At 49.2% G+C, this 72,089-nt stretch overlaps 2 protein-coding genes across 2 annotated transcripts in view; both read right to left on the reverse strand.

The window, feature by feature from the left end:
* Positions 1–18,383: 18,383 nt before the first annotated feature.
* On the reverse strand, positions 18,384–40,585 carry LOC133340537 (kinesin-like protein KIF3B). Its single transcript, XM_061548836.1, is given in 12 exon segments — positions 18,384–22,959; positions 23,707–23,930; positions 25,012–25,117; positions 25,725–25,841; positions 27,345–27,463; positions 28,104–28,226; positions 29,167–29,268; positions 30,771–30,950; positions 33,528–33,631; positions 33,634–34,330; positions 34,746–35,688; positions 40,365–40,585. Coding segments are annotated over 11 exon segments (2,277 nt in total). The 5' UTR covers positions 35,160–35,688; positions 40,365–40,585; the 3' UTR covers positions 18,384–22,868.
* Positions 40,586–71,278: 30,693 nt separating this feature from the next.
* LOC133340850 (TPR-containing protein DDB_G0280363-like) overlaps positions 71,279–72,089 on the reverse strand; it is a 2,869-nt gene continuing 2,058 nt past the window's right edge. Inside the window, exon 1 of the mRNA XM_061549286.1 lies at positions 71,279–72,089. This exon is cut by the window's right edge and continues 2,058 nt beyond it. The gene's annotated coding sequence lies outside the window, so the exon portion shown is untranslated.

Below are 72,089 nucleotides of genomic sequence, written 5' to 3' on the forward strand. Positions count from 1 at the left end.
GTGCCAAGCTTGAGGAGATGGCTGGGACGACATCGTCGTCCAGTATTGCTAGTGAATCTCAATATGAAGAAAGCCTGCGTAGAAATTAGCGAGTAATACACTTGATATTTGTATTGAATGCGAATATGTTTGCCGCGCATCTTTCGGTTCAAGCCAACTCAAGAGGTTTGGTTTAGCTTAGTTTGGTTTGGTTTGGTTCAGTCGTCGCTGGTTTGGTTTGGTTTGCTCAATTTGAAACCAGTTGAGTCGGTTCAAACCGTGCGACCCCTAAACACAACTATATTGTGCCGACTTTTAGATTTCCAACCGTCACAGACCATCTTCTTTGTTCTTTCGGTAAAGTCACGTAGAAGTCACATAGAAGGGAAATAATAAAATAAAAAATAGAACATAATAAAATACAATTCTCACGACGTTTCGGCCACAACGCAAGCAGGGAAATAATAAAATATAAAAATATAACATCATAAAATACAATTCTCACGACGTTTCGGCCACAACGCAAGCGGGAAATAATAAAATAATAAAAATAGAACATAATAAAATACAATTATCACGACGTTTCGGCCACAACGCAAGCAGGGAAATAATAAAATAATAAAAATATAACATCATAAAATACAATTCTCACGACGTTTCGGCCACAACGCAAGCAGGGAAATAATAAAATAATAAAATAGAACATAATAAATACAATTATCACGACGTTTCGGCCACACAACGCAAGCAGCCGTCCTCAGGTCCTCAGGTGAAGAGCAGGTCTGTGGCCGAAACGTCGTGAGAATTGTATTTGATTATGTTCTATTTTTATTATTTTATTATTTCCTTTCTACGCGACTTTACCGAAAGAACCAAGAAGATGAATCCCTGCAGTCACGAAAGCTTAAATCGAAATTCGTCACAGAAACTTCTGGAATCTGCATCATTAGTTACAAACTGGATGAGATTTAAGAGACTATGTGGATACAAATTTGGGATCAGCAACACGTACAAGTATGGCTATTCTGGCCCCTGCCGTTGGAATGTGGAATTCACCAATGGATCTAGGAAGGGAGATATGACTTTTGATTTCACAGGGTTAGAGTCAGGGTTAGGTGACACAGGTAAAGTTAGGGTCACTATCAGGTTTCGGGCTACGGTCAGATGGCCAGTGAGAGGCACTGCTGGACAGAGGTCGCAAACGGGTTTGTTTCCTTACCCGTACCGGCCGCACCAGGGTCGCAAATGGGTACCTGTACCGGGTACCAGTACCCGGCCGGGTACGGGTACCCGTTCCCTACCCGTACCCTACCCAAAATGAGTGACAAACGGTTACTCACCAGTGACTCACGGCCTACCCGTACCCGGCCACACCAGGGTCGCAAACGGGTACCCATACCCGGCTGGGTACGGGTAGCCGGGTATCGGGTAGGGTACGGGTGTCGGGTACCCGGTTGCGACCTCTGCTGCTGGATGAGGGCATCGCCCACGCCGTGGCAGTCACGGGCGCTTGTTTTTACACGCTTTTAATTTATTTAACTCAATCCGTCTGTTGTCGTCGTATCCTTAAAAAATCTTGTAACTCAATTTTACCCACTTCCCAATGTGCTATCGACTGCAAACTTGGTATACTTATGTCATACTGATGACAAGACTATGTTCTATCATAAAAAAATAAAAATAAATTTTTAAACATTTTACACGCTTTTGTTTAACTCACTGTCTGTTGTCGTATCCTCAAATCTTGTAACTCAATTTCAACCGTCTTCCCAATGTCGTATCTACTGCAAACTTGGTAGAGGTATGTCATACAGATGACAATACTATATTCTATCATAAAAAAAAAATATTTTTTTAACAATCTTTTTACGGGTCTAATTGTCCACGCTCAACTCACGTTGGCTGTAAATCACCACGGTCCCTTACGTCACGGCAAGCTCGGGGCCACTTCCTGAAGTCGTCGAGTTCTGCCATTATGAGTACGGTACATTTCATTAAGCGTATTTTTTTATAAAGTATTTTTAAATATTGTATTAACAAACTTAACCACGCTGATCAGTGGGGCTTGCTGAAAGTGAACGGACATACGAGAGCATAGAGAGTGCAGTACAATGGATTTTGCCACACTTCCACTGACGCCAACAACGTAGCCACGCGGCAGCCTATAACAACACACCGCTGTGCACGGCGATCGCCCAAGAATTTTATCGAAAGCTCAACCGTATTTAGCTTCCGAGATGTGTGGAGATTAGGCACATTCCCTGGTGACTTAGTCATATGTTATGGTGGAAAATTCCGCACAAGTAATTTAAGGCAGTCGAGGGGAAACCATTTAATTAATTCGGCCACGCTCAAGTTCAGCCCCTTCATCTCGCTTAGGGCCCCAATAACATGATTAAGAGTGCTCCAACTGGCCCCGTCACGCGAATGTGGAACTTCCACCGATGGTTCTAGAAAAAGGAATATTGACATTTTGGTTATGGGGTTAGGCTTGGTGTTAAGCTCAGGGTTCGGTTCAGAGTTAAGTCAGGTCAAGGGCTATATGGTGAGGATAACGGTCAGTGAGAGGGTCAGGGTTACAGTCAGGGGCACAGAATGATCTATAGCCCATTTTGACAATCCACTGATAGACAGAGGTCGCAACTGGGTATCCGATACCGTACCCTACCCGATACCCCGCTACCCGTACCCGGCCGGGTACGGGTAGGCCGTGAGTCACTGGTGAGTCACTGTTTGTCACTCATTTCCCAACGTCTTGTCTCACAATTCAAGTCCCTAGAATCAACCCACCCGCGCCTGCAACATGGCTTCATCCCAGAGGTCGCAATCAGGTACCCGTTCCCTACCCGTACCCTACCCGAAATGAGTGACAAACGGTTACTCACCAGTGACTCACGGCCTACCCGATACCCGGCGGGTACGGGTAGCCGGGTATCGGGTAGGGTACGGGTACCCGTTTTCGATCCTGGTGCGGCCGGGTACGGGTAAGGAATCAAAACCCGTTTGCGACCTCTGCTGCTAGATGAAGGCCACCCCACGCCCTGTAGCTAACGGGAGTAGCTTAAACATAGAGTACTTCAAAGCGTTGCTAAATGGGGGCCCTTGTCATGCCGTGCTGGCTCGTGGCTGCGAGGGGTAATGCATAGCTGTCAAACCCTTATCAGTGCCAATCTTATTACAGACCAATTCATACTTTATTGGTCACCCCGTGCCACTTGTAAATTTCAACGCTCAGCCTACAAAGTCCCATCACAAGGGAGAAACACAAAAGTTATGTTACTAAAAAAAACTGAATGTATTAATTTTCATTTGATAATTGGTGTCAATGATGCTACTTATCATGCTACTGTCTGTGATCTTGGATGCTGATGCTGCTTGCTTGATATGTGGATGCACACACATTACTGTCAACCCCTTATCACTGCCCCTACCTTATTACAGACCAATTCAGACCTTATTGGTCACCCCGTGCCCCTTATACATCTCAACGTTCATACTACAAAGTCATCCCCACAAGGGAGAAACACAAACAAATAGACAAAAATAATGTTTCCCGTATCGAAACGGCTGTGCGTCGTATGGACCTGAAAACTCAATTTCCTGTACAAGAATACGGGGTAAACCCTATGGGTTTGACAGCCATGGTAAACATGACCACACGTCACTACGCCGGTCCAGCAAGTGGGTTAAACATGTCAATTGCATCCGTTACAAAAACAACAAAATACCACGGCCACAGACGGATTATAACATCTAAAAAACAACCCCACGTGCATTTTAAAGCTCCGCCATTTCAAAACAATGGCAAGTTATGCAATAAGAGCATTAGTTAGCGCTGCAATTATATACAGTACGGGTTAATTTCTCACCATCGTAGCGTGTGTGTGTTGGGTGGTGGATGTGTGGGTGGGTGTGTGGGTGGGTGGGTGGTGGATGTGTGGGTGGGTGGTGGATGTGTGGGTAGGTGAGTGGTGGATGTGGGCTGTGTGGTTGGGTGGGTGGTGGAGTGTGGTGGGGTGTGGGGGTGGTGGATGTGTGGGTGGTGGATGTGTGGTGGATGTGTGGTTGGGTGGGTGGTGGATGTGTGGGTAGGTGGGGTGGATGTGTGGTTGGGTGGGTGGTGGATGTGTGGTGGATGTGTGGGTGGGGGGTGTGGATGGGGGGGTGGTGGATGTGTGGTGGATGGTGGGTGGTGGATGTGTGGTGGATGTGTGGGTGGTGGATGTGTGGTAGGTGAGTGGTGGATGTGTGGTGGATGTATGGATGGGTGGTGGATGTGTGGGTGGGTGGGGATGTGTGGGTGGATGGGGGGTGGGGTGGTGGATGTGTGGGTAGTGAGTGGTGGATGTGTGGGTGGGTGGTGGATGTGTGGGTGGGGGTGGATGTGTGGGTGGGTGGGGATGTGTGGGTGGGTGGTGGTGTGGGTGGGTGGTGGAGTGTGGGTGGGTGGTGGATGTGGGGGTGATGTTCATGGTGGATGTGTGGGTGGGTGGTGGATGTGGGTGGGTGGTGGATGTGTGGGTGGGTGGTGGATGTGTGGGTGGATGTGGGTGGGTGGGGTGTGTGGGTGGGGTGGGGATGTGTGGGTGGGTGGGGGATGTGTGGGTAGGTGAGTGGTGGATGTGTGGGTGGGTGGTGGATGTGTGTGGGTGGGTGGTGAATGTGTGGGTAGATGTGTGGGTGCGTGGATGTGTGGGGTGGGTGGTGGATGTGTGGGGGGTGGATGTGTGGGTGGGTGGGTGGATGTGTGGGTGGGTGGTGGAGGTGTGGGTGGGTGGGTGATGTGTGTGTGGGTGGATGTGTGTGGGTGGATGGTGGATGTGTGGGTGAGGGATGTGTGGGTGGGTGGGGATGTGTGGGTGGTGGATGTGTGGGTGGGTGGTGGATGTGTGGGTGGATGTGTGGGTGGGTGGTGGATGTGGGGTGGGTGGTGGATGTGGGGTGGGTGGTGGATGTGTGGGTGGGTGGTGGATGTGGTGGGTGGGCGGGGGATGTGTGGGTAGGTGAGTGGTGGATGTGTGGGTGGGTGGTGGATGGTGGGTGGGTGGTGGATGTGTGGGGGGGGTGGATGTGTGTGGGTGGGGGTGGATGGTGAGTGGGTGGTGGATGTGTGAGTGGGTGGTGGATGTGTGGGTGGTGGATGTGTGAGTGGGTGGTGGATGTGGGTGGTGGATGTGTGTGTGGGTGGGTGGTGGATGTGTGTGGGGTGGGTGGTGGATGTGTGGGTGGTGGATGTGTGGGTGGTGGATGTGTGGGTGCGTGGATGTGAGTGGGTGGTGGATGTGTGGGTGGGTGGTGGATGTGGGTGGGTGATGTGTGGGTGGGTGGATGGATGTATGGCTGGGTGGATGTGTGGGTGGGTGGTGGATGTGTGGGTGGGTGATGTGTGGGTGGGTGGATGTATGGCTGGGTGGATGTATGGCTGGGTGGAGTGTGTGTGGGTGGTGGATGTGTGGGTGGATGTGTAGGTGGGTGCTTCACTGGGGAGCGGTGGGTGTAGCGGTTAGCGCTACACTGCGCTACAGAACTGACGATCCGGGTTCGATTCCCGCTCACGACCAACACCGGTGACGATTGCCTGAACCGGTCGTGGGCCTCCCCTAGGTCGACTCAGCCTCAAAACGAGTACCCGGTGCGATGTGTAAACATCGCCACTAGGGAAGACAAAGACGACCCGGCCGTGATGGGCCCACCCACCCCCTCGTGTACCGTAGCCCGACAGTCTGTCACGGGCTACACGGGCGATATTTTTGTTCGCACTGTAACAACAACAACAACACGACGTCAGTGATCCGCTACGAAGGGGGGGTGAGGTGGTGGGGATTGACTGTGGAAGTTTAAAAACGACGGCGCTCACCTGAAACTTCCACATCGCCGCCTCAGCGTTCGCGGGGCGCGAAAGTCCAAGAACTCCGCTCCCTTTGCATTTCCCAGCGCGCTTAAGCGGGCGGCCCGCGACCCAGTTGGCCCCGTCAGCCAATGGGGGAAGCCGACGCGTCGCAGGGGGGGTGCGGGGGGGGGCGTGGGGGGTGGGTGGGGTTTATCCGCGTTGGGTTTTACAATCCACGTCAACGGACACTCCTATTGGCTGGTAAGTTGGGGGTTAAGGCCCCCACCCCCACTCCTCGGCCCTCTTATATTGCCATGGAAATAGATGCCCTCCCCCACTCCCACTTAATTGATAATGTCTTCTGTAGTAAACGTGTGGGGCAGACAACGGTTTGTGTTTTCATACTTGTTGAGAAATAATTGCACAAATGGATAGCAGGATATGACAGTTAATGTATAACGGGCGCGTGCTGTATTTAAATTGAAATAATTTCACTGAAGTAGTGAGAGGAAAATAAACAGGCCGAGAATCGATTAACAAAAAACTAAACATTGTAAGATGAAACGCATTCGTTTCGTGTGGTTAGGAATTAGATCGCAAGATCGGGTAATCGACTTTGAGGTTCGGAAAAACACGTGGTTCGTGTTTTAGACACGCGTGCAGGATGGGTGACTCCGGCTTGACTCATTGATTCCTCCACGCATGTTGAGGACTCGCTCTCCTCCGCAACTGGCTGTTTCGTCTCATCCACCACACTCACCCACGCACTCATTCAACCACCCACCCACTCACTCAACCACGCACCAACTCACTCAACCACGCACCGACTAATTCAGCCACTCACTGAACTACCCAGTCACTCACCCACCAACTCAATCACTCACTCAACCACCCACTCACTCAACCACCCACTCACTCACTCACCCACTCACTCAACCACCCACCAACTCACTCAACCATGCACCACTCATTCAACCACTCACTGAACTACCCACTCACTCACCCACCCACTCAGCCACTAACCCACTCAACCACCCACCCACTCACTCAACCACCCACCGACTCATTCACCCACTCATTCACCCACCCACTCACTCAACCACCCACCATTCACCCACCCACTCACTCAACCACCCACTCATTCACCCACCCACTCACTACCACCCACTCACTCACCCACCCACTCACTCAACCCACCCACTCACACCACTCACTCAACCACTCACACCACCCACTCAACCACTAACCCACTCAACCACCCACCCACTCACTCAACCACCCACCGACTCATTAACCCACCCACTCATTCACCCACCCACTCACTCAACCACCCACCGACTCATTCACCCACCCACTCACTCAACCACCCACTCATTCACCCACCCACTCATTCACCCACCCACTCACTCAACCACCCAACGACTCACCCACCCACTCACTCAACCCCCACCCACCACTAATTGAACCACCCATTGACCCACACACTCACCACAATGCTAGACTATGGAACTCCCTTCAACAAACACTCCCTCAGATCGTCTCCCCACCCCCCCTGGCCCTTACAACCCCTGCTTAATTAAAAATAAAAAAACATGATCTGGTGCACAAATAGAAATAGCAAAAGAACACCGCGTGACATTAACAGGATCATTATATGAGACGACGTTTCGGCCAACGACTCTACTCAACAGTGACATAAACCAATTCAAGAAACACGTTAGCTGATCTATGAGAATCACGTCCGTACCTCGTTATCTATTAAACTTTGTGCTGTTTGTTGCTGGACGTTTGACGTTCTAGGCCACAAGGCGCTGCGCTCGGCAACTGCGTAAAAAAAGAACAAGTATAACCCGTAAAAACAAAGTTTTTCACTATAAATCTGTAATGCGGTTGTAAACGGCCCTTCTGAGGTGCCGTCAGGGGGGGAGGAGTTAGGTCACGTGGGGGAGAGGGGTTGAGTATAGAAGGAGGGGAACCGGAAGAGCAGGGAGTGACGGGGAACCAGGAACAGAGGAAGGCCACGAAGGGCGAAGCGGGGTGTGGCGAGATCGCCACGAACACGGGGGAGCGAGGATCGGCACCGTTGGCCAGCGGTGACCGACCCGAAGCAGCGAGGAGGCTGCAGTCAGCAGCGGGGCTGCACAGAGAGGTGGGCAGCGGGTCTGCATACAGTGACAGCCAGAGGGTCTGCACATAGGGGTAGCAGCGAGTCTGCAGGGAGGAGGTTACAGTAGATGAAGCAGAGAGTCAGAGGGGTGAGGAAGCTATAATAGCAGTGAATAGCCGGGGGCTACAAATACAGGAGTTATAACAGAGTGCCGTGTGGGTAAAGACGTGAACCTGAATAAAGACACGAAGACAGAAAGAAGTGTTCGAGTCCTTTTATTACACTGGAGTCAGAAGTGAAACGGCATGGCGAAACAACTGAGGAAGAAGAATATCCCATCTCCGGCGTCGGCTTCATCATCGGACGACGACGATCTTCCTCCTGAGGTCGGCTTCACTTCGGCGGAGGGAGAGATCCGTGAGGGCCCGGGTGTGGAGGAGGTTGCCGCTGCGACCCATCTGCGTTGAAGGACGAAGATTTAAGATGGACCCGGATGGCGGAGCAACTGGCGACCCTAAAAACCGTCATCACGGAGTTGTGTGACCTTGTCACGCCAAGGGCGGCGTTGGAAGGTGATGGTGGTGATCGGCAGGAGCCCGGGTCGTCTTCGATGGCGCCGCCATCGACCACGCGGCGTGAAGACGCCATCTTGGGCGTGGCGCACCACGGAAGGCGGGAAGCCGCCATTTGGGGCCGCCACGAGATCGTCCGCCATCTTGGCGACACCGCGTTGCGACGCCTTGCTGAACTTGCCGCCGGAAGAGTCGGTGACGGACGGAAGCAGGCCAAGGAGCCGCAGTCGTCACCTTACAACTGTTAAGGAGTTCTCCATCGGGGGCGATTGGAGTGCGTTCGCTTGTCGATTTTTGGCGGCGGTACGAACGGCAAGGTGGACGGACGCCGAGGCGCTGGAGGTGCTTCCGACTCTCCTTGACGATGAGTCTGTTCGTTTTTTTCGCTCTATAAAAGCTGCGAAGAAGAAAACATTGCGTGGAGTGTTCGACGAAATGGCGGACGCGTACGAGCCACCGGATGACGCCCATCGCCGCTTCGTGCAGCGGCAACGCGCACCGGAGGAGTCGCCTGTAGCGTACAGGGGCGCCGTGCTGGAACTCGCGATGGCCGCTTACCCGGAGACGGAGCCTGACCTGCTGGAACCTCTCATCTTGGGGAAGATGTTGGAGTTATCCCGGGATCTGGGCATTCCTATGCCGGCTTGCGGTCACGAGAAACTCACGTCCCGGACCGCGGCAAGTGTTTGGACGCCCAGTTCAATCTCCGCCGCTGGAAACAAGTCACGGCGTGGACGGGCGGTCCTGTCGTCGATGGGGGGGCCGTAGGGTGGGACCCTACAAAGGCCGTGTACGTGCCGGATGCGACCGGCCCAAAGGAGCTGTCGGCCGCCTCCACTCCGTGGCCGGCTCGAAGCGAGCCGGGGCCGCGGGCTCCGCCGCCGGCGCGGCCACGTCGGGACGGGGTGCCTGCTGCGCGCCGACCCGACGTCGACTGTTTCCGCTGCGGCCGTCGGGGCCACTATGCCAGGGACTGCTGGGCCCGGGTTCCGGGGCCGCCCCAGCAGGAGGCCTCGATCGCGGACGTCCCAAAGAAAGACCCTCCGGCACAGGCAAGTCGGTGCGCACCAGACACCCGGCAAGGCCTGACACCTCACTCATCGCCGTTGTTGTGCGACGCGGATGTTCTAAAATATGGGAGGCCAGTATCTGCGCCTTGTCGCTCGATAACGCAGTGGCGTAAGTTGGCTCGGCGGGTTGTCGCGGCCGCTACAGGTTCGTCCACTGTACCGGGGTCGATCCAAGGGGTGGACGTGCGTATTTTGGTGGATTCCGGGGCGTCCGCGACCATTATTTCGGATGTCATATTCCATCTTTTGAACATCCCACCGGGGGCCGTGAGGCCGGCTTACGCTTCCTGCATCGCTGCGAACGGGGGTAGTATGGGCATCGTGGGACAGGTGGACGCTAATATTTCTATCGGGGGGGTCTCGGCCTCGGGCGTTGTGTTAATTTCGAGGTCCCTGGCGGTTCCTTGCTTGTTGGGCACGGATTTTTTGGCTAAGATGCCCATTTAATTAGAATCAATGAAAATTGCATTGAACTGCCAGGGGGCCGCAAATTGGCGTTTTTACAGTCCACCTGGGGGCGACCGGCTCCGGTTGCCCAGGTGCAGGCGTTATCGGAAGTTTCAGTTGATATTCCACCTGGCTCGCAGATGCTCATTCCCCTACGATACCGGAAGCCGGTTCCGGGTCGGCAGGTGCTTGTGGAATTTTGCTGTCGCCGTCCGCCGCTGTTACGGGCGGATTGGCACTGGTGGGGGCGCAAACCATTGTCCGTCCGGATCAGCCCGTTTTTGCAGGTGTTAAATGCGACTTCTGAAAGCGTGTGTGTGCCGGCTGGTACCGTTGTGGCACACGCCACTACGGCGTTTACGGCTCAGAGTGACATTCCGGACGGGGGGCTGGTGGGTGGTGTTTCACACGACGGAGGGGTGGACGATCGTTGGATCGCCGAATATGTGCGGAAAATTCGGCCCTTTCCGCTGAGCAGCGTTGTGCGATTCATAAATTATTAGCGAGCTATTCCGATGTGTTTAGCTCGGACGATTTGGACTTGGGACGCACCTCGCTGCTCTCATCACATCGAAACGGGGGACGCGGCCCCTATCCGCTTGAACTCGCGTCGGATGAGTCCGGCTGAGCGTGAGCACGTTCGAGGGGCAGTGGAAGACATGTTGAAAGCGGATATTATATCTCCGTCTAATAGCCCGTGGGGTGCGCCTGTCGTGTTGGTTAAAAAGAAAGATGGTAAATTACGATTTTGTGTGGATTTTCGGAAGTTAAATAAAGTGTCGGTGGCAGATGCGTATCCCCTGCCGCGTATGGACGATTCTCTCGACGCCTTGTCAGGGGCTAAGTTTTTTTCAACGCTAGATCTCTCTTCGGGCTTCTGGCAGCTTCCCCTTGACGAGCCCTCGCGGGAAAAGACAGCGTTCCGTACGCCGCAGGGGTTGTTCCAATTTAACTGTCTGCCGATGGGGTTGAATGCAGCCCCTGCCACCTTTCAGAGATTGATGGAGTTGGTATTGACGGGGTTGCAGTGGGAGACATGTCTCATTTATTTAGATGATTATTGTCTTCAGCCGCACATTTGATGAGCATTTATTGCGGTTGGAGGCCGTTTTTGCCAGAATGCGTTCTGCTAATTTGAAATTCAAGCCTAAGAAATGTCATCTACTGCAACGTTCCGTTCGATACTTGGGACATATTGTTAGTGCGGACGGGGTGGCCACGGATCCAGAGAAAACTGCGTGTGTCCGGGATTGGGCAACCCCCGCCACGGTGGGTGATGTGCGTTCGGTTTTTGGGGGTTCGCGCTCATATTACCGGAGGTTTGTTCCGAATTTCGCTACTATCGCCAGGCCTTTGCATCTCCTTATGGGAAGGGGCACAATTGTTGTGAGGGACCGCCGGATGGAGGCGGCGTTCGGAGCCTGCGCGATCTACTGGCTACTGCGCCGACGTTGGATATCCGGATTTTGAACATCCTTCATTCTGGATACTGATGCGAGTGGACACGGGATTGGGGCGGTGTTGTCCCAGTCAAAAGGTGGTGTGAGCGTGTGGTGGCGTACGGGAGTCGGGTTTTTGTCTCCCGCAGGAACTCGTTACTGCGTCACTCGCAGGGAACTTTTGGCTATTGTGTATTTTTCTCCGCCAATTTCGACCGTATCTGTACGGTCGGTCGTTTATTGTCCGAACGGACCATGCGCCCTTGCAGTACGCTCTTAAGATGGACCAGCCATCCGGACAATTGGCGAGATGGCTGGACACGTTGCAAGAATTCTCCTTCCAAATTCACCATCGGAAGGGTGTGCGTCACGCTAACGCGGACGCACTGTCCAGGTTGCCGCAACAATCCCCTTGTGCGTGTGCGTCGGGGACGCATAGGTGTGGACCGGCTCAGCCCCCCCCTCAGCCTGTCGCGCGGGCAGTGGATGTTCTCGAACCTCCGCTTACACCGGGACCGGTTGAAGGGGGACCGGCTGACGGGATTTTGCGTCTTCCAAGGTCTGTGTGGATTCGGGAGCAAATGTTGGACGATTCTTTGGTGTCGTTACGGAAACGAACGGAGAAGGCGGGTAAGGAAGTCGGTGCGGGTGGTAATTCGGAAACTGCTCTCCGAGATGGGTTACTGATGTGGAGGGAAGGGATACAGGAACACTGGCGTCTCGTTGTGCCTGCGTCATTGCGCTATGAGTTGATTAGATCTTTGCACTGTGACACACTTTTACACCTGGGGGTGCAGAAAACCCTATTGACGCTGCAACGAGACTATTATTGGCACGGCATGACGACGGATGTCGTCGGTCACGTTCGCGCGTGTCCCCGATTGTGCCCGCCGTAAGCCGCCTAAACATCCATATGTTCCGCCGATACAATCGATTAAAGTATCTCGGGTTAATGAGCTGGTGGCGTTAGATATTTTGGGACCCTTTCCGCCATCAGCTAAGGGAATAAGTATTTACTGGTGGGGGTGGAGTACCTCTCTCGCTGGCCGATGGCCTGGCCCTTGCCTGACCAGTCAGCGGCGTCTATCACTGACGCCTTTCTATTTGGGTATGTAATGGACAAAGGGCTCCGGAGAGGCTCCTTACGGATCAGGGACGTAACTTTTCGTCTAAATTGTTGGGGGAGGTGTGTGCGGCTCTTGGAACTAAAACGATACGGACGTCCCCCTACCACCCGCAACGGATGGTATGGTGGCAACGGTTGAATCGGACTCTGTCCGCCATGCTGTGCCATACAGTCGGGGGAAAACCAATCTGATGGGGATTTGCATATCCTGGGGTGCATTTACGGCGTAGCGCATTGACGCCGCACGCGGCTACTGGATACTCGCCGTTTTCCTTATGTACGGCCGTGAGAACGTGCCGCCGATTCATGACCAGTGGGAACCGGTGCGAGGGGGCCTGTTAAGCCATCTTCCTGAGTATATTAAGGACAACGCTTCGGCGTGTCGCTGAGGCGAGGGAAAATGCCGCATGGCTACTGCAAGGCTCAGGCCAGGAATGAGCGGTGTGCCGACGTTCAAAGAGGGAGTGTCCCTGGAAAAAGGGGGACCTGGCCTGGCTTCATTGCGCCACAGGTTCCGGCCAGGTACATCTCCTAAATTACATCGACCTTGGCAGGTCCGGTCCGCCTCATTGAGGTTACCCAACCCCAGTCGGCGCGTGTTCAGGTTGGTGCACGGCGTTGGTTCGTGCACACGTCCCGGTTGAAGCCATACATTGCCCCACGGCCGGATGCGTCATCTCCCGAAGTTGCCTTGCCGGGGTCTGTTGCTGCCGACTCGCCCTTGCTGTGTCTGCTGACCTTGCGAGAGCGCCTGTCGTACCCTTCACAGACAAGCCGGCCGTGACACCGCAGGGAGGAGGACCTTCCGCTTGTGGGACGCCGACCGGAGCCGCAGAACCCACGGGACCTGACGCTCTTCCTATCCCTCCGCGGACGCTGAGTACGGGATGTTTCTGGACGCTAGCGGGGACAGTGGCGGGCCTCCAATGGCGACGGAAGAACTTGCGCCCGTCGCCCCTAAAACCCTCCACGTTCCCGCTCGGCGGGTGGGCCCGCCGACCGTCCGGGACGGCCCGGCTACCCGTACTCGCTCGAAATCCCTCACGTTCGTTAGATTGTGTTGATGTTGTGTTATTGTTATAACGTCTTCCAATGCTCGGTGTCCTTTTTGACGGGTTGCCCTTTACACCCGAACATGCTTTCAGGTTGCAATTCAGCCGAGGTCGGCCTGAGATTTTCTTAGGGGGTGCAGGGTGTGATGTAATGCGGTTGTAAACGGCCCTCTGAGGTGCCGTCAGGGGGGAGGAGTTAGGTCACGTGGGGGGTCAGAGGGTTGATATAGAAGGAGGGGAACCGGAAGAGCAAGAGGAGTGACGGGAACCAGGAACAGAGGAAGGCCACGAGGCGAAGCGGGGTGTGGCGAGATCGCCACGAACACGGGGGGGAAGCGAGGATCGGCAACCGTGTGGCCAGCGGTGACCGACCCGAAGCAGCGAGGAGGCTGCAGTCAGCAGCGGGGCTGCACAGAGAGGGTGGGCAGCGAGGGTCTGCATACAGTGACAGCCAGAGGGTCTGCACATAGGCGGTAGCAGCGAGTCTGCAGGGAGGAGGTTACAGTAGATGAAGCAGAGTCAGAGGGGAGAGGAAGCTATAATAGGCAGGTGAATAGCCGGGGGCTACAAATACAGGAGTTATAACAGAGTGCCGTGTGGGTAAAGACGTGAACCTGAATAAAGACACGAGACAGAGAGAAGTGTTCGGTCCTTTGATTACAATCCTTTATATGCGTGGCGGCTAGAGTCCTCTCGTCCTCTGGCTTGAGATGGCTGCCACCTATGGGTCAGATGATTGTCTGCCAGTATTAAGCAATTGGTAATTAAATATTTAATTTGTTTTCCCTAAACAGTGTAAAATTGTGGAAAAAATTTTCACGAACATTAATTGTCTCGCACAACGGAGTCTGTGTGCAAAATGGCAGCTCGATTGGATCACGGGAAGTGGGTTAAAAAAAGACCGAAAGATTTGCACGGTCGTAAGCAAGCAAGCAAGCACGCAAGCACACAAGCAGCAAGCAAACTTAATATAAAGGATTTAAAAAGAAATCCACGCTGATGAAAAAAGAAGAGGCTTTTACCCTTTCCAGCAATAATAAAATAAATCCAGGTGTTAAAATGTTGAAACACCAAATAGACACCTGTTACCAGAAGACATATAATCGAGTCTGCATGAACCACACATTACGCTTGTGGGTAAGACAAGCAAAGAAAACGTGCTTTCTTGATTTGAAGCTTTCGTGACTGCAGGATCCATACTCTTTGGTTCTTTCGGTAAAGTCACGTCGGTAGAAATTTAATAAAAAAATATATATATCACGACGTTTCGATCGCAAAAACAGCGGTCGAAACGTCGTGGTATATTATTTTGTATTCATTATATTTTTCTACCTACGTAACTTTACCGAAAGAGCCAAAGAAAACGTGCTTTATGTTTCATTGGGTGCAATTGTGAACAATAGCCACATCAGACATTCGTACATGGAATCGACATAATCGTTGATTCACTGCAGCTCAAAGAGCAACTGAGAGTAGGATTCATAGGTCATGGGTTTGTTGACCCCTTGACCCCAGGCCAACTTCAGCAGTGCGGTGGAGGTAATACGCGATACCATGACCTGATCTGGAAGCATCCGAAGACTCATAACAGATCATGCTCAGGCATGAGCCACTCGGTCAAGGGTGGGGTGACCATCGTTGTTGATATACCCCCACAAATGTGTGCACTGTCCTGTTTGGGTTGATTTCGCTCCGATGTTTATTTTGATTGCTTCTCTTACAAATTGTATCTCTTCGATTTTGCGCCGATTTCTTCAGTACTTGGTTGGCCCTTGCTCTGGTTTTCATGTTTGCTTCGTTGTTGCCCATTCGATTGACTCCATTACGTTCGTCGTGTCGATGACGCCAGATCTGTGGAGCAACTCACTCGCGTCTCGGTTTAGCGAATAGCGTGACCGGCGTGGTTGTGGAATTCCCGACGTCCACACGTCGCCAATAATAGTATGCTCAGCTACCGTTACTAAACACCAGAGATCAGTGGTCGTAGCAACGATATTACCGGCTCAGAGGGTGCGGCAATCGATCAACTAGACCAGGGGTCGGCAACCAAAATAACAAGAAGAGCCATTTCTTTCCAATTCGATACAAAATTCAGTATTCAAGAGCCGCAATGCATCTGAGTACATACTGTACATACGTACATATCGTCAAGAAGCAGCCCGTAAAGAGCCGCATGCGGCTCCGGAGCCGTAGGTTGCCGACCCCTGAACTAGATAGTGCCAGATAATTCTGGTTGCAAAAGTAGCTCCATATGCTACAGGCCCCACACTTTCAAGGGCCCTACGCTAAATGCTTTCAAGCTATAAATTCCGGTTCAGTGATTCTGCACTTGCTCGATTACTATAGTACTATACTGCCTTCAACTTTTATGAACGACTGGGTGTTTAAGGTTATCAATTTGTCGTATTTATATCTGGCTGTATAGCAAGTGAAAAATACAATTAATCCGGCACTGCAGGTAGGGCCCCAATATTTGATTCGTCTCGCACGGTCATCTTGCCTCACCACATCATGGTTACGCTCACGGTCTCGAACATTTAACGCTGTAGGGGCGCTCGGTCTTCGCAAAATAATTGTTGTTGTTCTCTTACACCGCTGTTGAAAATTATCTCATGGTGGTTGTTAAGGGGGAGGGGGGGTGCAAGCCACCCACTGCCCCCACGCTAGTTACGCTACTGCCGGAGATTATTGCTCCAGATTTCCTGTATCGCGGATAGAATTTCCGTATCCCTAGATTGTCACCTGGTCACAAATGATAGCTCAACGAAGTGGTTTATTATTTATAATTAAATTTCCTTTTCCAAATGTTGTTATTTTTCCATGCGTAGGAAGTATTTGGAATATTGGTCCTTGAGCCAATTGACCCAATGTTTGATCGGTACCACCCAAAGTGGCAAAAGCTAAAGATTATATTCCTTAGGGCATTTTACCTCCAGATCACAAAGATGTACGATAGCAATGTCACAATGTAGATGTAGTGTAATAGCGCCGGCTGGTGCCCAGCAGCGGCAACTGCGGTGGACAAATAGTACACACGCCGGTGAGCATATACACGGTGTGTGTGTCGGCAGGGCGGAGGAACTGGGGCAAGGGTCATGGAAGACCCCATCTGAACGCCCCTGGAACCTGTTAGTGGGTTCGAGAAGAGAGGCGCGGCCAGGACGGAGGCAGGCCGCGCAGGGAAGCATAAAAGGAGCTGAGAGCGGGAGCTCAGGGCTGCCGGTTTGGGGAGCGGACTCGCCTCGTCGTCGCTGTCGTCTTTCCGCCTTCGTCGCTGCCGTCTTCGCGAGATATTGCGCGGGCCGGATAGTTGTTGGCTGCTCCGGTCAGCGCCATCAGTGTTACATGGTCAGGGTTGTGTTTAGACTAGGCTCGACAACCAAGGAGAGTGTACGGGTGAACCGGTGAAGTGTGAAGGTGTTGAATAAAGCAGGCGCCGCCTCCTGGAAACCCTCCGAACCGCTGACACTGCAAATGTATGTTGAACTTCTTTCGCACGGTACATAGCCAACCATGCTAATTGGAGGTGCGGGAGGACAATAAACTGAACACAAAAGGCAGCTCAAACGACATGAGTTTTCAATCTGGATGAGGATTTGAAAGTGCATATCTCCAGTGGTTTCCTAATGTCGGAAGAGCGTTGCAGACGGCCGCAGAAGCACATCTGAAAATGCACGATGCAGTGACCGTCTCTACGCGATGGTTAGCCAAAGCCGCTGCGAGGATGACTGGAGTTTGCGTGATGGTTTATGCTTCGTGAAGAGATCAGCAAAGTGTTGTGGTTCATTTCTAGCAAGCACTTTGGGTGTAATGAGTGCGACCTTAATAACGTATTCGTTCAGCAACCGGAAGAACACGAGGAATGTCACACTGCAAGATGCCTCTGCAGTGAAAAACGGTGATAAGGTGTGAAAAGATGGTAAAACATACCATCTTCTAGCCATGTATTCAGAGGGTCTCAGCTCTTGGCGAAGGACGGACAGCTGTGCGCCAGTATTTGGCCTCTCTGAAACGTGCAGTCACTTCCACACATCTTTAAGGATTTTCCACTCTGCAGAGGCGTCTTGCAGTGATACTTTTTCATCGTAGATATAATTTGCCACAGATGGTAGCAGTGGCACTCATCACTGTGCGACCACGGCAACCCAGGCTTTCATAAGCGGGAAGATGGCTATTACGATTCGGTCACTATTCACATGCCAATTTAAAAACTGGACATTTTTTTTTATTCGTATCACACCCCGTGGTGTGTAGTGCAGTCTTCAACTCGTATCTATCTGGCATCTCTATGTATCTACTATGAAGGGGAATTGTCCCAAACGTTGCCTATCGTATATATATATATTTTTGCTAGTAAGTGGGTAAAGAATTGTTGAATGTTCCTTGGCAAATACGTATTACTGTAACATGTGGTGTTACAATGTGACACAAAGATAAAGATCCCCCGTATAGCCTTAACAGACTGTAGGGGCAAGTGTTGTTAGCGAGCACCTATGAAGGCCGGAACGGTACACGAGGGGGTGGGTGGCCAGCACCACGCCCGACCGCCTTTGTCTCCCTAGCGGCGATGTTTACACACCACACTAGGTACTCATTTGAGGCTGAGTCGACCTAGGGAGGCCCAGGACCGGTTCAGATGATCGTCAGTGGTGTTTGCCGTGAGCGGGAATCGAACCCAGGTCGCCAAGTTCGTAGTGCAGCGCGCTAACCGCTACACTACCACTCCCCACACAATGAGACACAGACACACACACACGGTAATTAAGGCAAAACAAAAACATCCGTTTATTTGCCAATTAATAGATCAGTAGCAGCGTGCATTTCCCAAACGTGAATCTACAAAAATATATATACGTCAATCCGGAATCTGTCACAAACATGCTGACGCACATTACAAAAATCAACAGAAAACACTCTTAATAAATATAACCGGCTCTAAATTAATCGATTAAAACTGTATTTTTGTTACTTTAACCATTAATAACAACCAAATTTCTTACACGACTCCTCACGACACCAACGCAAGTGTATTCATTTTATTTTATAATAAATATTTAGGTGGAAACAGAGGGTACGAAATTCCAAGAGCAAATCTGCTAGTGGTGTTAACAGTTTATAAAGTGTTAGCCCTGCAATGGCTTGCCTGCTCACACGACTGCTGGCAGAAAGGGCATCCATTTGTATATTTATGGCCACAAATGTTACCCTTATAACGTTTGTAAAGTAAGCCGTGTTGAAGTAAAGGTTAGTGACGCCTTACGCAATGTATGTTATGTGCGGTGACCTTCTTTTGCACCGTATGTATATAACAGCCTTACAAACCAACCCACTGCGTATGATTAATATATATTTGCACGTGTATTACACCGAATCAAATAAGCTAAGCCTTACTTGACTAAAGTTGGATAAGAGGCGACATTAAATCGTAAACTGGTCGCCATAACAGCAGTGGTGTATAATCTTTAGTGTTATTTAATATAGTGCGTTCTCTTAAGATTTTTTGAGTTATGTAACTGTACATTAAGCGGAATTGGCAGACAATGCACGAGCCAAACTAAGGCAGCCTTTTATAAAAGGAGGGTTCTGTGTCGATTGACACAAGGGTTCTTTATCAGCCGAGACAAGAGTTCTGTATCGGATGAGATTAAGGTTTTGTATCGGATGATATAGGTTCTATACCGTACGGGTAAATTACTCTGTTATCATAAATCGGATTCTCAGCTACATAAATCTAAGGGATAATTGTTTTTGGTAAACCTAACCTGTCCAATCATTATAGCTCATTTAACTTCAGATATATATTTTTTCCTACCAATTACATCCCAATCGCGCTGTCGACAGTTGAGGTATGTGGCAAACACCCCCCTCCCCCATTCTGGCGACTCCTACAGGCGGCAAAATCTTCGTGTCATCACCTAAGGCAGTGTTCTTCATTGCCAAGCCCGCGGGCCACTGGCTCCCTCAGGTGGCCTTTAGTGCGGCCCCTGACGTGCGCCCCCACCTCCCCCCCTCCGACAAATACACACATTTGAAAACACTCCTTACAGGTGGTGTGGTGGACCTCAGACTTATCTCTTATCGGCGAAAGTGCCCCCCGCCCTCCCCTCTCCGAAAATTAGTGAAGAACACTGCCCCTAAGGGAATGGGCCCCGAAAGTTGACACTACCAAGCCACTTCAAAAGGCGTCACATCGCGCAGAAGCCTCTCTTATCCAACACACTAGTCGGCGCACCTTCACGATCTGTAAACAGCGCATCACCGTGTGTCACTCGTCCCATATATTTGCACATTTCAGCCCTCAATGATCAGCTGGACTGAATTAAGTGGAAAGCTGTGTGCACGCGTACGGTAAAGGAGCAGCCGTAGAATTGCTTTGCTCATGCCACTGCTGGCGGATGGGCCTCCACGAGAGGGCTAGAGCCCCGCCCCCCCCCCCCCAGTGGGTAATTGGCCTACTCTTCCATGCTACATTTGCATGACAGTTTATTTTTGTGGAATAATTAGTCGAGAGCCCCAGTCTTGCTCTGCACAAACATAGGCTTAATCTCAAACCAAGGATCTTAGCGGTGCTCGCTCAGTGCACTGAGATGGCCATTATAAGCCCTGTGAACCATCCAGCCAGCTCGCCAAGATGGGATTACGAGTTGCTACTACTGGCGCCGCGTAATAGCTTGTGAGGACTGAACTGCCTGTGCCAGTAACGCAAAAATTCAGCAAGCTGTACCACTACCACTACTAACTGGCAGCGGCTAAATCGATGATCTCTTAACAATGCAGCAGCTAAGTCGTTTGCCTGTTTTGTTAATAGATGCACGAAGACATTAACAATCACTGCTAATGGGGGGGGGCAAAGATTTGTGACAATTTTGGTACCAGCAAAACCTAGCGTGACACAGGCATTTACCACGAAATAGGCATTACAAAACATTTGCGACTTTTGTCGACCTGAATATGAAGAACATTTTCCCCGTGCCACTTTAGAGCAGCCAGGAAAATCAAATGGTAGCCAGTTGGGTTAGAGGATCACTCGACGGTACTCGTAAGGAATTCTGGGATAGCTGTTCAAGAGGGCGGCAGCAGTAGGGAATTCCAGGACTGCGACAGCGGGAGGCTTTTGCAATTGTGCTGCACAGCTTTCCGGAGCGATTTTGGGCCGCAACATCATATGTTGTCTGGCACGACGTCCGACGTTCCCCTCCACGTGCTGCGAGCTTCCTCGGGAACTGAATTCAGCTAATTGCTTCGAGCTTTGTCAGGAAGATCCCTTCCTTCTTGGTTCTTTCGGTAAAGTCACGTAGAAGGAAAGTAATAAAAATAAAACATAAGAAAATAATATAATTACTTTTTATTACTTTATTATTTTCCTTCTACGTGACTTTACCGAAAGAACCAAGAAGATGAATCCCTGCAGTCACGAAAGCTTTAAATCGAAATTTAAGATCCCTTCCGTTTAGGCACCGAATCGAGTTCCTGCAGAAGCTCCCAGCACCTGGAGTGAACCGTTGGACGTTACGCTGAACAACGGCGCGGGAACAACCCGAAAACGCATCGGAGAGCTATCGCTCTGGAGCTGCTGCGAAGCAGGGCAGCAGTAGTGCTGATGAGGGAAAAGTAGTACCGGTATAAAAACGGAGCACTGTTTCAGTTTCAGAAGGCCCGCGACTGCTCCTCGGTGTATTATTACCGCGCGACTGAAATAGTTGATAACCACAGCGCGACGGCTGCCATGAAAAGGAATTGCAAAAGACCCTGTGACGTAGTTACTCGCACGCGCGCAGACCAGCGCACGCCAGTGTCATTCGAAAAATTACTATCCAACGTACAAAAGGAAGTACACGCTGTTGTCCCTGACGTCCAATTATTGCAAAAGATGACTGATGTTAAGGGCATTCCGCTTGCCTAATTAAAAAAGACGATTACTTAAAATGAGGGATGTACTGTAAAAATGGAAAATTGATAACCCACTTGGAGATATTTATGATGGCAACCCATGCTGACTTCTTTGGAACACTTTACAATCCACTTTCGATAGTTTTTGTTGTATCCTCTCCTCACGATGAACGTAATCATCCACTCACTCAAATCTGCTCAACTACTCTCTGAACAATGATATTCGAGTGGGTTATCAAGTCTTTCCAGGACCATCCCACAAATGATAGTGGACATCACGGAATGGACAAAAGTGTTTCCAAAGACTTAAAAGGACAAATGCTCAGATTTCCGGCTAAGATTAGGCTACGGTAGGGGTAGGCGTGTTTGTGAGTACAACGGTTGGGGAAGCCTCGTGTCTATCATCAGAAATATTTACAAATTTTAACCCCTCGACGCATGGGCTGGGCGGGTGTATGTGAAACGCTAAATCTGATTGAGGGTTTTCTTTTTTGTGTGTATGTATGTGCAGTCATTGGGGACTGGGTTGAGTCAGACTCGTTAATGCTCGAGGAGCGTGCTGCAATCATGGGTGGCCGAGAAACCCAGATTTGAACTCGCAATGTCAGTGGTGGATCCACTCAATGGCTCCGACATGGCCATTTTTGTATTGTTGGTTGTTCAAAGTTCTTGCCCCATGCTCCTACTGGACATCTGTGAAAAAGAGCTTTATAGCTCATCGAATTCCTCCAGTATAAATATTCTGATTCTGATGAATCCCGTGAGAAATAGACACACACACCCAGGATCTCAATGGTGCCAGCTCAATGGGGTGTTGTAACAATTCACCCCCACATGTAAATTCCGCTAAGTGTCACAATTCAGGATCACAAATTCAACCTGACAATCAATTATTTTTCTTTTAACACTGTGGTGCATTGCATCACCCCTAGTGGTTGCAGGGGGTCATGCAAACCCATTACATACAACGCATAAGCACTCAAGTACAATCGATTCTTGAACACGCGATTCTACGTATGCTCTGTATCTCGAGCTTGATAATCGAAATGTGACCGTTACGGACCAAAATCACTCTCACCCCCTGACAGAGATGCGTCCCAGGATCTCTCAGCATTGCCGGCTCAGTTACCACCCCTCCCCCCCCGACAAAGCCATTATGGACCAACTGAGCCACCCGCGCAGCCACCTGACAGCTTTTTCATGGTTCACGTTCAATCAGAAGCGTGAAAGCAAAGTTAAAAGTAAAGGCGACCCTCGGCTGCGCGAGCGGAGACACGTTAGGTCGACAAAAGTCCGTCAAATTTCTATTCTCTCCCTGCCTGTGCTTGACCCCATAACTTGACCGCACGCACGCCCTTATTTGGGCACGAGCCCCCGGGGTTGTGGGTAAAGCTGCGAGGGGGGAGGATGGCCGCTCGGAGACGGAGATTTCTTCGCCGTTTTGGGCCTAAAAAAAACACAAAAGCGTAGAAAAATGTAAGAAAAAACGATGACAGCCGTAAGAGATGTTGAATGCCTCGTTGCACGCGCGTGAGCGAGCGACTGATGGCCAGGTCATAGTTTGCAGTAAAAAACGGAGAAGTAGCCGTCGTTGATGAGGAGAGGCGTGCGCGCGTTTTGTGAAGTGATTCGTTGACGCGGCGTTTTGAACTGGAATTTGGACGGTTGATTGGTTTTAGTTGTACGAATTGACCAGAAGTAGCAAATGTTCACCGAAATAAGACTAGAATACGATTAATGCGACGAGGTTTCAGTATGGGATGAAGTGAGGGTCAATAGGGGAAGAGATAAGAGTTCTATAGCTGATGACACGGGGGTTCTGTATCTGATCGGTCTTTGTAGCAGCTTGTGCAGGGCATCTATTATATATCTTATGCAAGGTGACTCATTTATCTTATACAGGGTTTTCATATCCACCTCATGCATCTCAATCAGAGCATCATATCCATCTCATGCAAGGTGTCTCAATCAGAGCATTATATCCAACTAATGCAAGGTGTCTGAATTAGAGCGCCAATCTATCTCATCATGCAGGACGTCTCAATCCGAGCGTCACATCTTTCCCATGCAGGGCGTCTCAATCCGAGCGTCACATCTTTCTCATAATGCAGGGTGTCCCAATCAGATCCTCGCATCTTTCTCATACAGGACGTCCAATTCATCTCATGCTGGGCACGCCGGCCCGGTGCCTCACCTCGCCCGGTCCCTCCTGCGCAAGGAAGCGCTGCCGCTGGTGCCCGTGGCGGCACCGGCGAGGTCGGCGAGGCCGTACGAGGCGCCGGCGTCCACGTGGATGTCGGCCTCCTGCAGCAGCGCGGCGTCCAGCGCGGCTTGCACGCTTGCCGCCACGGCCGGGCCCTCGTAGTCGCGCGTCGTGCGGTGAGGGGGGTCCAGCTCCAGCGACGCCACGTTCACCGCCTGCGGCGGGCAACGACAGCGCAGCGAGGGGGGAGGGGGTGAAGGGGGATGGGCGGGGGTGGTGACACGGCCGAGCGACAGCAAACCGCATGACAAGAGCCATTTTTTTCAAATTTGGTAACAACAAATACTTGATATTTTACGAGCCGCAATGCATGCGAATAAGAGACGGTGGCCCTTAATAAATAACGTCATGAAGCAGTCCTTCAAAAGCCCAACGGCCACCCTGGTTTATTCCGTGTAAAGTACTACACTACGCGCCGTCTCTGCTGAGGCTGTTAAAGATCTCGTAAAATAATTTTCGCTAAAAGAGTGTGGGCCGTGTATGGTGGCGTCACGGTCCACATTTTGCCTAACTTTACCGATAGCGATATTGTCAGACTAATGTCCACTTGCAGGACAGTGCTGATTATTTAGCACTAATGGCTGCTGTGTTGCCAGCTCTGTAATGTCAGCCGGCATACACGTTACACAGACAAATATCCCCTGTATAGCCTTAACAGATTGTAGGGGCAAGTGCTGTAGTAAGCACCAATGAAGGGCGACACGGCACACGACGGGGTGGGGTGGCCAGCACCACACCAGGCGGCCTTTGTCTCCCTAGTGGCGATGTATACACACCGCACCAGGTACTCAATTGAGGCCGAGTTGACGTAGAGGTGGCCCAGAACCAGTTCAGATAATTTTCACTGGTGTTGGCCGTGAGCGGGAATCGAACTCGATTAGTCGGCGTCGCAGTGAAGTGCACTAATTGCTGCGCCACCGATCCCCGCAAACAAAACCACACCTCTCACGAAGCCTCAACAAAGACAAAGATCCACCATGCAGCCTCAGGCTGTTGGAGCAAGTGCTGATAGCAAGCATCAATTAAGCCAAGCACTGTCGCCCTGTATCAGGCACTCATTTAAGGCCAAATCGACCTAGAAGAGGTACAGGACTGGTTTAGATAATCACCACTGATGTTGGCCATGACTGGAAATCAATCTCGGGCAGCAGGGTTCGTAGTGCAGTGCACGAATCCACTACGCTACCGCTCCCCGCACAGACACATCAGACACACACACACGGTTGCCATAGATACCCGGTAACGAGGGTTTGGAACGATGACTGATGAGTCCAGGGCATGCTGGGAAATGGGTCTCTTATATCCGACGGCTGATGCAGGCCGCTGCATCATCTGCTGCTCCCTGTACGCATATCATCACGATCACCACGATCAACACCACCATCACCACTATTACCACATTTCTGTCAACATCACGACCACCATCATCACTATTAGCATATCGCCGTCAATATCACCACCATCACCATTGCTATCATCACTACCATTAACTCCATCGTAACAACTACCACCACATTGCCATCACTGTGTCTGTGTGTAGCTACATGTGTTTGTGTAGGCCATAAGAGGACCGTGCATGCGAGTGTCTGCCATACGCGTATAAGACAAACGTGTGTCTATGTGCATGCACGTGTGTATGTGTGGCGCAGTGGTTAGCATGCTGCACTACAAACCAGGCAATTCTTGGTCACTGTCACCAACAACAGTGACGATTATCTAAACAGGTTCTGAGTCTCACCTTAGGTCGACTCCGCCTCAAATGAGTCCTGGGTGCGTGCAATGTGTAAACATCGCCACTACGGAGACAAAGGCGTGTGTGGTACTGGCCACCCACCCTCACGTGCCGGCACGCGAGGGTGCTCGCTAACAGCACTTACCCCTACATTATGTTAAGGCTATACAGGGAATCTTTGTCTTTGTGTGCGTGGCTTCCTGTGCGCGTGCCTCACCCCTGCGAGCGAATCAGCGGCTGCAGTTTCCACTGCTCTTCATCCTCATCGAAGAAAACCCTCTTCATCAGTTTCGTCTTCTCCTCGGGAGGGATGAAGTTCTCGATGATGAGACACCTGAGGCACGGCAGAAAACTCGGTCACGTAACGATTCGCAGAGGCGACTCCTGTGTCACGCAGCAACAAGATCCTGGGCTCGATCCCTGACTCGGGATACTCATCAAAAGTTCGGAAGTTTATTTTCCGAGTAAAGCCCATTCAGCTAAGAAGCTCTTTGCAAGTCTGCCGCAGTGGCAAGATGTTAACTACCTTGCCTGGTATGCAGGAGGTTGTGGGTTCGACCCCGATCATAACTCCTGTATAGTTGCAATTTGCATGTTCTTCCCGTGGTCACGTGGATTTTTCTCCGGGTCCTCCAGTTTTATCCTCCGTATTTAGAATCAACATGCGTTTTCAGTATTTGGCTGCTAGTTTCTCCCTTTTATAGCTTTAAAACACACACACACACAATGTAATTGGTGTTGGCCAAAACTTCCCAATGCTGAAAGGTTACCCGCAATTTGGATCGCACACACTGCAACATGCCCTGGGTCCCCCCACTGCAAAAACTTGGTAGGACCCTCTGGAGACTCAGCGAGGCTTTCTTTGGTAAACAAGCAAAATGTTAATCATCATAAAACAAATACCCCTCCTCGAACGATTGCATTGATTCCCCTTCTCTCCTCTTACTACAATTGTAATGAATACATTTCGTATATGCACATAGTATAGCCTGCCAGGAGGGGGCGATGCTGCCATCTGTTTTGTTCACAATAAAGTCGTAAGTAAAATCATCAGCCATGAAGCCCTCCCCAACAACACCGTCACCTCCCACAATCATGCGATGCAACAATCCATCCGGCAGCTGCATACGGACTTAATCCATCACTCCATCTCCTTGGTGGATGTCCTCTTGAACATATTTAATTCCTTGGCTGCCAATGTTATTATTCTTGACCATCATCCATCATCTCACGAATATAGTTTTAAAGGAATATTCAAATGATCTCCTGCTCATATGAGCATCGAGCAGTGAAAATTCCACACTCTGATGGCAGGGGCGAGTCTATCCATAGAACAACCAATATTGACATCCCCACAAAGTGGTATTCATTTTATCATCGCTGGAGGGATCCTGGAGGGATAATGGCTCTACCGCCGAGACATTAATAAGACGTACGGATCTGAACATTGAACTCTGAAAACAGGGAAGGGAAGCAGATGTTGCAGCACAGACACAGTGATGGTGAGATGGATCTCATGGATCACAAGAATGGATCACGTGAGATCTCGCCATGGTGGTGGTGGGATCGATCCCGACCCTGACGCCTGTATATTTGGAATTTGCGTGTCACTCTCTCTATGGTCGTGCACATTTTTCTCCGGATCCTCCAATTTTTCACTCCACATTTAGAAACATGCATGTAGAGTTTTTGGCTACAATACATACCCACATGATAAGCTATAATTTGTGGCCAAGTCGCTTCTGAAAAAGTGCAATATAGCTCAGTGGGCCTTACCAGGTAAAATAGTTTAAAATAGTTTAATAGGTGAAGAGATGAAGACGATGATGAGACCCACTTGAGCTTAAGTTCCCGCGTGAACTCGTTCTGAGACTGCTCTTGCTCCTGCCGCTCCTTGCTGTGCTCATCCTGCAGGTCGGTGATCTCCGACTTAATGGCCTGCAGCTTCGCAAACAGCTGGGAAGAGAAGAAGGAGGGGGGGGGTGGCAATGATACTGACGATCCCCAACAAGTGTGAGGCTTGCGTGGCGGCAGCGTGTGGAGTGGCAGAATTAACCACGGTGTCCTGAGGAGCTCTAATTCAAGGTGAAACCTTCACCGACTCGCTTTGGCTATACTGCACAGATGATCATGCGTACAGAAAGAATCACGTTCAGATTTGTCACGTGAAATGGCAGGGATATCCATTCCTATGCTGATTAATTCTAATCAAGGTGAGACTTGTACGAGTTGTTGCATTTAAACTGTGTCGATGATTGAAAACACAGGCGCAACCTGTACACCGCTATTCACCCTCTGCTGATGAACTCTAATCTTCACAGGGTTGTTATGTCGAAAATATGAACGTTTACATTTTGATTGAAATCTAATTTCTTTACAACAGCTTTTTCTATTGTTTGTTGTCCTTGCCCTGCACCTCCGATTACTACAGTTGGCTACGTACGGTGCATATGAATTTTAACATACCTATATACATACCGGCGATCGTAAATAACGGTAGAACGTGTACCGATTTGTCTTGTCAAGTGGCAGGGCCCATGCTGTGCTGATGAACTCTAATCAAGGCGAACCCTGTACAGAATTGTGATGGTGGCACCTTTTTTAACTTCTTGGTCTTCATCTCGACCTCCTGCTGCAGCGTGGTAAACGTCTCCCGGAGCTCCAGCGTCTCCTCGTCACGAGCCTCCATCTTCTGCTGGATTTCCCGCTCGCGCCGAGACTGAGCGACACAAGGTAGCACAGCCACAGTCACACCACGTGACGTGGTGACGTCACTGTCGCGTGTGAAGCAACACATGCTGCAACACAGCAGTATGCTGTAACCGTGTAACGTAACAAAGCAGCTGTGAACCTGTATGGCAATGCAACGATGCTGTCACACTAACATGAATGTTACTTGCTTAGCAATTTAACACAATTGTCACGTGACTATTTCCCATGCTCCCCCGCCTCGCGATACGATAGATTGTCACAATTCCACGGTCATGTTTTTGATTCAAGAATTTATTTCTGAGCAATGTCGTGAATCCTGCAGTAATTTAAGCGGCACAATAGGAATAAAAAAATTATATCAAAATGATCATCACATCCACAATAATGTGGATGTATGGGTGTAAAAAATTAGCATGCGTTGCCAGTGGTTTCATCATCATTGACGCCATCTATATGCGGACAGCACACGCAGTTTTCCAGGGCTGGTCTGGTCGGAGCACAGCTGTTGCTCAGCATCATCACCACAGGTTGCCTGTGAGTTCCAATTATTATAAACTAAAACTAAACTATCTTTAAATTACCAGGTAAGGCCCACTGAGCTATATAGCTCTTTTTCGGAAGCGACATGACTACAAATGAGAGCTCAACAAAGCGGCTTATCACGTGGAAATTTATAGTAGCCAAAAACGTGGAGAGATAAACCGGAAGACCCGGAGAAAAATCCACGTGACCACAGGGAGATCATACAAACTCCAAATATACAGCAGGCGACAGGGTCGGATCGAACCCACGACTTCCTGCATACCAGGCGAGGGAGTTCATATCTCGCCACCGCGTCGCCCCTGCATGACCCATCATCACCCCGAGACTGGGAAACCCAAGCTGGGCTTTGCTGCCACCTCAAACCGGAGCTACGAACTGCCACTGGACACTAGCGCAGCACCCACCTGCTCAGCTATCTCCTGCCTGCGCTGTTCCAAAACCTTCTGCTGCTCATTTGTCCGGTCCACAATGTTCTTCCCGCCGACCAGCAGTTTACTCTCCATCGCCTGTGCCCACACACACACACACACAGATCCCTCGTTTAAACATAAAGGCCATAACGCACATCAGCTTCTTCTTGGTTCTTTCGGTAAAGTCACGTAGAAGAGAAATAATAAAATAATACAAATAAAACATAATAAAATACAATAATTCTCACGACGTTTCGGCCACAACACAAGCAGCCGTCCTCAGGTGAAGAACAGGTTTGTCGGAAAGACAAGATAGTTTAGTTTTAGTTTATAGCTGTCTTCCCGACAGACCTGTTCTTCACCTGAGGACGGCTGCTTGCGTTGTGGCCGAAACGTCGTGAGAATTATTCTATTTGATTATGTTGTATTTGTATTATTTTATTATTTCCCTTCTACGTAACTTTACTGAAAGAACCAAGAAGATGAATCCCTGCAGTCACGAAAGCTTTAAATCGAAAGCACATCAGCTTATACACAGATTCGTACACAAACGGGCACTCACATACATACGGATACATAACCAGACACACGTGAGACACTTGTGCATCATGTGACCAGCACCATTATGAAGCCACTCCCTTGAGAGATTTTGAGCCAGACAGCCAAACCCAGGGCTTGAACCCAGAACTTCCAGCAGTGCCGGCCCAGTGCTCCGACAACCATCATCACTTAATATTTATAAACGTACTACTCATTCAGGATATCCAAAGGCGTCCTGTGGCAGGGCACAGCCCCCGGTGGCAGCTGTCCCTAAAAGGCACAAGGTTTACACAGCACTGACTAGTAAGTATCCGTCTGCCAACAGGGGGCAGTGTTGCTAGGTGGCTTGCCCAATTAAGTACAGGTAGTCCCCGACTAACGATGGAGATGCGTTACAACGACCCCATTGTAAGTCGAAAATATCGTAAGTCGAAGATATCGTAAGTCGAAAATGGCCTAGCCTACCCAGGAGTGATCATTTAGCAAAACAGAGCAATTTACAGTACCGTACTGTATAAACTATATACTGTATGTATTTATTAATTACAATACTGTATTGCACAGTAACATTTTTAGTAAAAAAAACAAGGTGAATTCTTAGCATACCTATATGAACTGCAATTTCATAGAAAGTTATATCAGGAAACAATCCTATCTGCTATAAAAACTTTTAACACCGAGACAACTTAACTCCGTCGACCACTGGTGAGAGCGAGGCATCACACAAGGCGAGAGATGCGTACAGTACATCCCGGCAGCGTCCCAACGTACAGTATCGTACCTCATACGCTGCTGCGTTTGCCTGCCGCGCGAAATGTAAAATATTTTACAATTTTATCATCGCTATCGCCATCGTAAGATCGAAATATCGTAAGTCGGACCATAGTAAGTCGGGGACTACCTGTAATGAACTACCATTCATCTCACACCTACACCTGAGTGCAGCACGGGTGCTGAGAGACAGTGAATGCACCCAGCAGTGGATATACAATGGCTTGAAGGTAACGATGATGATTACGATGATGATGACGACGATGACATCGACGAGGACGAGACACCTTGATCTTAGTGGCGAGTGAGTCCCGCGCATCCTGCTGGTGCTTGAGGTCGTCCATCTTGAGCTCGGTGTCGCGGATGAGTCGCTCGCGCTCCCCGGCCAGCAGGCTCTGGTCGTCCAGGATGCTCTGCCTCTCACGCTCCAGCTGCTGGCGGCGCTCCACCAGGCGCTGCTCCTCGTCCTGCTCGCTCACCTGCACACGACAGCGAGCGGTGCTCGGGTTAGGCACGGGGGTCAGCGAGAATGGATGTGGCGCTTGAGGATGCCAAATGCTTAACGCGTGGCGATAATGCGTTTTTCGCTACAATGCGGTTCTTCCATGGTTAGAATTTTATTGAAGACTAGCAGAAAGTACCCGGCTTTGCCCGGGGGTGAAAATATATATATTTCAAAACTTGTCTTCTCTTAAAAAACACGTTCCTTCGGAGTGGGCAGGTAGGAACTTGGTTGGACAGCGCATTCGTGTGATCCGTGTCACGCGGCGCAAGCTGCGTGGGGCGGCGCGTCACGTGGTGCGGAGCCCGCCCGAAGCGCTCTATGAAATACAAATCGAGGGCGTGGCTATGCACGACAGACAGACAAATAATCCCTGGTGGGCAGTGTGGAACTGTTGTTCCTACCTGTAACATAACATATACATACACAAATACTCAGCTATAATGAAAGCCCGGCGTTCCGTTTGTCCATTTGTCCGCCAACAAAATTATAAGAGCCTGTCAGAAGTCCTGAATCAAAAATTATAGAAAGTGGGGGTAAAACTTTGATCTAAAAGGTTTCCAAATGTTGTTGACCCCCCCCCACCCAATTTTTATTTATTTTGCAGGCATATATATCTACACACCCTACATAAAAAATAAGTAGTATCTACGGACTCCACAGTACTATATAATGACTATAGTAGTATTTACTGACTCTATAGTAGTATCTACTAACTATAGCAGGAACTACTGACTCTATAGTAGTATCTACTGACTATAGTCTTATCTACTGAATCTATAGTAGTATCTATTGACTCTATAGTAGTGGAGTGACATCGCGGGATGTCACTGCATAATGTTGGCCCGAGAGAGGCACGGCGTGCGATGAATTGTCATCGCGGACACCACTTACATGTGGATGCAGTACCGGCCCTAGAGGAGCTCCGTGAGCGCTGATCGATAGGCGCTGGATGGCACCACGCTCTGTGTGCAGTGCCGACCCATACAGGATATGGTGTGGGAGTGCCAGCCAGGGAAATAGGGTTACTAAAGGCCGTGGCACTCTGGTTGACCCCAGACGACACGTGACCAGTTAAGTCTGCACAGGGGCCCCAAGTGGGGGCTAGGGGTGGTCACGTGTCAGGGTCGAGATCCTGCTGGAGGATTCTAGAAGGTGGTCGTGGCCAAGGGCGGAGCCAGCCACGCCGCAGAGGATAGAAGCCGGGTCCCCCAGAGGGACCGGCACTGTTATTCATCATCCTGAAGAATCTACGTTCTACGTCCTACAAGGGTCTCCAACAAGTGGACCTGGGCCCAAGCTGTGGTCCGGTCCGTTGTAGCTAGTTGTGGTGTAATTAGTGGTTAGCCTGGTGGTCACTACCATAGGTTGTTGTTCTGTTAAGGGGCAGTTACCCCATGTGGTGGTGTTAATAAATGTGTTGCCTCCAAAGAGTACGTCTGCGACTCAGTTGAACTCACTACAGTAGTATCTACGGACTATAGTAGTAACTGCACACATTGGGGTGAGGGGGGAGAAGGGGACATCACGCTGTTCAGGATTTACCTCAGCGTGTTCTTCTGCAGCAGTAACTATGTTTTTTTTATTTTTGTAATTTTTAACGCCAAGAAAAACCTCCCTCCCATCTCCACTAAGCAAGCTTGTTTGCGTTGCTAGGGGCAACCGCGAGTTGGCACATGCGCAGATGCGTGCTTTGGCCGCCAAAGTTATCATTATGATCAGCGTACATTGTTACAAAGTGTGATTTTTCTTAGGTTAGATTGGACCAAGGGCAAAAACAAATAACGAGTTTTCTTGGGGGGGGGGGGGGTCTTAGTTTGTTGTGTCCGTGTACTCTGTTGAAACGTAAACCCAACAGTTTGTCAGTTGAAAGTGTTACAAGGACAGGCGTCCACACACAGACAGACAAAAAGTTACTTTTACAGGTAAGAAACACTTCTGTTAAACACTGCGGTGCACTACAGTGCCTTCAGTGGGGATTTGTGATTCCCGTGTGTATTTGTGGGTTTTGGACAAACATCTCAACATATGAGCCATCTGAGCAAGAGTTGAGACTTGAGGATAAGTATAACTTTATACTGGGCTCATCGTGATATACATCATAATTAACAATATAGAGCCCTTCGTCAATATATCGCACTGGATAGAGGCCTTATCGATCGTGGGGATTGTTTAACCATATTTCACCACGTTGGATGGTGCAGGTTGGTGGCCAGGAATCAAACTGAGGTGACCACATATGTAGCGCAGTCCACTAACTGCTGTGCCACCGTTCCACCCTGTGTGTGGATAAGCATGAATAAATATGAAGCGCCGCTGAGGAAGTACGGGATTTTCTGCAGGTCAATTCAGGGGGCACGGATAAAAGAAAGATACAAGGATGAGAACAAACTTTGACTTTAAATGTTTTCTCAAAAGTGCCACCTTGAACAAACGTCCACCACCTGAAGCGGAAAGCGACGGCAAAACAAGCGCACCGCAAGCCACCGGCCTCACCTCCGCCACCTCATCATCATCATCATCCTCCTCGCCATCATCGGGCCCTTCCCCGGGTCTCTTCCTCCCTCCCCTCCTCTTCTTCTTTCCGCCGCCGCCACCGCCCACCCCGACTCCTCCACCTCCTCCTCCTCCTCCGCCGACGCCCCCCCGTTTCTCCAGCTGCTCCTTGAGTCTCGCGATCTCCTCCTGGAACTCGCGCAGCAGCGCGTCCTTGGGGTCCTCGTTGACGCGTGGGCGGTTGCGAATGTTCTTGGCGCGGTTGGCGTAGCGCAGCGTGGTGAGCGACTCGTCGTAGTTGTACGACGCGGGCCCCACGTTGGCCACCATGACGGTGCGCGCGTTCCCGCCCAGCGAGTCCTGCAGGAGGCGTGTGAGCTTCGAGTCGCGGTACGGCACGTGAGTGCTCTTGCCGTCCACCAGCGCCGAGATGACGTTGCCCAACGCCGACAGCGACAGGTTGATCTTGGTCGCCTCCTTGAGCCGCTCGCCCTGCGCCCCCGTCTTCGCCTGCCGTTCGCTGCCGGCCAGATCGACGAGGTTCAGCTTGCCGACGCGGATGTGGCTCTCGCCGTCGGCGCCCAGCTCGCTGCACTCCACCGTGATGACAAAGATGGCGTGCGAGCGCGAGCTGTGCTCGTTCATGTTGGTGGCGCCCACCGAGCGGTTCTGGTTGCCGATGCCCATCACGTGCTCAATCTCCCGCGCGCTCTTCGTCACGAAGGACGACAGGTCCTTGACGTGGATGCCCGTGTCGGGGCGCTCGCGCAGCTCCAGCCGCCGTGACTGGTCGCGGGAGAGTAAGTCGCGGATCTCCTCCTGGTAGATCTCCAGGTAGGAGGCGCGCACCTGTCGGGGGAGCATGGGGAGGTGCCAGTGCGGGTGGGGCTAAGTATCATACACTCTCAGACTGGTAGGCTGACGCACAGACAGGTTAACAGAGCCATGATGACAGATAAGCTTAGATACAGATTGGTTGCCCGAAACGTTGGCATAAATAAATCGCTTAACTTTTTTCACCACCTCCAGGGAAACAATCAAAACCTTCTCAACCACTTTCCATCTGCCACCACCACCATCACTACCTCTACCACCCTCCCTTCTCCAAATACTTCCCTCCCTTTCGGCACCGCCATTACCACCTATCCCCTTCCACTACCATCACCACAACAACCACCACGTTCCCTCTCCCACCGCCACCACCACCACCTTTCCTCTCACCACCACCGCCGCCGTAGTTACTGGCGCCCCCTCTCTCACGTACCAGGTACTGTTGGTTCTGCGAGCGGGAGATGTGTGTGAAGATGTGCTCGAAGGAGTTGGGGATGACGCCTCGGCGCTCTGGGTCGGAGCGCACGCCCTCCATCGTATAGGTCTTGCCGGTGCCCGTCTGCCCGTACGCGAAGATGGTGCCATTGAACCCGCACAGCACCGAGTCGACGAGTGGCCGGAAGCTCTCCTCATAGATGTCCAGCTGCTTGGCATCGCCGCCGTACACCGCGTCGAACGTGAACGTGCGCACTGGGTCGGCGTTGGCACGCGGGTTGCGGATCGCCACCTGCCCGGCGCGCACGTCGATGGTGATGACGCTCTCGTACGATGCCGCCGACTCGCGCGGGTTCATCGGGCGGCACCGCACCACCACGCGCACCGTCTCGGCGCTCTTGGCGCGAGACATGGCCGCCGGGTAGTGTGGAGAGGGAGGAGGGTGGGAGTGGGAGGTAGCAAGGGAGAAGATAGATCACAGTGGTGGTGGTGGTGCTGCTGCTGCTGGTAGAGGGTGATACTGAGGTGAGAGACAGAAGTTGGTTGAAGTGATGGAGGGGGTGGTACCGGAAGGCAGTTGAGGTGGTAGTGGTGGAAGAGAGAGGTGGAGAAAGGAAGGAGAATGGATGTATTGGGAAAAGCAAGGACAGGGGATGTGGTTGTGGTGAGAGAGGAAATACAATTGTGGTGGTGGTAGCAGTGGTGGAGAGAAAGGTCACTTCAGGTGAGGTGATGGGAGATTCTCGTGGGCGAGGAAAGGTGGTGGTCGTTGTGGTGTTATGCTGGTGGTTGTGACAGAGTTAAGGGATTGAGGCAGTGGTGGTTGTAAAGACTGGGCAGTAGTGGCGGTAGTGATAAAGGTCAGGAAAGAGTGGCGGTGGTGGGGTCGGTTGAGGCCACGCTGCTGGTGGTCTGGCGATGGCAGGGTGAGCAACTCCAGTCTGCAAAAGAAAGTACGGCACTTATTAGAAATTCTGAGTGGAATAAATCGACCTTCAACTGTACATTAACAATACACGCCTGACATCATCTCCACTGTACATGACTGACATCATCTTCAAAGATGACCACACCCACTGACTATCGGCTGATCGGATTAAAAATATTTTTAAAAATTAAGCGCAGAGACACACGGAAGTCTGTTTATTTCTCGAATAATGGGTGCTGTATGAACAGTTGGTCTCTGCAATACTCAATGCAATACAACTTGAATTTGTACAACATCTAAATGCAACTGCATTTCAAGATAATGTACAGACAGAGTGGGCAAGAAAGAAATTATTTTTTATGCCTTGGCTTAACCAGGCAATCAAGAGTACTGAGTTCCAGGCAATAAAAAAAGCAGATGATATTGATCGACCTTCCACTGAGTGAATGTTGAGAGGTTTCAAAGCCTTGGCTGCTGGAACGGAGAGTGCATAGAGGAGAGTAGAGCATTTAATGTTTCTATGTAAATTAAATATACGCACGATATTAATGAAAACATGCATATACAAATTCATAACATATTCAACGATACATATGCACATTTATCAATCACAAGGCATCAACAATACACATCCTGTGAAAAATATGAATCACCCCGTAAAAGGAACGTGGAATTTCCATAATTGTCTTGGGAGACTCCCAACCCTGCTAGGATGCGAGGTGGAGGTGGCAGTGTTATCCCAGAGTGAGTGTGGGTTTTCTACAGATTCTACAGTTTTCTTGCACCTGCAGCAAAACTCTGGATTTATTTTAAATAGCTATTGGCCAAACATCTCAATGCATTGTAAATGTTGTGGCTTGGCTCCCCAACACACCGATGTGCTGTACTCGTGACGAATTGGCACGTTCTGTTCACGTGACAATCCTTACTAGTTGGCTGTGTCGGGCGGTGGCGGGTTTAACGACACATGTATATATTTACGCGATCTAACCCAAAAAAAACTTCCATTATGGATCTCAATGTATGTATGTTGAACTTCTTTCGCACCTTACGTAGCCAACCGTGCTAATCAATCAATGCAGACAAAAAAAATGTATCAGGCGCCACCAATTCCACGTTCATGTATGGACATACGCTTGAATTATTTTGCGAGTACTGTACATTATTTAAGTCTAGTTCAAACACCAACGCACGTATTTAAATTCAACACCCGTAAGAGGTGGTGGTTCAGAGGTCAAGGCAGTGGGACCGTAACGTCAAACAACTACGCCCGCTCTCCGGCGGACTGGACTGCACTGTATTTGTCGCGATAATCCCGAAGCTATCGCGTGGCTCGCAAACTTAAAACTTGGGACGTATAATTTACACGCACTGTAGCTGCCATACGCTAGAAGAAGTCGGGAGAGCTGAGCCGAGGGTGACGAGATGATGGCGTTAGAATGTAGGTAGCCGCCCGTGGTTTAAACGGAGTTGTTACGGCATATCTGTCAACCCATACGGTTTACCCGTATCCTTGTACCGGGAACTTAAGTTTTCAGATCCATACGGCGGACAGCCCGTTTCAATCCGGGCAAAAAAATTGTGTATTTGTTTGTGTTTGCCCCTTGTGATGGGACTTTGTAGGATGAACGATGACATTTATAAGGGCACGGGGTGACCAATAAGGTCTGAATCGGTCTGCAAAAAGGTAGGGCACTGATAAGGGGCTGACAGTATGTTAAGGTGTAATAAGTGAACCCATGATCTCAACTCCGATCACAAAATGACAAACACAAAACCCCCATGATATGAAATGTGTTTTTTCCCTTCATATATTATCCTGGATAGTGCATTACATTATTACACTGCCACCGTATATAAATCACACATCATATCCCCTGTCGATGGGCGTAGCTGTCAGTGACCATCAGAATGTCTCTCGCCAAGTCAGCATGCGTGTCGCGCGTCTCGACTGCATTGAGTCACCCCCAATGACGCCCTTGCATTAGCTAACAACCGTTGATGTTAGCGATTACAAGCTCATCGAATACAGCGTATGAATCATTCAGAATTCACGCACCCATCGTGCCCATCGACCGTTAGAGTCAGAATCTTTATTTATCCTGGTGAGCTACTAAGCTCTTCTTCTTGGTTCTTTCGGTAAAGTCACGTAGAATGGAAATAATAAAATAATAAAAATAAAACATAATAAAATAATTCTCACGACGTTTCGGCCACAACGCAAGCAGCCGTTCTCAGGTGAAGAACAGGTCTGTCGATAAGACAGAGTTCAGACTCGATAAGACAAAGTTCAGACTCTGTCTTATCGACAGACCTGTTCTTCACCTGAGGACGGCTGCTTGCGTTGTGGCCGAAACGTTGTGAGAATGATTTTATTATGTTTTATTTTTTTATTATTTCCATTCTACGTGACTTTACCGAAAAAACCAAGAAGATGAATCCCTGCAGTCACGAAAGCTTTAAATCGATACTAAGCTCTTGTTCACCAGGCGTCCAGTGAGGGGAAAGGCCTTCTGGGTTGACGCTTGTGGGCGATGTTCAGAACACAAACGCGGCAGGCAATCGAGAGTTAGGCTGTCAGTACAGACAAACTTGACAGACGATAACTGCACCGAGATTCTGTCGTACAGCACGTGGGGCGGAGACGGGAGGTGGGGGAAACAGCGGAGGCGAGCGAGCGAGAGACAGCCCCGAGACCAAGTTCCAACTAAAGCAAAACCGATGCTTCAATCGATTCGTAAATCAAGTCACGAATGACATCGCGACATTAATTTGCATTCACAATGCGCTTAATGACGACGAAATATAGACCAATACTAAATTAGAACGGTGGAAGCAATACGATGCGACTACTCCACCTTCAAATAAATAAAAACTTAACCACCAATACATGACTAAAACCAAGCTTAAAACGTCTCTTACATGCGTTCATTCGAGTCTCATCTGCAACCCCAATCGCTTTCCCGTCCTCCCAATTCGATAAGCAGCGGCAATTCGATAAGTATCGGCTCGATTGAAACGAAGACCTTTTACTTGAACAACGCATTGCGAAAATCACAGCCACCCACCCCCTCATCTCCTCCCTTTGTCAACCCACCGCTTAACGGAGGGGCTTTGCCCACGCCCTTAGCCGCTCGTGGGTCGGTTAATATTTAACATTTAACCATACTTCACCACGTTGGTCACCGCTGTGTTGGTATGCAGAGAGTGCCGATGGGGAGGGGAGGAAGGCCTAAGACCGGTGCGAGACACGACTGGCCACAGATGTCACGACTGGCCACAGATGACACCACTAGCCACAGATGTCACGACTGGCCACAGATGTCACCACTAGCTACAGATGTCACGACTGGCCACAGATGACACCACTAGCCACAGATGTCACGACTGGCCACAGATGACACCACTAGCTACAGATGTCACGACTGGCCACAGATGTCACGACTGGCCACAGATGTCACGACTAGCCACAGATGACACCACTAGCCACAGATGTCACGACTGGTCACAGATGACACCACTAGCTACAGATGTCACGACTGGCCACAGATGTCACCACTAGCCACAGATGTCACAACTGGCCACAGATGTCACCACTGGCTATAGATGTCACCACTAGCCACAGATGTCACGACTGGTCACAGATGTCACCACTGGCCACAGATTTCACCACTGGCCACAGATGTCACCACTGGCCACAGATGTCACGACTGGCCACAGATGATGTCGTCACCACTGGCCACAGATTTCACCACTGGCCACAGATGTCACCACTTGCCACAGATGTCACGACTGGCCACAGATGATGTCGTCACCACTGGCCACAGATGTCACCACTGGCCACAGATGTCACCACTAGCCACAGATGTCACCACTGGCCATAGATGTCACGACTGGCCACAGATGTCACGACTGGCCACAGATGTCACCACTGGCCACAGATGTGACAACTGGCCATAGATGTCACCACTGGCCACAGATTTTACCACTGGCCACAGATGTCACCACTGGCCATAGATGTCACCACTGGCCACAGATGTCACGACTGGCCACAGATGTCACCACTGGTCACAGATGTCACCACTGGCCACAGATTTCACCACTGGCCACAGATGTCACCACTGGCCACAGATGTCACGACTGGCCACAGATGATGTCGTCACCACTGGCCACAGATTTCACCACTGGCCACAGATGATGTCGTCACCACTGGCCACAGATGTCACCACTGGCCACAGATGTCACCACTAGCCACAGATGTCACCACTGGCCATAGATGTCACGACTGGCCACAGATGTCACGACTGGCCACAGATGTCACCACTGGCCACAGATGTCACGACTGGCCAAAGATGTCACAACTGGCCACAGATGTCACCACTGGCCACAGATGCCACCACTGGCCACAGATTTCACCACTGGCCACAGATTTCACCACTGGCCACAGATGTCACCACTGGCCACAGATGTCACCACTGGCCACAGAAGTGACAACTGGCACGCGAATGCAATTGAAGGGAGACGGCTTCAGGAGTCCGTAGCGCAATGCGCTAACCGCGACGCCCACCCCTCGATAGCAATACAAATAAATACGTAATAACAATAATAATTTGCTCAATAAACAGAACGTTTTTAGACGAACAAACATTGTCGTCGCTAAGACTCGCATAGGCCGGGTGCAGGCCTCACCTGTAACGCGGTGCAAGATATCTCCCGTTCAGCCGTCGAGAGCTCTTGACGGCGCACGCTTGGTCCCTCGTCGTCGTCTTTTGATACACACGAGCATTAATATCACATTTTGATTCCCGTATTTGTTTCTAATCATAAAAATACATTTGCACGAACATCACCAACGCGACGGTAAGACTAGCGGCCCGCCCTGTACTCGCTCCGCCATGGTAGCTAAATCCATAGAGCGCATGCGCTCGACCCGACGCTCCCAACCAATGGGCGAGCGGCATCGCCCGACCACGTGCGCGCGCGCGACCAATGGAGCGCGACGTAGGGCGAGTCGGCCCTCGCCTATCCGCGGTGGGAATTGTAGACGGGGCGGGCTTGGTTGCTAGGGCGCGTTACCAGGGCAACGCGAGGCGGCCATAGTTACGCATTTAGCTTTCCAAATAAATTAATCTTAACTACGCAACGAATATTATTGTTTTATTAATGCACGGCAAGACCTTGACAAACCATCCAGCGTGGTGCATTCGATTGCTTACAGCAGCAGATAATGTTGACCGGGATTTCCGGATTATAAGACGCACGTCCCTAAAGAGAAGCCAGGATCGATACATAAAGTTATCCCAACATTGTCCCGCCGGATTATAAGACGCATATAACAGACGAGTAGTCAGTTAAAGTTAAAGTTAGCCCAACATTGTCCCAATTAAAAGAGAAAAACGCCGGATTATAAGACGCATATAACAGACGAGTAGTACGCTAAAGTTAGGCCAACCTGGTCTCACACACACAGAGAGACAAACAAAAAAAAACGGATTATAAGACGCATATCCATCATGAGTTATATTCTTAGGTTTTTTCGGTAAAGTCACGTAGGTAGAAAATGAAAATTTAAAAAGTAAAATAAAAATAAAATAAAAATCACGACGTTTCGGAGGCAACACAAGCTTCCGTCTTCAGGTGGAACCGTCACAGCACGATAGCTGTACAAATATATTTTTTAAGTAAGATACAGCTGTCGTGCTGTGACGGTTTCACCTGAAGAAGGAAGCTTGTGTTGCCTCCGAAACGTCGTGATTTTTATTTTATTTTTATTTTACTTTTATTTTTTTTTATTTAAAATTTTTACCTACGTGACTTTACCGAAAAAACCCTAAGAATATGAATCCTTGCAGTCACGAAAGCTTCACATCTAGAACCATCATGAGTTGCCAGTATCAATGAGGTTATCCAAACCTGGTCCCGCAGACACACAGACAAACCTGATTATAAGACGCATATCCCTCACAAGTTGCCACTATCAATTAAGTCATCCCAAAATGGTCCCACACACACAGACAACCAAAAAACGGATTAAAAGACGCATATCCATCACGAGTTGCCAGTATCAATAAATCATCCAAACCTGGTCCCACACACATGCAAACACACCGGATTATAAGACGCATATCCATCACGAGTTGCCAGCCTCAATAAAGTCATCCAAAAATGATCCCACACACACAGACAACCAAAAATCTCAACTCCCTGACTCTTTCCTGAAAACACAGAGGCAATGTGCGTTTTATAATCCGAAGAAAACTGTACACAGCAACAAGATTTGTTTTTTTTGTATTGTAAAGCTTATGAGATCGTGGCAATCACTGCATGAGTGGTGTAGACCGATATAAAAAATATACACACACAGTTTGTGATATGATAATTGGTTTTCTACCCTTCTATCTGGCAACAAAACTGACACCTTTTTTACAAGGAGTCATGTTTGCATTGACCACAATACCTGCAGTCATAAAAAACACAACTCTGATAATGTATGCACTGTCTTTGAAGTTGATTGGTCCACACCCGAGACAGCTTTTCTTAGAGCCTAGTCTCACATGGTGTTGCACCAGATGACGCCAAAAGGCACACAACTCAAAGACAATGCACCATCAGAGTATGATGGTGTAAATGCTTACCCCGAGCTCTCATACTGTCATGGTGCATTGTCTTTGAGGTGTGCGCCTTTTGGCGTCATCTGGTCCAACACCATGTGAGACTAGGCTCTAAGGAAAGCTGTCTCGGGTGTGGACCAATCAACTTCAAGGACAATGCATGCATTATCAGAGTTGTGTTTTTTGTTTGCATTATGACTGCAGGTATTGTGGTCTATGCAAACATGACTCCTTGTAAAAAAAAAGTGTCAGTTTTGTTGCCAGATAGAATGGTAAAAAAACCAATTATCATATTTTTTTACTGGCAAATGAGGTTCTAATGGTGTAAATAAGTTCGTGATAATAGGATCTGGGTGTGAAGTGGGCTTCATCCAGCAGTGGATATAAATCACAGTTCACGATTATGGCGATCAAGGTTATTCACGGGATCGTTGTAAACGCATACTCTCAATGTTGTGGGTTTACTCTCCAACACACCGGTGTGCTGTGCTCGTCACGATGTGGTATGTTTTATTTACGTGACAAGCCTTACGAATTGGCTGTGCCGGGTGGTGGCGGGTTTCACGACACATTTATATAATAATAGGGGTTTTCCCCCTTTTTTCTGGCAACAAAACTGAAACTTTTTTTACGAGGATTCATGTCTGCATTAACCACAATACTTTCAGTCAAAATGCAAAAAAAACACTATTATAATATATGCATTGTCCTTGAAACTGATTGGTCCACACCAGAGACGGCTTTCTTTTGAGCCTCGACCCAATTGGTGCTCGACCAGAGGACGCCAAAAGGCGTACACCTCAAAGACAATGTAGATACACATGTATATATTTACGCTATCTAACCCCAAAAAACCTCTATCATGGACTGTCATCCCATTTTATATACATACAATATAGAAGATCACTGGGTTTGATCTTCCACGAGGTTCATGGTCCACCCTTAAACCGCATTCGCTGCACAAACCATGGAAACAGTAGATGCAGATGGCTGATGATACACAAATGTAAAATTCAAACTCTCCAGTAGTAGTGTGGCGACTGCGGTCATCCAGAACGAGAACGTAACAACGTGTGACGACGCAATGCCCCGATCCACAAATACGAAGGTAGACATCACAGCGATGATGATGATGCCGCTAACTCTGCTACGGCTCCTGATGGCGGTTGTCTGCTGGTTTCACCACCTGAACGTGACATTGTAGCTGCTACTCTGCGTCTACATCATTAGCCATTAACACCGTTATCACCAGGAGTAGCATCATTATCACCATCATTAACATCATCACCATCAACACAATCATCATCATCACCGCTGTTATAATCACCACTATAATAATCATCATCATCACCATCATAATCATTATCTGCTGGCTTCACCACCTGAACGTGGCATTGTAGCTGCTGCTCTGCATCTACATCAGCCATTAACACCGTTATTATCAGGAGTAGCATCATTATCACCATCAACACGATCAATATCATTAACATCATCACCATCAACACCATCATCTACATCACCGCTGTTATAATCACCACTATAATTATCATCATCATCATCACCACCACTACTATCTTCGTCATCAACATCATCATCACCATAATCATTATCTGCTGGCTTCACCACCTGAACGTTGCATTGTAGCTGTTTCTCTGCATCTACATCAGCCATGAACACCGTTATCATCAGGAGTAGCATCATTATCACCATCAACACTATCAATATCATTAACATCATCACCATCAACACCATCATCATCATCACCGCTGTTATAATCACCACTATAATTATCATCATCATCACCACCACTACTATCTTCGTCATCAACATCATCATCACCATAATCATTTTCTGCTGGCTTCACCACCTGAACGTTGCATTGTAGCTGTTTCTCTGCATCTACATCAGCCATGAACACCGTTATCATCAGGAGTAGCATCATTATCATCATCAACACGATCAATATCATTAACATCATCACCATCAACACCATCATCTACATCACCGCTGTTATAATCACCACTATAATTATCATCATCATCACCACCACTATCTTCGTCATCACCATCAACATCATTACCATAATCATTATCTGCTGGCTTCACCACCTGAACGTTGCATTGTAGCTGTTACTCTGCGTCTACATCAGCAGCCGCACGACAACAAGAAGTAGAATATATTCCGGTTTTTGTTTAATTGTAGTCGAGAGTTGCCCCAATAAGATTTCGTGCAGCATGAAGAACAATCCGGGCGACCATGTCTGATAAAAAAAAAAGAAACAAAGTGGAGTTCTTTCAAGGAGATGGTGTCCAGGCGGATCAATGTGAGGGTCTCCTACTGATTTACTTAACTGGGCTGTGAGGGCAAACGTGAGCCGTGGAAGGTGAAGTATGCTTAACCTGCCCCCGTCTGCCTCCTATCTGCAGACCAGCTCACACCCCATGGCACGGCCGTGTTTGCACAGAGACCGCCACCGCTTCCTCCATCTGCACCGTGGCCTCCCCATCTTCGCACCTGTGTCGCCTCAGCTTATCGGAGGTCAACATGCCATCTTGTACAAGTCAGTGCGCGTACGCGTGTCTGTCTGTCTGTCTGTATGCACGTTGGACTTCTTTTGCACCGTAGGTAGCCGGCCGTGCTAATCGGAGGTGCGGGGGGAAAGGACAACAACACTAAACACAACAATAAGCAGTTCTAAAGAAATGAGTTTGTCAATTGAGATGATGATTTAAAAGTGCAGAGGTCCAGTGGCTTCCTAATATTCGGAAGGAAGAGCGTTCCAGACGGCCACCAAAGCGCGTCTGAAAGCACCACGTGATGCAGTGACTACCGTTCTTGTTTGATTATTAGCAGCCAGAAGCCGCTGCTGCTGCGAGGATGACCACCGGAGTTCGCATGGTGGTTTATGCACCTGGACGAGATCAGCGAGGTACATGTGTATGTTGAACTTCTTCTGCACCGTACGTAGCCAACCGTGCTCATCGCAGGAGCGGGAGAAGGACAACAAACTCAACACAACAAAAGCAGTTCTAAAGAAATGAGTTTGCCAATCTAGATGATGATTTAAAAGTGCATAGGTCCAGTGGCTTCATAACATCGGAAAGAAGAGCGTTCCAGACGGCCGCAGAAGCGCATCTGATAGCACCCCGCGATGTGGTGACAATCGTCGTCTTTTTGTCCGATGGCTCGCAGCCCAAAAGCCGCTGCTGCTGCTTGACACGGCCATTATGAACCTTCTCAAACGGACACCCTGGCCTAGGATTCTAACCCATGGACTCAGAACGTACTGGCCCGATGTCTCGGACACCAAATGACCTTCAAGGTTAAGAGGCAAAGGTGCATCCCTGCAATTGCTTGCTAACGCCACTGCCGGCGGTAGCTCCGGAATGTATTTGGCCTACTTTTCCACAGTGGCCATACGTATTGGGCGTTCTCACACATTACACACACCTTACTCCACCACTCGTGTCCTGTCGGTCAACTAACTTTGGTCGTACCCATGGACACTGCTGCGTGGACAGAGGCAGTGTTTTGGTCAATGCAAACATGACTCCTTGTAAAAAAGGTGTCAGTTTTGTTGCCAGATAAAAGGGTAAAAAAACAATTATCATTTTTTGCTACTGACAAAGGAGGTTCCAATGGTGTAAATGCTTACCCCGAGCTCTCATACTCTGATGGTGCATTGTCTTTGAGTTGTGCGCCTTTTGGCGTCATCTGGTCCAACACCATGTGAGACTAGGCTCTAAGGAAAGCTGTCTCGGGTGTGGACCAATCAATTTCAAGGACAGTGGATACATGATCAGAGTTGTGTTTTTTGTTTGCATTCCGACCGCAGGTATTGTGGTCAATGCAAACATAACTCCTTGTAAAAAAGGTGTCAGTTTTGTTGCCAGATAAAAGGGTAAAAAAAACAATTATCATATTTTGCTTTGGCAAAGGAGGTTCCAATGGAGAACAACAACCACCGTTCACCACTAAGCGGCGGTAACGTCGCCACGGCGCTTGTACCACGCAAGGTGCACTTTAAGAACGTCGCAGAGACACCCACACACACACATACCAGCGGATGTGCAAGCGGGGAGCGGTGGCGCAGTGGTTAGCGCGCTGCGCTCCGAACCCGGTCAACATCGGTGACGGAATATCTGAAGATGCGGTCCAGGTTGATTCTGGTGTGTCCCCCATGTTTGCTGCTCGTGTGGACAGAAACTCGCATCCCATTGATTCACCTGCCGAGCCGTGAGAGCGAATCGAAAACCGGCGACCTTTGGATAAAAATTAGAGGGTGCTGACCATTAGCTTCGAATCACTTTTACCAGGCAGTATGCAAGATATGTGTGTATCTATATATATTGAAATTAACAAAAATCAAAGATCAGTAAACATGGGACGTTGGACAAACGCTGGCCCATCGATTCTAACCACGTGCCAACGTCGCACCAACGTCGCGCCAACGTCGCGCCAACGTTGGGTCAACGTTGCAGGTTTAAAGGACCCCCGCACCCCGCACTCTCACACACACTCGTGCGCACACTCGCGCGTGCGGTAATCTCGCAAGCCCAACACCGCTTTGTGTGCAGGAAACGTGGCGGCGCGACAACTGATGAAACACACATCCTCGGAAAAGTGATGTCCTGCACAGATTAGGGGCGGCGATTGCACAAAAACGTGCCACATCTTCAAACGCGGGCCCCATGCAGAGACAAATACAACGGTGCCCCGTGTAGCCTCAAGAGACTGTTGGGGCAAGTGCTGTTAGCGAGTCGCGCCCATGAAGGGGGTCAGTGGCCGGCATCGCCTCCGACCGCCTTTGTCTCCGCAGTTCTGATGTTTACACACCGCGCCAGGTACTCATTTGAGGCTGAGTCGACCTAGAGGAGCCCCAGTGCCGATTCAGATAATCGCCACTGGTGTTTGGCCGTGAGCGGGAATCGAACTCGGTGTGGCCGGCTTCGTAGCGCAGCGTAGCGCTAACCACAGCGCTACCGCTCCCCGCAGAGAGAGCATTTACACAAGCCATACGCACGGAGAGGTCATGCTCTATGCATTTGGCATCATCAAAATACATTGAGCAAAAGGCATGAATTGTGTCTGTCTATGTGTATTTGCACGTGCTCAGCCATCGCGTGTCCAGTCACCGTATGCCCAAGCAGCTTCTGTTTTATCCGGGCAGAGGGGGCTAAACGGGCGCTGCACAGGCTGGAGAAGAGATGGAGCTGATGCGATGCAGGAGGATGTGGAGCTGAGCGAACAGGCCGATTACTGATACCAGCGGTGTCAAGATCGGCCCCTGTGAAGGAGGCTCGTGATGGATGCGACTGGGCAGTTGGAGGCAGTCGCCCTCCAGCAACAACGGAGGGTGGAAAAATTACGCTCACAACAACGAGCGGAGCGCCGGGGGGCCTAGATGGTGCATCAGCCGTTCATCTCAGTCAGTGAAGCCATGGACACGTGGGTCTGTCCCGTGAACTCCTGACAGCAGCGAGCCTTCCACACTTCACGTGGCCTCAGAGTGCACCTAGCCTGGCACAAGCGCCGTGATGACGTCACCACCACTTCGTGGCGTATAGCGGTTGTTGTGTTTTTGCGTGTGACTGCGCTACGAACCTGGCGACCCGAGTTCGATTTCCATCGATCACGACCAGTGGCGAATATTTGAAGCGGTCCTTTATCTCCTAGGTCGACTCAGCCTTAACTGAGGACCTCGTGTGATGTGTAAACATCAACACTGCTGGCCACCCACCCCAACGTGTGCCGTGCCAGCTTTCATATTTGCTCGCTAACAGCACTTGCCCTCACAGTCTGTTTAGGCTATATGGGGGGTCTTTATATTTGTAACACGTACGTATATGCAGGTGTGCATGCACGTGCACGTGTATGTGTGCGCATTTAAATTCCCTATATATCCACAATGAGATTGATCCCACTTATTTAACCAGGTGAGGGGACATCGATATATTTTCCTTTGCAAGGTCAGGGTCAGGTGGTTTATTTAATTTACTCTCACTGCAGGCCTTTGTCTCTCTGTGTGTATCTGCGTGGATGTGTGCGACATGCGGGGGAGCGGTGGCGCAGCGGTTAGCGTGCTACGAATCGAGTCCCAGTTACGGCGACCATCGGTGGCCAATTGCAGGATGTTTAAAAAAACATGGACCCGATTTGAAATCGCTATATCTTTGCAACCACGAACCGCCCATGAATGAAACTCTTACCACTTGAAAGGACGGTGCATAGAGTTGCAGTTCAGCAAGACTGAATTCGTAATTGCGGTGCAGCGTGCGTTTCATCGCACCCTGCGACTTTTTCCTGTGGGGATACGTCAAAAACCCGGGTTTTGTGCCACCATTAGCGACTAATCTGGAAGACCTCGAAAACAGAATCACGGCAGCGGTGACTTCAGTGGAAGAAGACACTTTGAGAGGCGTTTGGGACGAATTCAACTATCGTCTCGATGTTGTCCGTGCAGCAGGTGGAGGGCACATAGAGCATTTATAAAATGGTTAGTAAAACTTAATAACTCATTAAACCGTTTGTAACTTTTTGTGTAATTGTAACATGTTGCCATCGTGAAATATACTGCTTTGAAATTGGATCCATGATTTTTGAACACCCTGGAAATCATAACCTGTCCTGGGCCTCCCCTTATGTCAACTGCGCCTCAAATTATTTACTGAGTGCGATGCGTAAACATCCATCCCGTTGTGTGCCCTGCAGGCCTTAATACGTGCTCGCTTACAGCACTTGCCCCAACAGTCTGTTGAAGTTATACTGAGAGCGGGGTCTTTATCTTTGTATGGGTGGTGTATGTCTATCTAAGTACATGGTGTCCACGTGTCCGTGTGACTGTTTCTCATATCTGTATACCATGGTGTGCCTGTCCATCAACCTGATTGTCTGTCTCCCTGCATGTCCATCTGTAATCCAGTCACCCAGGCCACCTGCCTATTTGTTTTCATACCCCTTCATCGGCTCGCCTCTCTCGCCATACCCACCTGGACCAGTATATCTATCGACCGGTCTCCTTGGCTTGTCTATCTACCAAGCACCTTGTCTGGCGGTCCTCCCGTCTTTCCGCCCACCCGCATATCGATCTGCCAGTGCCCCGTCTTTATCCTTATGCAGTGTCGTGTAGCTTTTATTTTACGTTGAGAGGCATATATATGAAGGAGACATTGTCTGCTTATTTAATTTGGCTGTCTGTCATCTTGTCAGCCTATGTTTGAGCATATCAACTTGCTTACATACCTGCCTACCTATCTGCCTGCCTGCCTCCGTGCCTGCTTGCCAATCTACCTACCTTCCTACATATCTGCCTACCTACTTACCTCACTGGTTACCTATCTGCCTACCTACTTACCTGCCTGCCTACCCAAGCAAAGAGACGAGATGTTAACTACCTCGCCTGGTATACAGGAGGTCGTGAGTTCGATTCTGACGTTGACGCCTGCTGCTGTATATTTGGTGTTTGAATGTTCTCCCCGTGATCGCGTGGATTTTTCTCCGGGTCCTCCGGGTTTCCCTCCACGTTTATAATCAACATCACGCGTTTAGAGTATTCGGCTGCTATGAATTCCCACATGATGAGCCACTTCGTTGAGCTATCATTTGCGACCAGGTCGCGTCTGAAAAAGGTCTATGTAGCTCAGTGGGGCCTTACCTGGTAAAATAAAAAAAAACAATAGCTTTAGTTTTGTCCATCATCATTATCTCTGGCCAGCCACTGCACTTTCCACTGACCACCTCCCCCCCCCCCACACCACCCACCCACTCCTCCTTCCGTCACTCCGTCTCCTCCTGCAGTGTCTCCTCCTCGTTCCTAATTCGGGTTCAAGGCTGTGTTCGCGTGCGCGCGGATTTCATTGGGAAGCACCTGATAGCGTGGCGCGCGCTGGGCCCTCAGACCCAGGGGGGGGGGGGAGGGGGTGGGAAGAGCGGCTCAATGCGCGGAAGTGACTCAGAGATTACGACCGCAGACACGCAATGTTTAAATAAATTACGCCTTGACAATGCAGCAGTCACTGCTACCGCTGCTGCGGCTACGGCTGCGATGTTTGGATGAATTGCCGCCGATCAACCCCGCGTCCCTCCCCCGCCCACATACGCCGACCATGGGAACGTGGAATTTCCACCGCTGCCCTTTAGGACCACGCTAACCCATGCACGCTATACGTCTAAACCGGGAAAGACGCTTTTGTTTGATTGTGATCGTGTCGAAGAAGAAAAAGTGGAAATTCCAATGCTGCGTCGTGCTAATAATTTAACCAATAAATATCTCACTGAGTCTCAAGACACCTTATACAGGAGGGTCCTGCTACATTGGAATGCTGGCTCAATTATATTTCGAACAATGAGGGAGTTGTGTGGCAAAACGCCACGCTCGGTCGCCTTTGTTTCCCCAGTGCTGGTCTTCACGCACTCCAGAAAGAATACCTTTTGATCTGACGCGACCTATAGATAGGAGAGGCCCAGGACTGATTCAAATATCACTCAGTGGGCTTCGTACGGTGCGAAAGAAGTCCAACAGACAGTGAAATAATACTCGCCACTGATGCTAAACGTGGCAGAAAATCTGACCTAGGCCGTCGGTTTCGTAGCGAAGTGTGCGTCTCATGTGTCTGTGTAAATGTGTGGGTTCCGTGAGTCTGTCCGTTTGTACGAGTCTGTATGTACGCACGCGAGTCTGCGGGGAGCGGTGGTGCAGCGGTTAGCTCGCTGCGTTACGAAGCCGCGGATCCGAGTTCGATTCCCGCGCACGGCCAACACCGGTCCCTTGGTCTCCCCCAGGTCGACTCAGCCACAAATGAGTATCTGGTGCGGTGTGTAAAAAATCACCGCCACTGGGGAGACAAAAGCAGTCGGGCGTGGTGCTGGCCACCCACCCCCTCTTGTACCGTTCCAGCCTTCATAGGTGCTCGCTAACAGCACTTGCCCCAACAGTCTGTTAGGGCAAGTGCTGGTAGCGAGCAGCAGCGCCTATGAACGAGATAAAGACAAAGATCCCCCGTCTAGCCTGTAACAGACTGTTGGGGCAAGGGCTGGTAGCGAGCAGCAGCGCCTATGAACGAGATAAAGACAAAGATCCCCCGTCTAGCCTGTAACAGACTGTTGGGGCAAGGGCTGGTAGCGAGCAGCAGCGCCTATGAACGAGATAAAGACAAAGATCCCCCGTCTAGCCTGTAACAGACTGTTGGGGCAAGGGCTGGTAGCGAGCAGCAGCGCCTATGAACGAGATAAAGACAAAGATCCCCCGTCTAGCCTGTAACAGACTGTTGGGGCAAGGGCTGGTAGCGAGCAGCAGCGTCTATGAACGAGATAAAGACAAAGATCCCCCGTCTAGCCTGTAACAGACTGTTGGGGCAAGGGCTGGTAGCGAGCAGCAGCGCCTATGAACGAGATAAAGACAAAGATCCCCCGTCTAGCCTGTAACAGACTGTTGGGGCAAGGGCTGGTAGCGAGCAGCAGCGTCTATGAACGAGATAAAGACAAAGATCCCCCGTCTAGCCTGTAACATACTGTTGGGACAAGTGCTGTTAGCGTGCACCTATGAAAGCCGGCACGGCACACGAGGGGGCGGGGTGGTCAACACCACGCCCGGCCGCCTTTGTCTCCCCAGTAGTGATGTTTACATACCGCACCAGGTACTGTACTCAGGACCGGTTCAGATAATCGTCGCCGGTGTTGGCCGTGAGCGGGAATCTAACTCGGGAACTCAACAGGTGTGTGTGTGTGTGCACAGTGTAATCCGCACACACACACACGCTCACACAAACCCAGCCGCACACACACAAACTCATCCGCACACACACATTCACACAAACCCAGCCGCACACACACACTCACACTAACCCATCCGCACACGCACACTCACACACACCCAGCCGCACACACACTCACACACACCCAGCCGCACACACACAAACCCAGTCGCACACACACACTCACACAAACCCATCGGCACACACACACTCACACACACCCAGTCGCACACACACACTCACACACACCCAGTCGCACACACGCACACACACACTCACACAAACCCAGCCGCACACACACACTCACACACACCCAGTCGCACACACACACTCACACAAACCCATCGGCACACACACACTTACACAAACCCATCCACACACACACACACACCCAGTCGCACACACACACTCACACAAACCCAGTCGCACACACACACTCACACACACTCATCCGCACACACACACTCACACAAACCTATCCGCACACACACACTAACACACACCCAGACGCGCACACACACACAAATCCATCCGCACACACACACTCACACGAACCCATCCGCACATACAGTCACACAAACCCATCCGCACACACACACACTCACACAAACTCAGCCGCACACACACACACTCACACACACTTAGCCGCACACACACACACACCCATCCGCAAACACACTCACACACACCCATCCGCACACACACACACACACCTGTTGAGTGACCAACCCCCGGGAGGGTGGCACGTGCCTGCGTGACATCCATCACGACGCTGTTTTCCCAAACAGCGTTGTGATATGAGCTCGAAAGATGAAGAGAGAGAGGGGGGGGGGGAAGAAAGATTTGTACATTCGGCTGCCTTATTTCTTTTGTAAATCCGCCAGCTGTCAAAAGCACCCGATAAGGAGTGTTTTTGCGGGAGTGTTTTTGCCGGAATGATTTTATTCTGGAGGGGACCCGGGGGTGGGTTGGTTGGCACAGAGGGAAAATCACGCTGAGCTTGGAACCACTCAGAGGCCTGGTGGTTCGATTCCTGGATACAGCCCCCCAACCCCTAGTGATTGCTCCGCGGTGGCTAGGAGATGTTAACTACCTCGCCTGGTATGCAGGAGGTCGTGGGTTCGATACCGACCCTGACGCCTGCTGCTGTGTATTTGGAGTTTGCGCGTTCTCCCCGTGGTCACGTGGATTTTTCTCCTGGTCTTCCGCTTTTTCCCTCCACGTTTAGAGCATTTGGCTGCTGTGAATGTCCACGTGATAAGACACTCCGTTGAGCCGGAATCTGTGGCCAGGTCACTTGTGAAAAAGAGCTATAGCTCATATTCTTAGGTTTTTTTTCGGTAATAAAATTAAAAGAAAAATATTTTTTTATTTTATTTTACTTTTATTAATTTAAATTTTTTACCTACGTGACTTTACCGAAAAAAAACCCTAAGAATATTAATCCTTGCAGTCATGAAAGCTTCAAATCTGGAAGCTATAGCTCAGTGGGCCTTACCTGGTAAAATCAAACATTGTTTAATAGTTCAGTTTATAGATTGGAGCCGGGTTCTCAAGGGTACAGTGTAGCTTCAGGGGGTCGGAAACATGCAGTTCTGGAGCCGCATGCGCCTCTTTACAGACTGCAATTATGGTTCTTGAAATGTTGATTTGGGGGGGGGGGGGGGGGGGTTACCGAATTCGTAAAATCTCTCCTCTTGTTATTTTGGTTGCTGAGCCCTGACCATGGAAGTCCAGTTCATCATGGGAGTCCAGTTCACCATGGGAGTCCAGTTTAACATGGATGTCCAGTTTACGATGGAATTCCCCTTTTAATATGGAGGTCCAGTTCACCGTGGAAGTTCAGTTTACCGTGGGAGTCCAGTTCACCATGGAATTCCAGTTAACCATGTGAGTTCAGTTTACTATGGGATTCCAGTTTAACATGGAAGTCCAGTTCACCATGAAAGTTCAGTTTACTGTGAGAGTCCAGTTCACCATGAAAGTCCAGTTTACCATGGGAGTTCAGTTTACCATGAAAGTAAAGTTTACCATGGAAGTCCAGCTTACCACGCGAGTCTAGTTTACCATGGGCAGGGGTCAGCAACCTGCATCTCCGTGATACTATGTATTGAGGACCGTCTCGCATTCACCACACAGTGCATTGCAGCTCTTGAAATTTACCGACATCGAAAAGAATGTCTACTCCTGTCATTTCCGTTATCTGGCTGGCGGGGTCTAGGTAGTACGCTCACCACTGTGCCACTGCTCCCAATCATTGTTGCACTGCACTTTTATGTTTCTCTGGAGAGTGCTGCAAGTCCTCGCTTAACGCCCGGTGTTCACACCTTGACGCGTTTTCGCTGTAACGCGATTCTTGCATTTGGGAACAATTTTCGTACGATACGGAACGCGTCCCGGTACAACACGGAACGCGTCCCGTTATAACGCGGTTTCTGAGCGGTCGACGACGAACTACTTTCTTGAGCTGCGAGGCTGGGCGGAACGATGCAGTGCGCGGAATGGTACAGTAACACTGGGGCGCACACTCAGTAATTCGTCCCGCCATCTCACCGCGTGTGCGTAGTCACATCGTGTCTCGCCAAACCTCGCCGTTATATTATTTATGGGAAACAGTTTTCGCTCAACGCGGTTTTACCGCTTAACGCGGTATTTTCCATCTTCCGCGACAAAAACGAGGACTCATTGTACTGCACTTCTATGCTCCCACGTGCCCTGTTGGCTACGCTGCACGTGGCCGCCTGTAGTCATGCACTGTGTGGAGCAGGCAGCAGTGGGGTGTTGGGGGATTAACGCACTGATGCTGTGAAATGCCCCTGACGGTACAGCCACAAACTGTGTGGACTAATCTCCATCTGTTGATTCCATCTGTACGGGGGGGGAGCGTAGCTCCCCTCGCACAAAGGCGTGGGCTATCTCTGGGCGCTCCCGTTTTCCGAACACATTGTATCATAAATAACTCATCGTTAATTGTCTAAACAGAGCTTAAAATAAAATATAAACTGCAATGGAAACCTCCTGAAAAGGAGTAATTTGGACTCAAAAGTTTCGCTGTCCTGGATAGATTAGTACAAAAATGTTGAATTATTGTAAAGTACGGTACAAAAGAAAACCCCACGGCCTTTTTCATCCAACATTTGATTACAAAAAACCAGGGTGAACATTCATTATTAATATTGTTACGATATAAGAAGTCATAAATGCAAACAAAGGGGCAATTGAAGTGTTATTTGTGGTACACAATGCGGCCGTTTTCTCTCCCCATTGTGTCGGCCCAAAATATACATCACGTGAAGAAATACATCGTTTATTCCGTAAAGAATTAACAACAACAAAAAGCCAAATCAGTCAAACGTGTTGACAGATTAAGTTAAATAAACCACGGGGGGGTGGGGGTGGATTGGAGGGAGGAGTGGGGGGGCGAAAGAGGGCTCTGGTGGTGGGTGGTGGGTGAATATCAGCGTGACTTTGAAAGTGATTATTCCATCATTACCAGCCTTGATCTATCCACTGCTAAATGAACCCCCCCCCCATCCAACCCAGCTCAATCCGTGCGGGTCAGGTCTGTTGTTTGACACGAACCATCGCGCGATCTCAGAATGAGCCCAGCAGATCGATGGGAATGGAAGAATCGACCCAGCGTTCGTTTCACAACCCCATTCCCCCACCCCACCCTGTACCTCTCTATGCCTTACTCCAAATTTTCTTCTTCTTCTTAGCCTGGGGTGCGCGCACATCCCTGATGAGTGCGAGATGCCCTTCCTGGGGGTGCGAGACACGTCCAGATATGTTTTTAGAAGGTGAATCATCGAAGACATAGATTAAGCACGGACATGTAAGCACAACTTACATACTGTTTGGTTCTTTCGGTAAAGTCACGTAGGTAGAAAATAACATAAATTAAATCACGACGTTTCGGGCGCAACACAAGCGTCCGTCATCAGTTGGGACAACCATAGCAAGAAACAATTCAGCTGAAACAATTCAGCTGAAACAATTCAGCTGAAACAAGTCAGCAGTTGTTTATTGCTGTGGTTGTCCCACCTGATGACGGACGCTTGTGTTGCGCCCGAAACGTCGTGATTTAATTTGTTTAATTTTCTACCTACGTGACTTTACCGAAAGAACCAAACAGTATGGATCCCTGCAGTCACGACAACTTCAAATCGAGAAAATAACTTTTTTAAATTTTATTTATCAAACCCCTTTGAATTTATTAACATTGTAAAAAAAAGATTTTTTACGATTAAGAAGCAACGGGGTGCATTTCTGCAATCAAGGTTACGAACCACTTTGCCTTAATCTAGAATTGAAGCTTTCGTGACTGCAGGAACCCATACCCTTTGGTCCTTTCGGTAAAGTCACGTAGCTAGAAAGTAAAATAAATCACGACGTTTCGATTGCAACACAAGCAAATCATCATCAGGTGGGAAAACCACAGCAAGAAAAAAACATATTTTTGGTTGCTGAAGTGGGAGAGAGAGCTGCCGTGGTCAGAGGCCTTACTCGAACCCAGCGGTTCTGAACTCGCGTGGCGCGATAGCCAATTCGGAGGGGAGGGGGGGGGGGGCGCAGACTGCGGCGTGGATCCTGTGCAGGATAAATACAATTTTATAGAATATGCGACGGTGGGGCGGGGTAGGGGGCGGCGGGGGAGAGACCTTAAGTTGCGCGTCGCGGCGTCAAAGCACACCGCTCCACAGCGTGATACGAAATGACTTCCAACACCGCGTTGGACAACGTGATCTGTTTGTGTATTGTGGCCTTCGTACGCCGGTGGGGTGGGGGAGGGTGGAATAGACGGGGGGGATGGTGAGCACGTGGACCAGTGGACTTCATTGGGGGGGAAAGGGCATCGTACCAAACATCATAACAAGCGTGTTGAGAACCACGGCCCTAACACGACCCGACCCTAACCCCGGGGCCGCTCTGTGCGGTGCGCAGCTGCGTGGCTTACGCGACGGCCCTAATGCACTCACGGCTATGAAGTCGAAATTGGCCCCTGAAGACCAATAGCGATGGGCTGGGTCGGACGGTGTTGACCCTGTGGCGTTCCCTCCCTCGCCCAGTGACAGTGGCAGCTGAGCGTTGTGTGTGGGGGGAGGAGCGGTGGCGCAGTGGTTAGCGCCACTGCGGTACGAGCTTCCGCCGGACGACTGTGAAAGAGAGCTTCATAGCTCTTCGGATTCCTCCAGGATCAATAAATATTCTGATTCTGACTGTATGGGCCTGCCTCAGTCAGCCCCCCCCTCCCTCCACCTCTCATAGCCATGCACCCCCCCCTCCCACCCTTGTGTGTCACGAAGGCCTTAATAGGTGCTCGCTAACAGCACTTGCCCCAACAGTCTGTTGAAGTCTTCTTGGTTCTTTCGGTAAAGTCAAGTAGAATGGAAGTAATAAAATAATAAAAATAACACATAATAAAATAATTCTCACGACGTTTCGGCTACAACGCAAGCAGCCGTATTCAGGTGAAGAATGAGACACTGCCAAGCTTGGAGCTTATATATAAGCTGGGTTGGAGGTGGAAGAAGAGCGCCTTATGTTTTATTTTTATTATTGTATTACTTCCCTTCTACGTGACTTTACCGAAAGAACCAAGAAGATGAATCCCTGCAGTCACGAAAGCTTTAAATCGAAAGTCTGTCAAAGGTTATTCGGGGAATATTTGTTTTTTCTATATTCTTGTGGGGAGCGGTAGTGTAGCGGGTAGCGCTACGCTGCGCTACGAACCCAGCGGACCCGAGTTCGATTCCCGCTCACGGCCAACACCGGTGACGATTATCTAACCCGGTCCTGGGCCTCCCCGAGGTCGACTCAGCCTCAAATGAGTACCTGGTGCGGTGTGTACTAATATCGCCACTGGGGAGACAAAGGCGGCCGGGCGTGGTGCTGGCCACCCACCCCCTGGAGTGCCATGACGAGCTTCATAGGTGCTCGCTAACAGAACTTGCCCCAACAGTATGTTAAGGCTATACGGGGGATATTTGTCTTTTGTGTGTGTGTGTCCAATACCAGTGACGAATATTGGAACCGGTCCTGGGCCTCCCCTATGTCGACTCAGCCTCAAATGAGTACTTGGTGCGGTGTGTACTAATATCGGCACTGGGGAGACAAAGGCGGCCGGGCGTGGTGCTGGCCACCCACTTTCTCGAGTGCCGTGCCGGCTTTCATAGGTGCCGCTACTCGCAAGAGGCACTTGCCCCAACAGTCTGTTACAGGCTACACGGGGGATCTTTGCATTTGTCTTTGTCACGTTATTGTGCAAACCCCTCGTCTCTTCGGAAACGACTCCCCCCCCCTCGTCCCCACCCCGCCTCAGTAACAATGATGCTTGTGCCTTGCCTATTAATGCATTGTTTCGTGACTGCAGGAATTCATATTCTTCGGTTCTTTCGGTAAAGTCACGGAGATTTTATTATTATCATAATATTATAATTTTATTTACTTTTACTTTTTTTTATCTACGTGACTTCATCGAAAGAACCAAATAATATAAATGTAATAATTAATGATCAGAGGCTTGGAGTGTGGAAATAAGTAAATAATGTGTTTTGTGGCGGGAGGGAGCATGGGGGGGTTGGTGGGTGAGGGGTGAGTATGGGGGGTTGGTTGGTGGGTGGGTTGGTGGGTGGGGGTGTTGGTGGGGGGAGGGTTGGTGGGGGGGTGAGTGGGGGGGGGGGTGTTGGTGACTGGGGGTGGTGTTGGTGAATGGGGGGGGTGTTGGTGAGTGGGGGGGGGGGTGTTGGTGAGTGGGGGTGGTGTTGGTGGGTGGGGGGGTTGGTGGGTGGGGGGGGTGGGTGGGGGGGGTTGATGAGTGGGGGGGTGTTGGTGAGTGGGGGGGGGGGGGTTGGTGGGTGGGTTGGTGCGTGGGGGGGGGGGGGGTTGGTGAGTGGGGGGGTGTTGGTGAGTGGGGGGGAGTGTTGGTGGGTGGGGGGGTTGGTGGGTGGGTTGGTGGGTGGGTGGGGAGGGTTGGTTGGTTGGGGGATTGGTGGGTGGGGGGGTTGGTGGGTGGGGGGGTTGGTGGGTGGGGGGTTGGTGAGTAGGGGGTTGGTGAGTAGGGGGTGTGTGTGGGTGGGGGGGTTGGTGGGTGGGTTGGTGCGTGGGGGGGTTGGTGAGTGGGTGGGTTGGTGAGTGGGGGGTGTGTGTGGTTGGGGGGGAGAAAGAAACAACACAAACTGCGGCTCGCAAAACAGGAAAACTACAACTCCCACACCCACTCACTCCCTCGCCACACAAAGACAAAGGTCCCCCGTGTAGCCGCCAACAGACTCGCTGGAGCAATCGCTGTTGGCGAGCAGCAGCAGCAGCGCTGTCGGTGAGAGGGCCGTGGGTTGGGCCGACGCACGGCCACCCACCCCTCATGCTCAACCCCCATTGTGACGCTCACCCTCACCGCACACTCGCCGCACACCATTCTCATACACACACCATTCTAACGCACTCACATCACACCCTAACACACCATTCTACCGCACCAGAACACACACCATTCCAGCACACACACACGCGCGTGCGCACACGAACCACTTTATACTGGTAGGAACCTCTGTTTACACCAGCCCACAGAGGATTATTGTGTCCGTCCGTCCGTCGTGCAGGGAGGGGCTGGGTGGGGAGGGAAGGGCAGGGTGGGGAGGGAAGGGTGGGGAGGCGCTGGGTGGGGAGGGTGGGGAGGGGCTGGGTGGGGAGGGGCTGGGTGGGGAGGGTGGGGCTGGGTGGGGGGTGGGAGGGGTGGGGCTGGGTGGGGAGGGGCTGCTCACCCCGTGGTGCCCTTATAAAACTCAACGTTTAACCTACTCACGACGGCTTGTGCCCGCCCCTCACAGTCGGGCATATTTGCGGAGTACACCACGCCGCCGTTGACCCTACCAGCTCCCTCCGCAGGAATGTGTTACAACATCGCTGCTGTTGTTGGATAAAGTGACTGACACACAGACGCGCGCGCGTGAGAGGCTCGCACACGATAAGTATTGTCAAACACGTGGATTATGAAACAATTTCACTTGAAGTCGTCCGTGTTAAGCGTTGTTCACTGCGTCACGCGGTCATTCCTCACTTCGTATGTACTCATCTCAGTCACTCTTCGCAACGTTCTAGACAACGTGGGACGGTCAAGTACCTTACGAATGTCAAACAATCATTATTATGAACAACAATAATAATGATGATGAGCATATGTCACGGAACTCGCTATATACTGCAGACAGTGCCGGATTATCCCAGTAGCACAAGTAGCTACTACATATGTATGTAGTAGCTGCTACTTTCAAGGTGCCCCGCGCTAAATGCTTTCAAGCTATCAATTCTGGTTCAGTGATTCTGCACCTGCTCTATTACTATAGTACTATACCGCCTTCAACTTTTATGAACGACTGAGTGCTTAAGGTTAGCGATTTGTCGTATTATCTGGCTGTACAGCAAATGAAAAAATACAATTACTTTACTGTGCAAGTAAAAAAATTAGTGTTTTAATATTTACGTATATTGTTTTAGGGCCCCTTTATAACATACGAGCGGGAATTACCCGGCGTTGCCCGGGCGAAAAAGACACACACATACACATCGACTTACACACACACACACACATCGACTTACACACACACACATCGACTTACACACACACACACACATCGACTTACACACACACACACATCGACTTACACACACACACACACATCGACTTACACACACACATCGACTTACACACACACACACACATCGACTTACACACACACATCGACTTACACACACACATCAACTTACACACACACACATCGACTTACACACACACAAACACATCGACTTACACACACAGACATCGACTTACACACACTCACACATCGACTTACACACACACACATCCACTTACACACACACACACATCGACTTACACACACAAAGACATCAACTTACACACACACACATCGACTTACACACACACACATCGACTTACACACACACACATCGACTTACACACACAAAGACATCAACTTACACACACACATCGACTTACACACACACATCGACTTACACACACACATCGACTTACACACACATCGACTTACACACACACACACACATCGACTTACACACACACACACATCGACTTACACACACACACACATCGACTTACACACACACATCGACTTACACACACACACACATCGACTTACACACACACACATCGACTTACCCACACACATACATCAACTTACACACACACACACATCGACTTACACACACACATCGACTTACACACACATCGACTTACACACACATCGACTTACACACACATCGACTTACACACACAAAGACATCGATTTACACACACACATCGACTTACACACACACACATCGACTTACACACACACACACACATCGACTTACACACACACACACCATATCCTACAGGCCACCGCACGAGCTGAATCCGGCACTGGCTGCAGAGTGACGAGTAACGTCCGAACCCGGAGTCCTGATCATGGGACGACCGGTCGACTTGCATCCCTTGGGGAGACAAAGGCGGCCGGGCCGTGGGTAGTTTTCCGGACTCGCGCCCGCCTCGTGCATCGTGTTGATGAACGTCATAGGTGGCTCAGCTCACACAAAATGCTTGCCCCGAGAGTCGGCGAAGGCTACACGGGGGACCTTTGTCATTGTATGCTTTATTTGATTGATGGTTTGACATACGGTATAGTTTGTCAAATCATCTCGGTCATCTCGGTCATCTCGGTCAGTCGACCCGTGGCACCTGCTGGGTCTGCCCCGTGACCTCCTGCCAGCGGGCGTTCGACACTTCACGTGATAGCCTCAAGGTGCACATGGCCTGGCACAAGCGTCGTGGTGACGTCACCACCACTTAGTGGCGAATGGCGGTTGTTGTTGTTGTTGTTATAGTACACGTGTGTGTACGTGCGTGGTTTGCCGGCCTTCGTCGGTGTTACTCAGCGAACAGCACTTGTCCCAGCAGTCTGTTAAGGCTATACGGGGGATCTTTGTCTTTGTAGGTCACACTTGCACCATAGCCCTGTTAAGGCTATACGGGGGATCTTTGTCTTATGGTTGACAGATAGACACGACGAGACGCAGTACGAGCATAGTGTGAATGTTTTATTTACATGAAACTAAAATATTTTCATTTCGCCTGGGATGCCGCACTGAGCAAAGCAGCTCTTTCTTCAGAAGCGACGTGGCCACGAATGACAACTCAACGAAGTGGCTCATCACGTGGATTGTACAGCAGCCCGAAACACTCTAAACGCGTGAGGATGTCGATTCTAAATGTGGAGGGGAAAAACACCGGAGAACCGGGAGAAAAATCCACTCGACCACGGGGAGAGAGAGATAGACTAATTCTAGATTTGAAGCTTTCGTGACTGCAATGATTCATATTCTTAGTTTTTTTCGGTAAAGTCACGTAGGTAAAAATTAAAATTAATGAAAGTAAAATAAAAATAAAATAAAAATCACGACGTTTCGGAGGCAACACAAGCCTCCGTCTTCAGGTGGAACCGTCACAGCACGATAGCTGTATCAAGTGAGATAAATTCCAAGCAAACAGAGAGAGAGACGCCGCAAACTCCACATACACAGCAGGCGTCAGGGTCGGGATCGAACCCAACGACCTCCTGTATACCAGGCGAGGGGTTTAACATCTCGCAACCGCATGCGATGCACGTCCAGATAACATTAACCATTCGGGCAACTGCCCTGGAGAAAGGGGGGCCAGGGCTTGACCCCCCTCCTCCTCCTCCTCCGACTTAAAAAAGTGAAAACGCGAAACTGGCGCACAAAGAACTCCCACGTGTGTTTCGCCAAATACGCGAATCGCGTTTTCCCCTGGCAGCTTCCCGTCGTCGGCATCCGTTTTGCTAATTGTAAATCATTTTAAATTCCGAGGGCAATCACGCGTTGAAAAGCGTCGTTACGTAACCAATAGCTGCCAGTGCCCCTACCTTTATTGCGGACCAATTCAGACCGTGTTGGTCACCCCGTGCCCCTTATAGATGTCAACGTTCATCCTACAAAGTGACATGGGTTGACAGGGTTGACAGGTTTGGATAATCCGTGCACGTGCACATATATATAGTTTGTTGCTGTAAATTGTTAATTTGGGCAAGAGGACAACAAGGGAAATAACTCATTAGTAACAGTGTAGCCATCATCATCATAAACATCGTCATCCACATCACCATCAACATCATCATCGACATAACCATCATCATGAACATCATCATCATCCCTCACTGTATCTACCACCAAATGCACTCGATGCTGTTTGATTGCACTCTACATGAGGCTATGCGGTCGGACGTGGAGCATTAGGGGTGTGTACTGTGTGTGTGTACTGTGTGTGTGTACTGTGTGTGTACTGTGTGTGTGTACTGTGTGTGTGTACTGTGTGTGTGTACTGTGTGTGTACGTGTGTGTACTGTCAGTACTGTGTGTGTACTGTGTGTGTACTGTTTGTGTGTACTGTGTGTGTACGGTGTGTGTACTGTCAGTACTGTGTGTGTACTGTGTGTGTACTGTGTGTGTACTGTCAGTACTGTGTGTGTACTGTGTGTGTACTGTGTGTGTGTACTGTGTGTGTAGTGTGTGTGTACTGTGTGTGTGTACTGTGTGTGTACTGTGTGTGTGTACTGTGTGTGTACGGTGTGTGTACTGTCAGTACTGTGTGTGTACTGTGTGTGTACTGTATGTGTACTGTATGTGTACTGTGCGTACTGTGTGTGTACTGTGTCAGTACTGTGTGTGCTGTGTGTGTACTGCGTGTGTACTGTGTCAGTACTGTGTCAGTACTGTGTGTGTACTGTGTGTGTACTGTGTCAGTACTGTGTGTGTACTGTGTGTGTACTGTGTGTGTCAACTGTGTGTGTACTGCGTCAGTACTGTGTGTGTACTGTCTGTGTACTGTGTCAGTACTGTGTGTACTGTGTGTGTACTGTGTGTGTACTGCGTCAGTACTGTGTGTGTACTGTGTGTGTACTGTGTCAGCACTGTGTGTGTACTGTCAGCACTGTGTGTGTACTGTGTGTGTGTACTGTGTGTACTGTGTGTGTACTGTGTGTGTGTAGTGTCAGTACTGTGTGTGTACTGTGTGTGTACTGTATGTATACTGTGTGTGTACTGTGTGTGTACTGTGTCAGCACTGTGTGTGTACTGTGTCAGTACTGTGTGTGTACTGTGTGTGTGTACTGTGTGTGTACTGTGTGTGTGCTGTGTGTGTACTGTGTGTGTACTGTGTGTGTACTGGGTGTGTGCTGTGTGTGTGTACTGTGTGTGTACTGTGTGTACTGTGTCTGTGCTGTGTGTGTACAGTGTGTGTGTACTGTGTGTGTACTGTGTGTGTACTGTCACTATTGTGTGTGTACTGCGTGTGTACTGTGTGTACTGTGTGTGTACTATGTGTGTACTGTATGTGTACTGTGTGTACTGTGTGTTTACTGTGTCAGTACTGTGTGTACTGTTTGTGTACTGTGTGTGTTTAAGGTGTGTGTACTGTGTTAGTACTGTGTGTGTACTGTGTGTACTGTTTGTGTACTGTGTGTGTACTGCGTGTGTACTGTGTGTGTACTGTGTCTGTGTACTGTGTTAGTACTGTGTGTGTGTACTGTGTGTACTGTGTGTGTATACTGTGTGTATTGTGTGTGTACCGTGTGTGTACCGTGTTAGTACTGTGTGTGTACTGTATGTGTACTGTGTGTGTGTACTGTGTGTGTACTGTGTGTGCTGTGTGTGTACTGTGTTAGCACTGTGTGTGTACCGTGTGTGTACCGTGTTAGTACTGTGTGTGTACTGTATGTGTACTGTGTGTGTGTACTGTGTGTGTGTACTGTGTGTACTGTGTGTGTACTGTGTTAGCACTGTGTGTGTACTGTGTCAGCAATGTGTGTGTACTGTGTGTGTGTACTGTGTGTGTACTGTGTGTGTACTGTGTCAGCAATGTGTGTGTACTGTGTGTGTGTACTGTGTGTACTGTGTGTGTACTGTGTTAGCACTGTGTGTGTACTGTGTCAGCACTTTGTGTACTGCGTCAGCACTGTGTGTGTACTGTGTGTGTGTACGGTGTGTGTACTGTGTATGTGCTGTGTTTACTGTGCGCGCTACTCGGCAGGCAGCAGTCTCCTCGTGCCACGGTGGCTAGGAGATGTTAACTCCCTCGCCGGGTATGCAGGAGGTCGTGGGTTCATCCCGACCCTGACGCCTGCTGCTGTATATTTGAAGTCCGCAAATGTATCTCTTACCGTGGTAGCCTGGATTTTTCTCCGCGTCCTCAGTTTTTTCCCCTCTACATTTAGGATCATGGGTTTCGAGTATTTGGCTGCTATAAATATCAACGTTATGAGCCAATTCGTTGAGCTATCATTTGTGGACAGGGCGCTTCTAAAAAAAAAAAGAGCTTTCTATAGCTCAATGGGCCTTACCTGATAAAAAAAAATATATAAGTAGTTGAGTTAAAAAATAAATCGTGTCGTAGCCTTATGCGCACTATTTTTTTTATATTAGAAGACATCTACCGCGTAAAGTGAGGGAACCCTTTGCAAGATGTGCCGTTGTATTCTCCGCATCGGGACTCGAGTGCTTTCTATCCGCTTAGGCGTCACACTCTTTGAGTGTCAGCCACTCGAAAGTGTACGAACGGTCAACACTGTGACTTAATTACGCTGATATTTAGCAACCCTGCACCACACAACTCAGCACAGCTGTACAAACCTTCCCTAAGCCTAGCTTGCGAATGTCGAGGTGGTTCCAATGTGCGATGCATGTCGTTAAAAGCGTAGAGCCGCCTGCATCTGCGTCAAATTGCGGTTCTCAAATCCCTTCCACGACGTTTTATAAGAAGTTGACATCGACCACAGCTCGGTCGACGTCAAATGCCGACATGGACTCAAGAGTTCGAGAATCGGAGCCAGAGTTGGCCGGCAACTCAGCCCCATCATCAATCATCAGCTCAGCTTGGTCGATACAATTACTACCATTCAGTGGGATGTCAACTCAACGATGGCCATCCTATAGAATGGACTGGCGGTCACCCGGCCAGGGATTGTGGAATTTCCACCACTGGCTCATGAGATGCGCCCACCCCCCCCCCCCCCATTTGAATCTAATTATTGATCTAAGTGAAAATGTCCACAAGTCTGTCAATCGGCTGTTTCTCCACACTGTTGTTGAAGTGTGTCCGTACTGCACCACGCTGATTCAGCGCGGCTTGGTGAAGTTTCAGGTTTCAGTTTCAGTTTCATTTATTAGTGGGGGTGTGTGGGAGTGAAGCGGGGGGGGGGGGTCCGTCACCGGTTCGGGTACCACTCGCCACTGACGTTTAAAAGCCGTGGTCGGGAATCGAACTGTGGGCGTTTGGTTCACCTGGCAGGGCATGTGAAATGCACGCAGTGCCGGATTATCCTCGTAGCACAAGTAGCTACTACACATGTAGTAGCTACACATATAGTAGCTACACAAGTAGTAGCTACAACACATGTAGTAGCTACATATGTAGTAGCTACATATGTAGTAGCTACACATGTAGTAGCTACACATGTAGTAGCTACACATGTGTAGTAGCTACATATGTAGTAGCTACACATGTAGTAGCTACACTTGTAGTAGCTACATATGTAGTAGCTACACATGTAGTAGCTACATATATAGTAGCTACACGTGTAGTAGCAACACGTGTAGCAGCTGCACGTGTAGTAGCTACACGTGTAGTAGCTACACATGTAGTAGCTGCACGTGTAGTAGCTACACATATAGTAGCTACACGTGTAGCAGCTGCACGTGTAGTAGCTACACATGTAGTAGCTACATATATAGTAGCTTCACGTGTAGTAGCTTCACGTGTAGTAGCTGCACGTGTAATAGCTTTACGTGTAGTAGCTACACGTGTAGTAGCTACTACTACTACTGTGTAATAGCTACTACACGTGTAGTAGTAGCTACACGTGTAGTAGCATCACGTGTAGTAGCTACACATGTAGTAGCTACAACATGTGCAGCTACTACATGTGTAGCTACTACATGTAGTAGCTACACATGTAGTAGCTACGGGCCCCTCACTTTCAAGGGCCCCGCGCTAAATGCTTTCAAGCTATCAATTCTGGTTCAGTGATTCTGCACTTGCTCTATTACTATAGTACTATACCGCCTTAAACTTTTATGAACGCCTGGGTGTTTAAGGTTAGCTATTTGTCGTATTGTCTGGCTGTATAGCAAATGAAAAAATACAATTATTTTACTGTGCAAGTAAAAAAAATGTGTGTTTGAATATTTACGTGTTTTTGTTGTTTAATTTAGGGCCTAGATTAATCCGGCACTGGATACACACGTACCGAGAATATTAACCATACATCACGGAGATGCAATGATTCCTACGGAAGGAACCATCAGGTCTCATCCCACACAGAACATTCCTCGCTTAGCAAAACGCGCATTAATCACAACAATAACTACCGATACAACCAGACCTTGTTGTCGTTGTTGTTGTCAATAGACGCCACGAATATGTAGAATACTCACACGCACGCGCGCGCGCGCGCCACGCGTTAGCAGGAGGCGAATTCACCGTCGATTAACCTTGACTGCGTTTTAAAGTCGAATACGCCACAGGCCGAACAATCGTTCAAGTAAATTTGCGGAGAAGCGTCGTAACCGTGACAGTAATCGCCGTCTACTCCGGATTATAAGACGCTCCGGAAATTAAGACGCACCTCACCCCCACCTCCCCCACCACCCCTCCCCTCCAAAATCCTGTGCTCGGTATCATTCGCTCATTCAATAATCATTAGACGAATGCGGGTTTCATACTTACCGGTTTATAAGACGCACGCGCCAGCAAAAGTGCTGCGTCTTACAATCCGGAGAATTTGGATATCGTCAAGGGTTAACTTACATCAACGATGTACAATACGGCACTGCACTTAGAACATCGCCACGTATAGCAAAAGTCAAGAATACGTAACTTATTGTCAATTTATCGTCGTGTTCAATTAAAGAGGTCTTGAATTAAATTTCGATTGAAAGCTTTCGTGACTGCAGGGATTAATATTCTTGGTTATTTCGGTAAAGTCACGTAGAATGGAAATAATAAAATAATAATAAAATATGATTGCTCGTGTTGCAGTCGAAACGTCGTGAGAATTTTTATTGTTTTATATTCTTATCATTTTATTATTTTCCTTCTACGTGACTTTACCGAAAGAACCAAGAATATAGGTCTTGAATTATTTCCATTAGTCTGGCCCTTAAAGAGTTGCCTGGATTACCTTCAACCGTATGGGATAGACCGGCCCTCGTCATAGGAACGTGGAATGGTTTCGCCAATTCGCTCAAGGGCGTTCGTTTCTCGTTTTGAGTTGAGTCTTCTTTAGATTCTTTCCAATCACCACGATTACTTGAAGTCGCCACCATCGGCGCTGGTTGGATATTCAACCGTGTGGGCACCTGCCTCTCGCAATGCCACGCGCAAAGCAGATCGGTATGATAATTGTTTTCTAACCCTTCTATCTGGCAACAAAACTGACACCTTTTTTTACAAGGAGTCATGTTTGCATAGACCACAATACCTGCAGTCATAATGCAAACAAAAAACATAACTCTGATAATGTATGCACTGTCCTTGAAGTTGATTGGTCCACACCCGAGACAGCTTTCCTTAGAGCCTAGTCTCACATGGTGTTGGACCAGATGACGCCAAAAGGCGCACAAATCAAAGACAATGCACCATCAGAGTATGAGAGCTCGGGGTAAGCATTTACAGATCGGTATTGTTCTATCCACTGCTGGTCGACGGATTCCCCAAAAACGCCACCACCGTCGCTGATGTTGAAAGTGTGAATGCAATTTTACGACACAATTTCTATTATTAAGCTTGTTTTTTTTTAAATATGTAATTGTCGAATGCTGTGATGTCGTCCACCGGCTGAATCTCACTTTAAAAAAATAGCTTCTTAGCTCAAAGGGCTTGACTCGGAAAATATAGCAGTAGGTTTTTACCCTTTCAACTGGTACAAAAACTTACACCTTTATACAAGGCATCATGTTTGCAATAACCACAACACAAGCAGTCAAAATGCAAACAAAAAGAAACAACTCTGATAACGATAATGATATGCACTTTCCTTGAAGTTGATTGGTCCACACCCGAGACAGCTTTTCTTAGAGCCCAGTCTCCATTGGTGTTGGACCAGATGACGCAAAAAGGCGTACAACTCAAAAACAGCGCACTATCAAAGTATTGAGAGCTCGGGGTAAGCATTTACACTATGAGACCTCCTTTACCAGTGGCAAAATATAGTAATAGGTTTTTACCCTTTCAACTGGTACAAAAACTGACACCTTTATACAAGGCATCATGTTTGCAATAACCACAACACAAGCAGTCAAAATGCAAACAAAAAGAAACAACTCTGATGATGATGCCTTGTATAAAGGTGTCAGTTTTTGTACCGGTTGAAAGGATAAAAACCTACTACTATATTTTGCCACTGGTAAAGGAGGTCTCATAGTATAAATCGGAAAATACACTCAAGATTCTGACATTGGGCAATTCAGATATTATTGGTCACCCCGTGTCCCTTATAAATCTCAACGTTCATCCTAGTCCCATCACAAGGGAGAAACACAAACACAAAAAACGGATTTGTGCCCGCATTGAAACTGCTGTGCGCCGTATGGACCCGAAAACTCAATTTCCCTGTACGAGAATACGGGCTAAACCGTACGAGTTGGCAGCTATGATTCAGGTATTACATCAATGGATTACATCTTGAATCCTTGCCTCACTTGATGCAGCAAATCTGGCTGTGACGGTCCACCTGATGACGGAGACTTGTGTTGCCTCCGAAACGTCGTGATTTTTATTTTATTTTACTTTTATTAATTTTAATGTTTTACCTACGTGACTTTACCGAAAAACCTAAGAATATAATTCAGGTACGTGCAGTAGTATGGACACTATGGGAGAATTGAAGATTAGCTAAACATTTTTTTTATTAACTCCGCGAATGTCACACGTGCCATGAAGAAGGGGCCACTGCCCGAAACGTCGTGTATGATATATTTATTTATTTTCACGTAAAAGGCCACACGCACAAAACACGCACGGGTGTTGCCGACCAACGCGTCGAATTATTCGATATCGATAATGCGAGTGGGCAGTGGATGACGTTGCACGGCCGATAATCGATTACTCGGATTATGATGAACACCATTCTCAAGGCCATCGTTGAATAGTTGTACATGCATCGACACCGGCTAAGGAGGCATGCAAATGGTGACGATTATTGCATCGAATCATGACGATTAATCGATGTGGGGGTGGGGGGGGGGGTATGAAACGTGAAAAAAAATCGTCTTGATCAGTGACTAAGTCACTTTAATAACAAGATATAACTCACACACACACGGTATATTCACGTGGATATAGCGATTGAATGGATGTCATTTTCTCCCAACTCTCATCATCATCATCAGAACGTCCGACTCGCAAATCCTTCATGAGGAGGGTCGCGAAATTGAGTACCAGTTTGTGGGAAGACAAAGTCGGGTTTTTAAAAAATGTTTTGTCATATACTGTTTCGAGACAGACGGAGGGACTCGGCCCCGGCCACTGGAATGTGGAATTTCCATCGTGGCTGGAAATATAACGCCACGAAAACATACCCCGATTTTTGGTTTTAACGTGATTAGCTCCTTACACCATTGGAACCTCATTTGCCAATAAAAAATATGATAATTGGTTTTTTACCCTTGTATCTGGCAACAAAACTGAGAAAACAAAGGTGTCAGTTTTGTTGCCAGATAGAATGGTCAAAATACAAATTATCGTGATTAGCTCCTCTTGATTGTCACGGCTGACAAGTCATCAACACAGCGAAACCTACGCCATACGATCTCTCTCTATATTGCTACTGACGCCGTGTCCAGCAGACCTCATACATTGGCCATCTAAACTAAACAACTGTTAACTTTTGATTGAAAGCTTTCGTGACTGCACGGATTCATAGTCTTGGTTTTTTCGGTAAAGTCACGTAGAAGGGAAATAATACAATTATTAAAAACACGATAAAATTCTCACGACGTTTCGACTGCAACACAAGCAATTATCATGAGGTGTGAAATCCACAGCAATTTTTTTTGCTGTTTTTTCACACCTGATGATTGCTTGTGTTGCAGTCGAAACGTCGTGCGAATTTTATTATTTTATATATATATTTTATTTTATTGTTTCCCTTCTACGTGACTTTACCGAAAGAACCAATAATATAAACAATTGTTTTAATGTTATCAGGTAAGTCCCACTGAGCTATACAGCTCTTTTTGTTTGTTGTTGTTGTTGCAAAAACGACCTGACCACAAGTGAAAGCGCAACGAAGTGGCTTATGTGGAAATGTATAGCAGCCAAATACTCTAAAACGCGTGATGTTGATTCTAAATGTGGACGGGAACCCCGTAGGGCCTGGAGAAAAACCCACGCGACCACGGGGAGAACATGCAAACTCCAAATATACAGCAGCAGGCGTCAGGGTTAGGGATCGAACCCAGGTTACCCTCCTGTATACCAGGCGAGGTAGTTAACATCTCGCCACCGAGGCACCTGAACTACAGTGCTACTGCCATCACACTCGAGGGTAGAAATCATCATCAGTTGGGCTCTGGGAACTCACAAGCAATGCCGTCACCGTAACGAACATTCGTCAACCAAAAACTCAACGACCATTATTCGTTACAAGAAACCAGTCCGCGGACATTTGTAACAAAAACAAAGTTCATTAAATACACCTCGAATATGTATACCTCCGCGGTGAATCGTAACCTTTTAACTCGATATAATTCCACCTTTAGCAGAGTCACTCTCATCTTCTTGGTTCTTTTGGTAAAGTCACGTAGAAGGGAAGTAATAAAATAATAAAAATAAAACATAATAAAATAATTCTCACGACGTTTCGGCTACAACGCATGCAGCCGTCTTCAGGTGAAGAATGAGAGTCACTCTCGCCGCCACTCGCTGTCTCCGAACGAAGACGGCCGTTGCAACTTCATCTGCC

Source organism: Lethenteron reissneri, chromosome 10, assembly GCF_015708825.2.
Source record: "Lethenteron reissneri isolate LAM-NWPU_2019-01 chromosome 10, ASM1570882v1, whole genome shotgun sequence".
Lineage (NCBI taxonomy): Eukaryota > Metazoa > Chordata > Hyperoartia > Petromyzontiformes > Petromyzontidae > Lethenteron > Lethenteron reissneri.